Source organism: Aulostomus chinensis, chromosome 1 (genome assembly GCF_037954235.1).
Source record: "Aulostomus chinensis isolate RoL2024-O1b breed Wild chromosome 1, RoL_Achi_v1.0, whole genome shotgun sequence".
In the NCBI taxonomy this organism is placed as follows: domain Eukaryota; kingdom Metazoa; phylum Chordata; class Actinopteri; order Syngnathiformes; family Aulostomidae; genus Aulostomus; species Aulostomus chinensis.
Window position 1 is genome coordinate 29,791,175 of NC_141320.1, and position 72,089 is coordinate 29,863,263.

The following is a 72,089-nucleotide window of genomic DNA, read 5'->3' on the forward strand; positions in this document are numbered from 1 at the left end:
TTTTTTCTCCTGCCTTCTTCATCTTCCCTCCTCCTGGAGCTCTCCTCCTTTCTGGACCTGGAAGAGGATTTTACAAAGGTCCAGTCTGGGAAGCCACAAGTTTTAAGTGCTCTTTTCAGATGCTGCTGTTCTTTTTTCCGGCCTTGGACGCTGGTGGGGATGGTCTCCGCTCGGTGTTGCAGCGTCCTGTCATAGCAACTCTTACTACATCACTGTCACATTATTTTGAGGTTCGTAGCAACTCTTACTACATTATTGTTTCATTATTTTAAGGTTCGTAGCAACTCTTACGACATTACTGTCAGCATCACTTTGAGTTTATTAGCAACTATCACTACATTACTGTTAGCATCATTTTGAGTTTATCAGCAATTGTCACGACATCACTGTAGCATTGAATTGAGTTCATTAGCAACTCTTACTAAATGACTGTCAGCATCACTTTGAGGTTGTTCGAAACTCTTACTACATTACTGTAAGCATCACTGAGTTTCTTAGCAAGTATCACTACATTACTGTTAGCATCATCTTGAGTTCATTAGCAATTCTTCCGACATCACTGTCGCAATATTTTGAGGTTTGTAGCAACTTTTACTACATTACTGTCGCATTATTTTGAGGTTCGTAGCAACTCTTACTACATGACTGTCAGCATCACTTTAAGGTTATTTGAAACACTTACTACATTACTGTTAGCATCATTTTGAGTTCATTCGCAATTCTTACTACATCACTGTCCCATTATTTTGAGGTTCGTAGCAACTCTTACTACATTACTGTCAGCATCACCTTTAGGTTGTTCGAAGCAACACTTACTACATGACTGTAAGCATCACTGAGTTTCTTAGCAACTATCACTACATTACTGTTAGCATCATCTTGAGTTCATTAGCAATTCTTCCGACATCACTGACGCAATATTTTTAGGTTCGTAGCAATGTTTACTACATTACTGTCGCATTATTTTAGGTTCGTAGCAACACTTACTACATGACTGTCAGCATCACTTTGAGGTTATTCGAAAGTTTCACTCCATTACTGTTAGCATCATTTTGAGTTCATTAGCAATTCTTACTACATCACTGTCGCATCATTTTGAGATCATTAGCAATTCTTCCGACATCACTGTCGCAATATTTTGAGGTTCGTAGCAACTCTTACTACATTACTGTCAGCATCACTTTGAGTTTATTCGCAACTATCACTACATTACTTTTTGCATCATTTTGAGTTGTTGAGCAATTCTCACGACATCACTGTAGCATTAAATTGAGTTCATTAGCAATTCTTCCGACATCACTGTCGCAATATTTTGAGGTTCGTAGCAACTTTTACTACATTACTGTCGCATTATTTTGAGGTTCGTAGCAACTCTTACTACACGACTGTCAGCATCACTTTGAGGTTGTTCGAAACACTTACTACATTTCTGTCAGCATCACTTTGAGATCATGAGCAACTATCACTACATTACTGTTAGCATCATTTTGAGTTTATAAGCAATTCTTACTCCATCACTGTCGCAACATTTTGAGATCATTAGCAATTCTTCCAACATCACTGTCGCATTATTTTGAGGTTCGAAGCAACTCTCACTACATGACTGTCAGCATCACTTTGAGGTTATTCGAAACTTTCACTTCATTACTGAAAGCATCACTGATTTTATTAGCAACTATCACTACATTACTGTTAGCATCATTTTGAGGGTAGTAGCAACTCTTACTACATTACTGTCAGCATCACTGAGTTTATTAGCAACTCTCACTACATTACTGTTAGCATCATTTTGAGTTCATTAGCAATTCTTACGACATCACTGTCACAATATTTTGAGGTTCGTAGCAACTTTTACTACATGACTGTCAGCATCACTTTGAGGTTATTCGAAACACTTACGACATTACTGTAAGCCTCACTGAGTTTATTAGCAACTATCACTACATTACTGTTAGCATCATTTTGAGATCATTAGCAATTCTGACTCCATCACTGTCACATCATTTTGTGGTTATTCGAAACTTTCACTACATTTCTGTTAGCATCATTTTGAGTTCATTAGCAATTCTGACTCCATCACTGTCACATCATTTTGAGATCATTAGCAATTCTTCCGACATCACTGTCGCATTTTTTGGAGGTTCGTAGCAACTCTTACTATATGACTGTCAGCATCACTTTGAGGTTGTTCGAAACTTTCACTTCATTACTGAAAGAATCACTGAGTTTATAGCAACTATCACTACATTACTGTTAGCATCGTTTTGAGTTTATTAGCAATTCTTACTCCATCACTGTCACATTATTTTGAGGTTATTCGAAACTTTCACTCCATTACTGTTAGCATCATTTTGAGTTCATTAGCAATTCTTACTAAATCACTGTAGCATCATTTTGAGATCATTAGCAATTCTTCCGACATCACTGTATCATTATTTTGTGGTTAGTAGCAACTCTTACTCCATGACTGTCAGCATCACTTTGAGGTTGTTCGAAACACTTTCTACATTACATTTAGCATCTTTTTTAGTTCATTAGCAATTCTTACTAAATCACTGTCGCATCATTTTGAGATCTTTAGCAATTTTTCTGACATCACTGTCGCATTATTTTGAGGTTGGTAGCAACTCTTAGTACATGACTGTCAGCATCACTTTGAGTTTATTAGCAACTATCAATACATTACTGTTAGCATCATTTTGAGTTCATTAGCCATTCTTATGACATCACTGTCACATCATTTTGAGATCATTAGGAATTCTTCCGACATCACTGTAGTAATATTTTGAGGTTCGTAGCAACTTTTACTACATCACTGTCGCATTATTTTGAGGTTAGTAGCAACTCTTACTCCATGACTTTCAGCATCACTTTGAGTTTATTAGCAACTATCTCTACATTACTGTTAGCATCATTTTGAGTTCATTAGCAATTTTTACAACATCATTGTAGCATTATTTTGAGGTTATTAGCAACTCTTCCTCCATTACTGTCGAATCATTTTGAGATCATGAGCAATTCTTCCGACATCACTGTAGCATTATTTTGAGGTTTTGAGGTACCTTTGTTTGTAACCTCGTCCCCACTGATCCTGGATCTTCTCGACGTTCCTGCCTGTTAAAAGGAAGGTTTTCATCACCACTGTTGCAGGATGTGCTGCTGATGGAGAATTGTTGGGTGGAGGTTCATTGAAGGAGTTTGGTGCTGGACCTGCTCTACTTGTGAAGAGTCATGAGAGAACTTTGTTGTGATTTGGTGCAATACAAATAAAATTAACTTGACCAGTGTCATTTGTGGTCTTTTGTTAATTGCGTGTCACATTAAATTATTGTTGGTCACTTTCCTAGCAACAGTCTCACAGTGGCAAGACAAGAACACTTCTACTTTTGATGATGACAGTTTGTTCAACACTAAACTTCAGCCAGTCCCATGTTGTCAAACACTGGAACCTCCACAGCACCTGAACAGGGACTTGAACCCTGGACCCTCACATTAAAAGTCTGATGCTCTACCGTCTGAGCTCCTCAGGCTCTTTCTACAGCATTGAGACAGGAACAGAAACACCTGTGAAGGTCAAACTGATGCTTTCTTGACTTGTTCAGTCCTCCATGTTGAAGTCCTCCATGCTTTTGATTGGCTCTGATTCTCTGTGGCAAAATCCAACAAGAGGCTCCAAAAATGTCCTGAATGTCGTAAGAATGCACAGGACAAGATGTTAGTTTCCTTCATGTCTGCAGTTCCTCCACTGGAAAGTAAAGTCAATGCTGCTCCTCTGCTGAAACCTGGGATCAGACCAGGGACCTTTAGATCTTCAGTCTAACGCTCTCCCAACTGAGCTGGTTCAGTTCTGAGTGAGGGCCCTGCTTCTGTCATTTATAATCTCTTCCACTCTCACTAGAACTTAGAGAGGATTGGAGCTTCTGAAGTCCTGACACATTGAACAGTTCTCCAGGACCAAACTGAACGAACTGAAGAAGCTTCTTGGAACTCTAATTTCTTAACTCGCTTTCTCCAAGAACGGAACGAAAGGCCTGGACGAAGGCCGTTTCCAGCTGTCCTTCAAGCTGACGAGGGCCAAGTTTGATGACCTGTTTGTGAGGATATCAAGGATGGACACCAACTACAGGCTCCAGGTCCGTTGACATGACTTCCCTGCCACCAGGGGAATGTCAACGCTGACAGGCTCTCTGGACTCATTGTCATGAGAATTTGTCACATCAGTTGAATATCCTCACATACGTGAATTTATTGAAGGAGTGTGGTTCTGGACCTGCTCTACCTGTCAAGTGTCTTGAGAGAACTTTTGTTGTGATTTGGCACAATATAAATAACATTGACTCGACAATAAATCGACTCTTTCCCCAACCATTTAAAGCAAACAGCCGTTCCCACTGATCCTGGATCTGCGCAACGTCCCTGCTTTTTAAAAGGAAAATTGTCATCATTGCTTTTGCAGGATGTGCTGGCTGATGGAGAATTGTTGGCTATGAACTCATTGAACTCAGTCCAAGTCAGTAGTTTTGAGCAAACTCATGACTCCTGATGTTTAACTCAATTGTTTGTTAAACACAGAGATCCAGGTGTAGTTCCTCTATGTTCATCCACTAAACTAGAATAGAGTTCTCCTCTTTCCATGGTGGAACAAAGAAGGGGGAGGGTCAATAAGAATATGATCTTTGGACGTTACAGCATCTAAAGACTCAAATCCATATTTCAGGATACATATTTGAGAGGGAGGAAACAGTGATGGGAGGCTGGAGGCTTGAAGGGCTTGATTTCTAGCGGCCAGTGAAGCCACCTTTTGCTGGCTGGGTCCCAGAGACTCATGGAGGCTCTTCGTGGAGGATTTCCACGAGAGAGTCAAGCATCGGAACTTGTTAGTTTCCTGTCAACTGAGTCCAGGATGTCCCCGAGGTCCTTATTGGGTGATGAGGGTGCGCTGGACGGTCGGCTTCTTTTGGGAAGTGGGGTCGCCACGTTACCGGTCCTCCCCATGACGGGTCGGTGGCAGCACTCGTCTACGTTCTCCTGCAGACTTTCTGCGGTTCCTTCTTCCAGATTTTATTGATGAGGATTGTTGTGGATGAGAGAATTGAAAATTCTTACTGCAGTTTGAGGTTTTGATGATTCAAACTGTGTAGATTGGTGTTAAGAAGTTAGCTTGTTAGGATAAATTCAGGTGTGAGCCACCACACTGAATCAGGCACAGGTAGGACGTTCACCCTGACATGGAACATCAACAGCTTAACGTTGCTGGCAGGACTCCAACCTGAGCAGGGACACCCCAATGGATTTCTAGTCCATCGCCTTCACCACTCGGCCACAACGACCACATTCACACACACATTTGAAGAGGATGGATATTCACAAAATGATCTTAATTTCTGTCACAAGCCCATTTGTGTGAGGTCCTATTTTCTCTTTTTCAGCATTCCTTTGTTTCCAGGTCTCTAATAAGTGCAGAATTACAAAGACAAGCAAGCTGGATCCATCCTGGGCAGGTGATAGGAGCCATTGACCACTGGCCAGAGACCCTGGCACAGACGTTGGGGGTGGTGAGAGAGAGCATTTCTACAATTATATTCTACATTTATAGAAGTCTACAATCCTACAATTTCATTGAGCAGACGCTTTTGTCCACAGCCACGTACGTACATCACATGTATAGAATATATATGTTCCTCTTTCATCGACTGATTAACCACAAAATGCAGTCAAATGCCAGTAAATTCTTAGTATTTATTCATTATTCATGATTATTCATTATTTTTGAATCCATTTTCACTGTCACTCTTCTGTTCATTTTCAGTTTGATTCATAAAAATGAACAAACTTTGACGTGTTTTCTTCTCTTGTGTGTCAACAACTTTGGATTGGGAATCTCCTGACAAACAGACCACATGACCAGGAGGAAGTGTTGTTGGTGAGTTTGGCCCCTGAGCTCAAGACAGTTGGGAACAATAAAGGACAGCTTCAAATGCAGCTGTGAAGCCTCATTGTCAGCTGGGAGGAACGACAGGTGTCTCCCTCTAGTGGCTCCTCACAGCAACACCAGCCTCATTTCAAACACATGCATCCACCACCTCACTACCAAAGGCCAGTTGGGCCTGGACAGACAGGAGAGTTTCAAGTGTTGGACGAAGGTCTTTAAGATGTTCTTATTAATTCTATAACATCTGAGATTAAAATCTATGGAATTACAACCAACAAGCAGTCAAACACCTGATCAGATGCTCCTTCATCAGGCTGAGAAGAATCAATCTAAACTGGGATGAAGAAAATTAACTGAGAGGAGAAACCTCCTGATTGGCTGACATGGACCCACCTGATCCATGTCAGCCTTGTTGGAGCAGAAAGAGGTGGATCAGAGGAATCAGTGGATCAAGACTCAGGTGGCAGATGAAGAATCTCTGTATTCACAATGGAGTCAGAGAAATCTTCCAACGTGAGAGAACGTGACAGACCATTTTATACTGAAGACAGGCTGTGTGTGTGTGTGTGTGTGTGTGTGTGTGTGTGTGTGTGTGTGTGTGTGTGTGTTTATGTGCAGACTTTTCCCTGGAACAACGTCTTTTATTTGAAGCAAGAAAGCAAGAGCCTCCAGATCAAAGTCAGAATTGATGATGATGTCATCAGGGCTTCGATAGTGTATTTATTTGTACCTAGAATTCTGTCTTTGATCTCAGGAGGACGTGAGAGAAACTCAACTTTAAAAAGTATATGAGAGCATTCAGCTTGGTTAGAAAACATTTTGACTGTTTAACAGTAGAGTTTGTTAGAAACAGTTTACAACACTCAGAATTAAATTGAAGATACAAAAACCTTCCACACTTAAATCCTGTCTCTAACTTCAAACTGGGGATGAACATTTTTATAATCAATCTGTCTCTATGTGTTGGCCCTGCCATGGACTGGTGACCTGTCCAGGATAAACCCCGCCCCTCACCTGAAGGCTGCTGGGATAGGCTCCACCCCCATGAACCATTGCAGATCATCAATGACCAAAGCTACTAAGGAGGATGACAGAGTTTGGGAGTCAGTGACTTAATAGAGTCTAACAAAGGGTTGGACCTGAATGAGACAGTCACCCTTCAACATGGGGCCATGGCAGAGTGAACCAAGAACACTACAATGGGGGTGAGAGTGGAGCCATGATGGATTCACAGTTCATCACCTCCACCATCATGTGGACCACCTGATCACCTCTCCCTCAACCTCTAAATAACTCATTCCCTGACCGGGAATCGAACCCGGGCCGCGGCGGTGAGAGCGCCGAATCCTAGCCACTAGACCATCAGGGACCACACTGAGCTCTCCAACAACAGAGACTATAGACAATGACTCAAGAACACAGGACTCTGTGGTCTCAGCTTGTGATGCAGAGGGTCCACCAAGACCACCACACACCTCAGCCCCCTAAAGACAGTCCACCCCCAGGATCCTGCCCCCTCTGCTCCAACTCAGCCCTAAATTCATAACATGACTTTCGCTACATCCAAATTGCCAAGCGGAAACCTACGTCCTCCTGCTACAACCTAAACATGGCGGCACCACTCAGACACCCTAGAAGATTGGTGGTGAAGCACGACCTCTGCTGGCAGAGCACAGACACCGCAATTAGGTAGACAGCACCAACGAAAGCCCCACCTGCTGGCCTGACTGTGGTACTGCACTCCACTCTGAACAAACCCTTCACTCATTCTCTATTATTAAGCACGTTAACGCACCTGTACAGGTGTGTTCACATTATATACATATTATATATTTATGCTTGGCTGTTTTTGATGAACTTGGGCGGTACTCTGGTGCAGGGATGAGGTCATGGAGCTGATCTGGGAGCAGTCCTGATGTTAAATGCTGTGATGAAGGACAGTGTGGAGGAAAAATGAGTCAAATTTAAATTGTCAACAGTTCAACGTTGTTGGCAGGACTCCAACCTGAGCAGAGAGACCCCAATGGATTTCTAGTCCATCGCCTTCACCACTCGGCCACAACGACCACATTCACACACTTTTGTAGGAGACTGAAATTAGACAATGAAAGTTCATGTCAGCACAGTCAAAGATTTTTTGTCCTCTCTCAAAGACAAACTATTTGTGTGTGTGTGTGTGTGTGTGTGTGTGTGTGTGTGTGTGTGTGTGTGTGTGTGTGTGTGTCAGTGTTGTGACTGAGCAGTGAAGAAGACGACCTTCTGACTCCATTTTCTTTGTTGCTCTTCGATCAGTTCCTCAGTTTCACTCATCAAGTGAAGCAGCTTTGACAGGTTTACTTCTCTGTGGGTTCACAACTTTGGTCTTTAAACTCCTGACAAACTCACCACGTCACACATTTGGTGAATTAAAGCAACAAATAATGACATCATGATGATTCAGGTTAGGGGGGCACGGCCTGGAGGAAGAGTGGCCGTCTAGCAGAGTTGCTGGTTCAGTTCTCACTTCAGCTGGTGACCATGTTGAAGTGTCCTTGAGCAAGACACTGAGCCCCTCATTGCTCCTGATGACCAGCATCCAAGACCAACAAGCTTCTGATTGGCTCTGATTCTCTGAGCCAAAGTCCAACACAGGAAACAGAAACTCTTGAGGTTGTCTCACATTTTTTAAAGAAACTCAGCTCAGGACAGTGATAGGAGGCTGGTTTCCTTGATGTGGGCTTCACCTCCACTGCTGTCCACATTAAAATGCTGGCTGATGCTGGTCCCCTGTTGAAACCTGGACCAGACCAGGGACCTTCAGACCTTCAGTCTAACGCTGTTCCAGCATTGGATGAAAGAGACTGGTGCTCTCATCTTCTTCAACATTGACTTGTTCTACCAGGACAAGAGAATCTGAGCTTGGATGTCATTTAGCAGTCAAAGGCTTGTTAAACTGGTCAACATCAGCTGGTGTTCACTCTGATGATGTAGCGATGGTCTGGATTCTTCCTTCTGGAGCACCAAGCTGCTGGGAAGAAGCCTGATGATGTCAGAGTTGTGTTCAGTGGCTCCTGCTGGGTCCATTTCTGACAAATGGGCTCCAAAGAGTTCAGCTGTTTCAAAGGCTCAGAGAAAGCAGCACATCATGGTGGTCAGGAGACGAGGTGGCCGAGTGGTTAAGGCGATGGACTGCTGATCCATTGAGCTCTGCAGGCGTGGGTTCCAATCCCATCCTCGTCGTAGGAGACTTTGGTTTCTGCTCCTAGATTCTGGAACGACTCTGAAGTGTGAGGCTTTTCAAGAGGAGATCCTGCAGCACCAGAGAGCTGCAGTTCCAGGACCCCACAGCACCCCCTACTGAATTGGATGATAAAATGCAGTTCTGGGACTTTGGTTTTTGGTGACAGCGCCACCTATCGAATTAGATGATAGCAAATTACTCCTTTCGAACTACAGTATTAAAGGTTTATTCCACCAAAATACTACTTCCTGTCCTTTAATTTCTGACAACTGCATAGAAGGATTATTCCAATTCCTCCAAAATACTTTCAAACAAGTTATAGTTTTAAAGGTTCATTCCACCAAAATACTTTCTAATTTATAGTTTTAAAGGTTCATTCCACCAAAATACTTTCTAATTTATAGTTTTAAAGGTTCATTCCACCAAAATACTTTTAAATTTATAGTTTTAAAGGTTCGTTACACCAAAATACTTTCTAATTTATAGTTTTAAAGGTTCGTTCCACCAAAATACTTTCTAATTTATAGTTTTAAAGGTTCATTCCACCAAAATACTGCTTTCTGTCCAACTTCTCAGTTTTAAAGGTTCCTTCAGTTGAGGGCTCCTGGTTCTGTGTGAGGGGTTGAGGGTCGATATGGGATGATGAGGAAGATTTCATGTCACGATGGTCCTGCTAAAGTAACTGAGAGTCATGACATCAAACAATGTCATCAAAATATGCTTGAACTCTTAAAATGGCAATAAAATCTACTGGAATCATTTTAGCACAAACACTTTTATTGTGTTTTTGTGAGCATCATTTTTCAAACATTATAACATAAACTTTAAAAAGGGTCCATTCACTAACACTCTTACTTGAAGGTAGTCACTGATATCAGTAAACAGCTGATAAAGATTTGTGTTCATGTTTTAGTTCTCTACTCTGACCTGTGCTGAGACACTGGACCAGAGAGGAAGACCTGCTCAGCCTCCTGCATGGACCAGTTCTGCAGCTCAATGGTGACGATGAGGGATTCAGCATTGAGTTCATTTTAAACTTTTTGGAGGAAACACCTGTAAATTAACCAGCAGTTACTGGTGACGCTTCACAGTTTCCAAGCTCAAACGGCCTCCTGCTTGTTGGACTCACAATTTCCAAAAAATGTAGACATCAAAAGTCAAATCATGTTTTTGTTTGGTTTTGTGTTGTTTTGTTTTTTACTGGAGGAAAACTTCAAATTGTGATGATGTGTCTGACTTAGAAATTGAACCCCCAAAAATCAAAAAGTCTCCTTCTTCTGTGCCGTGATCTCTGAGCTGATCATGATTGATCTCATCAATAATCCTTGGCAGCTGACCAGTCACACACAGCCCCCCCCCCCACACACACACACACACTGAGACATGCAGCAGCTCACAGTAACTGCCTCAGTCACACAGCAGATAGACTCCTTTCTATAACAAGATAAGCAGTAGAAATGGATGGAAGTGATGATGAACTGATGAACAGGTGATTTGTCCAAAAGTCAACATCAGATTCATTTCCAATCTGTGGAAGCAGTTTCATCTTGAGGTTCCAGGTAAGAACAGCCAGCTGTGGGCTGACACACATCTCTTCAGGAGCACTTCTATGCTCCAAACTTGCCAGGTTGAATTGTGTCTGTATTCTGAGGGCAGCAGGAGGACGGAGGAGTGAGGACACACACATTTGGAACTGAGAGCAGCTGTGTGTGGGATTTCCCCAGCAAAGATAAAACCAGCTCCTTCATGCTGGCTATGAAGGCTCACAGTCACACTGACCCTGCTACAAATACTTTGATATGCAACAGACTGGTTTCTCTTCTGCTAGTTTGTTATCAACTGTTGTCACATTTATGGATCAATTTAGCCGACAAAATGAAGGCTCCAAAGGACCAGCTGGAGATGCCGGGGTTTGAACCCGGGGCCTCATACATGCAAAGCATGCGCTCTACCACTGAGCTACATCCCCTCTGTCAGAGTCACCGTTTCACTGATGCAGCAACACAAACACAGACACAACATTTTTCTCCTTCATTTTAGGGATAAAAAGGAAGTCAGCCTGTGATCTCAAAGGCTCTGTGATCTCAGGAGTTTCACTGTGATGTCAGCCCTCACAACCTTAGACCACAGAGGCAAGTCAGGCTCCAGGAAGCTGAGGCTGCTCCGTTCTCAGTCCAGTCCAGAGTGAAGGTTTCCCTCTCTGAAGCTTTCCAATCCAGCCCAGATCCTCTCTGACTAGCAGGAGTCTTTGACCAGGAAATGAGAATTATATTGAACGTCTGCTCATCCTTAGAATGAAGTAAAAGTATTTGTGTTCCTAAAATAATCTCCAGATGCTAAGATCAATTATTAACATTGATTGACAGCTCTAAACTGACCCATCATCACAATACAGTTGCAAACTGAGGACTGGAATATTTAGAAATCCACAGTTGCTCATAACAACTGGTAGTACAAGTACACAGTAGAGACGACTGTAGGAAGTAGCAGTTGTGAGCCTTGAAGAAAATGCAGTAAAGACAGGAAGCCCCCATCACATTGTCAGTGTTTCAGTGACTGGCATTGTGAAGAGACTAAGACAAAGTCAGTTATGAATGGAGGGCTGAGTTGGAGCAGAGGGGGGCAGGATCCTGGGGGTGGACTGTCTTTAGGGGGCTGAGGTGTCTGGTGGTCTTGGTGGACCCTCTGCATCTCAAGCTGAGACAACAGAGTCCTGTGTTCTTGAGTCATTGTCTATAGTCTCTGTTGTTGGAGAGCTCAGTGTGGTCCCTGGTGGTCTAGTGGCTAGGATTCGGCGCTCTCACCGCCGCGGCCCGGGTTCGATTCCCGGTCAGGGAATGAGTTATTTAGAGGTTGAGGGAGAGGTGATCAGGTGGTCCACATGATGGTGGAGGTGATGAACTGTGAGTCCATCATGGCTCCACTCTCACCCCCATTGTAGTGTTCTTGGTTCACTCTGCCATGGCCCCATGTTGAAGGGTGACTGTCTCATTCAGGTTCAACCCTTTGTTAGACTCTATTAAGTCACTGACTCCTGCAAGGACAAACTCTGGTCAGTGTGGTCCCTGATGGTCCAGTGGCTAGAATTGGTGCTCTCACTGCCACAGCCTAGGGTTCAAGTCCTGGTCAGGGAAGCTGTGGATACCCTGAGGTTCTAGCCAACTATGGACTGATAGCTGACCTCCCCTCCTCTCTAAAATCCTGGAGAAAGCAGCTGCTAATCAGCTGAGTGACTTCCTCCATAACAAGAGTTGATTTGAGGGTTTCAGCCTGGTTTTAGAACCCAGCACAGAGACAGCACTGGTAGAAGTCACTGGATATATAAATATATATTATAGATAAATATTGGCCGACTCATCAATGGCTGAGGAATACATTCAGTCAGTGGCATAACAGTCCTCTGAAGCTGTAACGTGAGCCCACTTCTACCGACTAGAGGAGAGGTAAAATTACACCTGAAATCTGAGGTTTGTCCCTCAAAAAGAACCGCGATGTACTAAAAGTTTCCTCCCCAGAATGATTCTATCAACAAACACTTTAAATTGATATTCTGGAGTTTTATTTCAGTCGCCTGGAAAGTGCTGTGGAGTGAGTAAGATGGTATTTAAATGGCAGGCCTATCCACTCGCGCTAGCACTAGCATTGCAGATAGCGTCAGCAGGACCAGACCCAATGGGTCCAAAACTGTCTCCAGTTGCTGGTAGCACCCTGGTGAGCTTGGAAGGCCAAAGGTCCAAAAAACTGAACCTCCCCTTCAAGACTGCAGCTGCTCAAGAATGCAGCTGCACGTGCATGGACAGGAACTAGGAGGAGAGACCACATCACCAATCCAGAACACAGTTTAAAATCCTTCTCCTCACTCTTAAAGCTCTGAAAGGAACATTCCAGCTAAAAAGGAACCTCAGGTGTGTTCTTGTGTTTTTATTATTTCGAACGATTGCAAATGGAACCCAGTTGTGGTGAATAGTAATAAAAAGAAGAAAGAGAAGTAACATAATTTCTTAATTTCTGTATAGATTTGCCAATCCGATTCAAAACCAGATATTATCGCTGCCTGTTTTGCTTCATTTCTCCATCTCACTGCTTCTCTTAGTTCTGTGTCCACCCAGGGTGATTTCATATTCCTGACTGTATATTTTCTTAGAGGAGCATGTCCTTTCCTTGCAGTTACCACTGGGTTCTGATCAGAACACCCCACTGGTCTAGATAATGCTTTGGAACAGAAATAGCTCCAGTTTGGGAGTATGTGGTCTGTGCATGTTTCACTTTCGCCCCATCTTTCCTAGAACACTCTTGTTGATCTTTCCACCATCTGTGTTCAATTACATGTTCTTGCATCGCAGCTTCTCTTGAAGTGGACAAGTTCCAATCTATGTTTGTGTCTCCAGGCAAATAAATGTCTCGATCAAGATGGCGTCCTCTATCTAACATGAAACCTTGCACTTGGTGGTCTGGACACACCCTACAAGCAATGGTTGAACATGAGGTAGACTGATTTGCACCCAGATCACTTCAGTATTGCAGCCATCAAATCCAATCTTACTTTTGCTGGAATGTGATTTTGTACATAAACTGCTCCACCTCCTCCATAGCTGTTCCTGTCTCTTGTAAAAATATTGTACCCCTGGATTCCCAGTGCATCCTCATTGAATGTATCATCAAGGTGAGTTTGTGATCTTGCCACTAGACGGATATCCAAGGACAAGAGTTGGGACACTTCTGTTATTCTATTTCTCAGGCTGCAGATATTTTTGTGAGCCGACTGAAACCCTTTTCTTGGTAAATTAATTACAATCATAATAAACATTAATGGGACTTAATCGTCTTTCCTTTATTTTGTGAACCATAACACACAACCACACAACCACACACACAGACACACACGATTTTCCAATTAACATACTGCAACCTCATCTTCTCGCCCCCCCCCCCCCGACTGATGAACTATCTGGCCATGACTTGTCTTCCAATAACAATACAGCCACATGCAACAGGACAATGTCCATGTGTAGAGTCAAAACATATATATACATACACACATGTACACACATGATGTCATCATAAAAAACCCTTCCTCCAGGGAATTGTGAGTCATGTAATGTGCTATAGGGCCGAGTCGCTGTGCTTCTATTCCTTCTACAGCAGCCACGGAAATATGGGGCGAGGTTTTATCAACCTGAAACAGTGACAAAGCCAAACCTCCAACGTTTGGTAAATAGAAAACACCTTTTGGGGTTCTTGCCAAAGTATCTGAGAACACAGAGAATTGTGATCCCATATTTGGGTCTAACAGTTTGAAGCAGGCAACATCCGTTCCTGTCATATCAACATGTAGAGTTACATGGAGGTCTTGTAAACCTGTTAACCTGGAATGATCTGGCAGGTCTTCTTTTCCTGCTAAGAAATCATCCGTCTGAATCCAGGACACCGTCAGCATCTGATTGAAAAGGAGTACATGAGAGAATAATAGCATCCTGTATTTACAGCCTGTAGCATGTTGAAGAAGCATTCAGAATCATGGTCAGGGACTGTGCTATGAACGCCTTCAGGAGAACAATGAATAGTTGCACGCCACTTGGTGAACAAATCCCGACCCAATAGATTACTTGGTGAGTTATCAGTGATTACAAATGGATGCTCTCATGAAATGAGTCCAAATTGAACTTTGGCTGGTGCTCCAATGGACTTTGCATAGTTGCTCCAGCAATTGCTACTGTTTTTATATTTTCAGAAGTAGGAACTAATCCTACACAGTTAGCATCTGACTTATTAATGGTGGAAACTGATGCACCTGTGTCCACTAAGAGTTCAGCAGATTTTCCATCTCCTGATAATTCAACTTTAGGTTCAGCAGTTAAGAGTTATTTGAGAGCATTCAGTTACAACTTTCTGTTTTTCATTTTCATTGTTGCACACTGGAAGACACTGAAGTGCTGTCCTATTGTTGAGGGGGATGCCACAGGTTCAGAGGCGGTCCTGGTCTGGGGCCCTGTTGAGTCTGAGGTCTGGGGTGCCAGTTTCCTCTTCCTGTTGGTCTTGGCCTTCAAACCCTCTACCTCTTCTAGGATACAATCTTCTTCATTAATCGCTTCTTCTCCTTCATCATTTAACACACATTTTTGTCCTGGTATCCTAGGTTTCCAGGTTCTAGTTCTTCTTCTAAATGCAGGGCTCCATTGAGCAGTGGGAGAGAGTGAGGCAGACAAGTTCTGCTCTCTTTTAGGAAGCTTGGACAGTTCACTAAGTGACGGAACAGGACTTTGGAGATCATCATTGGCAGCAGCAGCTGCTCAAGCAGAGGTGGAGGACTGAGTAGGTTTGCTACTGGGAGTCTGCTGCTGTAACTGGTAAAAGGTGTTCTCCTACCAGTCTACATGATCAGTGGAGTCGTTGCATCGAGTCTGTAACCTCAGGTGTTTAGGATCCCATCCTCGTCGCCATTAATTGTGGTCAAGTGGCCCTGCGTGGGGGGGTCGTCCGGCGGAGCAGTGAACAGAAAGGAGGCGTGGTCTCTTTCTCAAACCTTACACACTTTATTCATGCATGAGAGAGAAGTTACAGCACTCATAGAGCATCAGAAGTTCTCTGGTGTTTCTGAGGAACAGTCAGCTATTGATCACCGTGGGGAGGGGACATACAGATTGGAGGTAGAGTCATGTCACATCCAAGGATTCTCAAAATCTCAAAATAGGCGCCCAGGTTGAGGTCAAATAGTTCAGATTATTAAAATTAACACATGCAAACATCAATCTGCCAACCACAAAGTAAGTTTACAACTTTGAAACCTGGAGCATGAGGGTACACACTTCAGCTCCTGTGGTTTGACCCAAATATATTTTAAAGTCCATGAATAAGCATCCTATTCTGCATGAATAGCACTTTTACAACATGAGCAAACATTCTCTAAGGTTTTAACAGCCTCAGCTGTGAGGCTCTTCCACATTCTGCCTGACGTTTGCAGAGAAACATAGAAACCAACAGGTCATCTTCAGCTCCACAAATCCCGAGTGTCATATATTTTCATGAGCTCTTTTCTTGATAACTCATCTGGAGGGCAGGGAGCTGTTCATTCCTCTGAGTTGGAAGCTCCTGAGTCCAGAGCTCTCTTTACTGACACCCCATTACTGGCCACTGCTTCCTCCTCATCCATCGTCACTTGGATTTTCAGCAGCCAACATCTCTTCCTTTCACCTCTAAAAACTCGTGCACACGCGCGCACACACACACACACACACACACACAGACTCCACTAATGATCACATCTCATTTTTCTCTTAGTTCAATTTCAGTTTATTTTTGCATTTTTTGTTAAATGAATTCTTCAGTTGGACTTCAACGTGCAACTCTCACTCTGGTTACGGCTTCAGAGCGACATCGTGACAAATGGTTTATTTCAAGGGTGTGTTTTCATGTGTGTTTTCAGGTATCTCTTATCTAAAAATCTTTTGCCACATACCGAGCAGGGGAATGGTTTCTCCTCAGTGTGTGTTCTTTTGTGTCTTTTCAGATCCCCCTTTTTGGTAAATCTTGTGCCACAAACTGAGCAGGGGAAAGGTCTCTCCCCTGTGTGCGTTCTTGTGTGTATTTTCAGATCTCCCTTTCTGGAAAATCTTTTGCCACAAACTGAGCAGGGGTATGGTTTCTCCCCTGTGTGCGTTCTCATGTGTCTTGTTAGTTGTCCTTTTTCTGAGAACCTTTTGCCACAGATAGGGCAGGGGACTGGTTTCTCCCCAGTGTGAATGTACATGTGTGTTTTCAGATGTCCTTTAAGTGAGACTGTTTTGCCACAAATAGAACAGGAAAATGGTTTCTCCCCAGTATGTGTTCTCATGTGACTTTTCAGATATGCCTTTTCTGAAAATCTTTTGCCACAAACTGAGCATGAGAACGGTTTCTCCCCAGTGTGTGTTCTCATGTGTTTATCCAAACTATTTTTGTAACTATAACCTTTACTGCATGTTGAGCACCTAAAGGGACGCTCATCCTTCCTGACTTCAGTCTCAGCTTCAGAAGAGTCTGACATCTGGTCTTCAGTCTGGGGTTGTTCAAGTGGATCTGGATCTACCTTGCTGGCTGGTTCTGGTTCTGGTCCTCCACACTCTTCTCCATCAGCTTCTGTTTTCAGAGGATGAACTGGGCTGCTGCTCAGAGACTCTTCTTTCAAGTTCTCCTCAGTTAGACTCTGATGAAGCTGTGGGAACTGGGGTTTCTCTTCGTTCCCTTCACTCTTCACAGGGACCAGAGTGAAGGGGAACGTGGTGATATCAGCCTCCTCCTGTCCTTGAAGCTGCCCTCCCTCCTCACTGGTCCAGAGCTCCTCCCACTCCTCTTTAATGTGGGGGGGCTCTGGGTCCTGCAGCTCAGGGGGAACCTCTTCTTTAATCACCAGCAGCTGCTCCACATCTGCAGGACACAAACAGCAACATCAGAAATCTCTTCATTTGACTCTGAAACAGCGGAGCAACAGACAGAAACAGAAATCAACTAAGATCTGTTATCACGTAACTTCAAACTGAACATACTTGAATGACTGCAGATGTGTATGATGGTGTCTCATTGACTAATAAAAGTAGGGCTGCATTTCAAAATAAGAGCATATTAATAAAACTGTGCATGTTCAAATCAAGTGCTCCATTTCAGAAAAATAACAAAGGAGCCAAAGCTTGAGTTTCTCTTGTCCTGTCTCACATCTTGACTCAGTCTCAATCTCACAGAGAGGAAATCCCTCCACAGGTGAACCCTTGACTTCCTTCCCCTCTTGTGTTCTGCTCCTCCACTTCTTTGCTCACTGAGAGAATTGAGCTGACAGGATTTTAAACCTGGGCCTGAATGGAGTGGAGGGGCTCATTAGTGAGCCTGGAACGATACTTAGTTTGATTAAGAGGAGGAGAAACCTGCCTGCAGTGGTTATGAGGAGCCAAAAAGGACCAAACACAAAGATGTGATTTTTTGAGGCGGTGGTGTTACAGGTCTCAGATTGAGACTCTGTATGCAGATGATGTTTCCTGTAAAACAGGATAATTAAGACAATCGGTGAGACACGTCTGCTCTGTTCAGCTTCTCCGTGAAGACTGGGAAGCAAACCGGCGTTCACCGGGAGAAGCAGCCCGCGACACTGCCCCCTGCTGGCGGAATGACAAACTCTCCCATTTTACATGGGACAGAAATAACATTAAAAAATAATCAAAATAACATGAAATGTGACCGACATTTAATGAGCGTCACAGTGGCATAAACAGACAGACATCGCTGTCGGTCGATGCTGCTGGGAGCGACACAACACCGGTTCTCCTGGTCAGTGTGGGGGGACTCACCTGCTCTGTCCAGCCTGACTCGGGGCTTCAGCACGGCATCGAGCAGCAACCTCTGCCGGAGGTTCTCCCGCTCGTACTCCGCCACGGTTTCCTCCAGCAGAGCCACGATCTGCTCCGCGGCCGCCGCCAGCCGCTCGGTGAGCAGCGCTCTCAGCACCGGGACTCCAGCCGCTGAGTCTCCTTCTCCCAGCTGCAGCAGGAAGTCTTCAGCGGCGGCGAGAATCCGCTCCTGGACCGACACCCGCAGCAGCTGCGCGGCGCACATGTTGAGGTTCTACCGGCGCCACTCAGCCTTCAGGAGACAAAGACCGAGGCCTTCCGCTTCTTTTCTTCTTCGTCTTCTTCAAAACGAGCAGAGTCCAAGCTCTGTTCTCTGTGCCACTCCAGACTCGCTAACCTGGTAGCAGCAGTAGTGATGAGTCCAGTGATCCAGGATTTCGGTTTGAAAAGCGCGTATTGATGACGTATTTAGTGACGTCCAAAGCCTCGCCGACCGGAAGTGGCCACGTGACGGATTCAGGACCTGGTTCTCCGGCTTGGCGTGAGATTCTCCACCACGAAAGCCTGATTTATGCTTCTGCGTCGCGTCGACGCGTGGTGACGTCAACGTCGAGGACTGTGATTTGTCCGCTCAAAACGTCTTTCCGGTTCAGTCGCAGCACAACAACACCGCCATTTTCAAAGTTTCTGTGGTGAAAGCTCCAAGAAAAAATTGACCAAGACAAAGAAAGGATTATTCGCGGCACTACAAAGACTGATGGCCAACAATTGTTGTCTGTGACCGGAAGAAAACCAAGGAATCCGACAAGAGCCCCGTAAACAATACAAAGACAAAGCCACACCCCCTAGCGGCTTGGCGGTGAATTGCAGAGCAACGCGTTCCCTCGACGCAGAATAAACCAGGCTTTCCAGTCGCACCTGTTTTACGCCCCCGTGCCAGATAAGGACCCCCATCGGGCTGTGCCACCCTGGAGGGAGCGGTCTCACAGTCAGTCAGCGGAACCATGCGGATCCGGGCCGGAGCTGTGGGAAGGAGCGCCAATTGTATCGGGTTGTTGTTTTCTGGACTGCAGCAGAACAGGAGCAGCCGGGACTGGAATGTAGAAGTAGGTTATCTTGAAGTTGACTCAGTTATGGTGAACGATATTGTGGTTCAACACTTTAATGAGCTTTAAGGCAAACATTTTTCATGAGGAAACAACGCCGGAATTGGACGGATTTCAGCGGCACACAACAACGTATCCGATACACCTCATTGGAAACCTGGTGGTCTAAGACTAAGAAACACCAGTCACCATGAAGAAAGGAACTTTTAGCTGAGCACTCATGTTCTTTTCTGCAGGTTGAATGTGGCATTTGTTGGACAGAAGCGTCTCATCTCAACAAAAGCACCTCTTCAGTGCTGAGGCATGATGGGGCCAGGCATGAGAATGAAGTCCCAGATCCACCAGGATGAACTCAGGTATACAGCCACTCTCCAACTGACTCACAGTTGCTTCATTGATCATTAATTCCTATTCATTTCTTCTCTCCTTCATCTTTAACCATCCAGCTTCCAGGAAGCAGATGCTGGATGAGGCTCTGCTGAATTTCATCCTGAAGGACTGCCAGCCCCTCAGCACTGTTGAGAGGGAAGGGTTCAGGGAACTGGTTCAGGTCCTTGAGCCTCATTTGTTTGCCAACCAGAAAGGTTTGTGTGGAAATGATCTAAAGCAGTAGTTGATATCTCCAGTTTTTTTCATCTCTAATTTCAATGTATTGATTTCCTCTGGGTGTCATTTTCAGACCATCAAACAAACGGTGGCCAAAAAGTACCAGGAGGAACGGGAAGGAGTGAAAAAGGAAGTCCAGCTGCCATGTGGACATCTGTGGACATGGAGGCTCCCTTGGCTCTGACCTGTCACTGCATTCGTGAGAATGAATGTGTTGGGAGTGCAAGACTTTCCACAAAGTCACCCTGCTGACAGTTTGGCCCCAGTCCAAAGAGGCCTGATGGAGGACTGGGCCATCACCAACAAAGTCAAGTGTCTTGTGAGCGACGCAGCACCAAACATGACAGCATCCACTAGACAGCTCCAAATTCACCACTCAGTCTGCACTGCACATCGTCTGAATCTAGGAGTCAGAAAATCCTGTGATCAGATCCCCCACTTCCATCATCAGACACAAAGCCAGGAACACTGTCACATCCCTCAGATCAGCACTACAGCCAAGGAGAAGCTGGCTCAGGTGCAGCAACAGATGGGGGGGCCAACCCTGAAACTCATCAGTGAGGTGCCAACACGCTGGAACAGCACACACAGCTGTCAGGGCTGCATGATGAGAGGGAACCAGTGTGGGAACCTCTAGCCTCTCTAAGACAGATTTGACTCCACTGACAGCTGAGGAGTTCACCACCATAGGAGAAGCACTTCTAGTAAACAGAGGTCATTCTAGTAGCCTGGTCCCTCTGTGGTTGAGCTATAATTTTAGGAAATATGGTCATTATTCAATGGTGACATCTCTCTGCTGAATCATGTAGAACTGAACGGATCCACTGGACCTTCTTTTTACAAACAGCAGCATGCAGCAGCTGTCCTGAGTGGAAAACTGCACATTTCTGTTGGTGAGAGTTAATCAAGTGATGGACTTTGTCTCTCAACAGAAGCTGTGTGGAAAAACCCTGCAGCTACGAGCGCTTCAGATTCTGAGAGTGATTCTTACGCCATTGGCTGGTTTAACCTGGCGTCTGACCGTGGAGGTGGCCGAGAGGAGCGTGACATGGCTGCACAGGTAAATCAACTATAGCAGAGTTAGTCTTTGGCAGCAGGCCAGGCCGACAAATGCTAATGTCTCTGACTGACTGACTGATGAAGTTGGACCATTGGTCAGCCACAATGATGCATGACCACAAATAGTGGCCTGGGTCTTGATGAAGCTCACAAGACTGTCAGCATCATTTCTCAGGTTAGTAGCAACTCTCACCACATCAATGTCGCATCATTTATTAGCTTAGTAGCAACTCTCATTACATCACTTTCGCATCATTTTGAGGTTAGTCGCAACTCTCAGTACATTACTATGGCATCATTTTGAGGTTTTAAGCAACTCTCACTACATTATTGTCAGCATCATTTTAGCATAGTAGCAGCTCTCACTACATCACTGTAGCATCATTTCTTAGGTGAGTAGCAACTGTCATAACATCATTTTAGCATCATTTTGAGATGAGTAGAAACTCTCATTACATCACTGCAGCCTTATTATGAGGTAAGCAAAAACTCTCAGTACATTACTGTCAGCATCAATTTGAGGTTCGTAGCAACTCTCATTACATCACTGTAGCATCATTTCTCAGGTTAGGAGCAACTCTCACTACATCACTGTCGCATCATTTTGAGGATAGTAGCAACTCTCACTACATCACTGTCAGCATCATTTCTCAGGTTCGTAGCAACTCTCACTACATCACTGTCAGCATCATTTCTCAGGTTCGTAGCAACTCTCACTACATCACTGTAGCATCATTTTGAGGTTAGTAGCAAATCTCATTACAGCACTGTAGCATCATTTCTTAGGTTCGTAGCAACTGTCCTTACATAACTTTAGCATCATTATGAAATTACTAGCAACTCTCATTACATCACTTTAGCATGATTTTGAGCATTGTAGCAACTCTCATCACATCACTGTAGCATAATTTTAAGGTTCGTAGCAACTCTCACTACATCACTGTCAGAATCTTTTTTAGGTTCGTAGCAACTCTCACCCCATCACTGTAGCACCATTTCTTAGGTTCGTAGCAACTCTCATTACATCACTTTAGCATCATTTTGAGATTAGTAGCAACTCTCACCACATCACTGGAGCATCATTTCTTAGGTCAGCAGCAACTCTTACTACATCACTGGACCATCATTTTGAGGTTAGTAGCAACTCTTACTCCATAACTGTAGCATCATTTTAAGGTTCATAGCAACTCTCACTACATCACTGTAGCATCATTTTGAGGATAGTAGCAACTCTCACAACATCACTGTCAGCATCATTTCTCAGGTTCGTAGAAACTCTCACTACATCACTGTCAGCATCATTTCTCAGGTTAGTAGCAACTCTCATTACATCACTGTCACATCAATTTGAGGATAGAAGCAACTCTCACTACATCACTGTAGCATCATTTTGAGATTAGTAGCAACTCTCACCACATCACTGTCGCATCATTTTGAGATCAGTAGCATCTCTCACCATATCACTGTCGCATCATTTATCTGCTTAGTAGCAACTCTCATTCCATCACTTTCGCATCATTTTGAGATTAGTAGCAATTCTCACTACATCACTGGAGCATCATTTTGAGGTTTTTTACCAACTCTTACTGCTTGACATTCAGCATCATTTTGAGATGAGTAGAAACTCTCACTACATTACTGGAGCATCAGTTTGAGGTTTTAAGCAACTCTCACTACATTATTGTAGCATCATTTTTAGGTTCGTAGCAACTCTCACCACATCACTGTAGCATCATTTCTTAGGTTAGTAGTAACTCTCATGACATCACTTTCGCATCATTTGGAGATTTGTAGCAACTCTCACTACATCACTCCAGCATCATTTTGAGGTTCGTTGCAACTCCCTACATTACTGTCAGCATCATTTTGACGTTAGTAGCAAGTCTAACCACATCACTGTAGCATCATTTCTTTTGTTAGTAGCAACTCTCACCTACATTACTGTCAGCATCATTTTGAGGTTTTTAGCAACTCTAACAACATCACTGTAGCATCATTTCTTTTGTTAGTAGCAAATCTCATTACAGCACTGTAGCATCATTTCTTAGGTTCGTAGCAACTGTCCTTACATAACTTTAGCATCATTATGAAATTACTAGCAACTCTCATTACATCACTTTAGCATCATTTTGAGATGGGTAGCAACTCTCACGACATCACTGAATCATCATTTCTTAGGATAGGAGCAACTCTCACTACATCACTTCAGCATCATTTTGAAATTAGTAGCAACTCTCATTACATCACTTTAGCATGATTTTGAGCATTGTAGCAACTCTCATCACATCACTGTAGCATCATTTTAAGGTTCGTAGCAACTCTCACTACATCACTGTCAGAATCTTTTTTAGGTTCGTAGCAACTCTCACCACATCACTGTAGCACCATTTCTTAGGTTCGTAGCAACTCTCATTACATCACTTTAGCATCATTTTGAGATTAGTAGCAACTCTCACCACATCACTGGAGCATCATTTCTTAGGTCAGCAGCAACTCTTACTACATCACTGGACCATCATTTTGAGGTTAGTAGCAACTCTTACTCCATAACTGGAGCATCATTTTAAGGTTCATAGCAACTCTCACTACATCACTGTAGCATCATTTTGAGGTTAGTAGCAACTCTCATTACATCACTGTCGCATCATTTTGAGGATAGTAGCAACTTTCACTACATCACTGTCAGCATCATTTCTCAGGTTCGTAGCAACTCTCATTACATCACTTTAGCATCATTTTGAGGTTAGTCGCAACTCTCAGTACATTACTGTGGCATCATTTTGAGGTTTTAAGCAACTCTCACTACATTATTGTCAGCATCATTTTAGCATAGTAGCAGCTCTCACCACATCACTGTAGCATCATTTCTTAGGTTAGAAGAAACTTTCATCACATCACTTTAGCATCATTTTGAAATTAGTAGAAACTCTCATTATATCACTTTAGCATCATTTTGAGATGAGTAGAAACTCTCACTACATCTCTGCAGCCTTATTATGAGGGAAGCAAAAACTCTCAGTACATTACTGTAAGCATCATTTTGAGGTTAGGAGCAACTCTGGCTACATGACTGTAACATCAATTTGAGGTTCGTAGAAACTCTCATTACATCACTGAAGCATCATTTCTTAGGTTAGAAGAAACTCTCATTACATCACTGTACCATCATTTTTAGGATAGTAGCAACTCACTACATCACTGTAGCATCATTTCTTAGGTTCGTAGCAACTGTCCTTACATAATTTTAGCATCATTATGAAATTAGTAGCAACTCTCATTCCATCACTTTAGCATCATTTTGAGTTGGGTAGCAACTCTCACTACATCACTGTATCATCATTTCTTAGGTTAGGAGCAACTCTCACTACATCACTTTAGCATCATTTTGAAATTAGTAGCCACTCTCATTACATCACTTTAGCATGATTTTGAGCATTGTAGCAACTCTCATAACATCACTGTAGCATCATTTTGAGGTTCGTAGCAACTCTCACTACATCACTGTCAGAATCTTTTTTAGGTTCGTAGCAACTCTCACCACATCACTGTAGCACCATTTCTTAGGTTCCTAGCAACTCTCATTACATCACTTTAGCATCATTTTGAGATTAGTAGCAACTCTCACCACATCACTGGAGGATCATTTCTTAGGTCAGCAGCAACTCTTACTACATCACTGGACCATCATTTTGAGGTTAGTAGCAACTCTTACTCCATAACTGTAGCATCATTTTAAGGTTCAGAGCAACTCTCACTACATCACTGTAGCATCATTTTGAGGTTAGTAGCAGCTCTCATTACATCACTGTCGCATCATTTTCAGGATAGAAGCAACTCTCACTACATCACTGTCAGCATCATTTTGAGGTTCGTAGCAACTCTCATTACATCACTTTAGCATCATTTTGAGGTTAGTCGCAACTCTCAGTACATTACTGTGGCATCATTTTGAGGTTTTAAGCAACTCTCACTACATTATTGTCAGCATCATTTTAGCATAGTAGCATCTCTCACCATATCACTGTAGCATCATTTCTTAGGTTAGAAGAAACTTTCATTACATCACTTTAGCATCATTTTGAGATGAGTAGAAACTCTAACTACATCTCTGCAGCCTTATTATGAGGGAAGCAAAAACTCTCAGTACATTACTGTCAGCATCATTTTGAGGTTAGTAGCAACTCTCGCTACATGACTGTACCATCAATTTGAGGTTTGTAGAAACTCTCATTACATCACTGAAGCATCATTTCTCAGGTTAGGAGCAACTCTCACCACATCAATGTAGCATAATTTCTTAGGTTAGAAGAAACTCTCATTACATCATTGTACCATCATTTTTAGGATAGTAGCAACTCACTACATCACTGTAGCATCATTTCTTAGGTTCGTAGCAACTGTCCTTACATAACTTTAGCATCATTTGGAGATTAGTAGCAAGTCTCACCACATCACTGTAGCACCATTTCTTAGGTTCGTAGCAACTCTCATTACATCACTGTAGCATCATTTTTAAGATAGTAGCAACTCACAACATCACTGTAGCATCATTTCTTAGGTTCGTAGCAACTGTCCTTACATAACTTTAGCATCATTTGGAGATTAGTAGCAACTCTCACCACATCACTGGAGCATCATTTCTTAGGTTAGAAGAAACTCTCATTACATCACTGTACCATCATTTTTAGGATAGTAGCCACTCACTACATCACTGTAGCATCATTTCTTAGGTTCGTAGCAATTGTCCTTACATAACTTTAGCATCATTATGAAATTAGTAGCAACTCTCATTACATCACTTTAGCATCATTTTGAGATGGGTAGCAACTCTCACTACATCACTGTATCATCATTTCTTAGGTTAGGAGATACTCTCACTACATCACTTTCGCATCATTTTGAAATTAGTAGCCAATCTCATTACATCACTTTAGCATCATTTTGAGCATTGTAGCAACTCTCATCACATCACTGTAGCATAATTTTGAGGTTCGTAGCAACTCTCACTACATCACTGTCAGAATCTTTTTTAGGTTCGTAGCAACTCTCACCAAGTCACTGTAGCACCATTTCTTAGGTTCGTAGCAACTCTCATTACATCACTTTAGCATCATTTTGAGATCAGTAGCAACTCTCACCACATCACTGGAGCATCATTTCTTAGGTCAGCAGCAACTCTTACTACATCACTGGACCATCATTTTCAGGTTAGTAGCAACTCTTACTCCATAACAGTAGCATCATTTTAAGGTTCATAGCAACTCTCACTACATCACTGTAGCATCATTTTGAGGTTAGTAGCAACTCTCATTACATCACTGTCGCATCATTTTGAGGATAGTAGCAACTCCCACTACATCACTGTCAGCATCATTTCTCAGGTTCGTAGCAACTCTCATTACATCACTTTAGCATCATTTTGAGGTTAGTCGCAACTCTCAGTACATTACTGTGGCATCATTTTGAGGTTTTAAGCAACTCTCACTACATTATTGTCAGCATCATTTTAGCATAGTAGCAGCTCTCACCACATCACTGTAGCATCATTTCTTAGGTTAGAAGAAACTTTCATCACATCACTTTAGCATCATTTTGAAATTAGTAGAAACTCTCATTATATCACTTTAGCATCATTTTGAGATGAGTAGAAACTCTCACTACATCTCTGCAGCCTTATTATGAGGGAAGCAAAAACTCTCAGTACATTACTGTAAGCATCATTTTGAGGTTAGTAGCAACTCTGGCTACATGACTGTAACATCAATTTGAGGTTCGTAGAAACTCTCATTACATCACTGAAGCATCATTTCTCAGGTTAGGAGCAACTCTCAGCACATCAATGTAGCATCATTTCTTAGGTTAGAAGAAACTCTCATTACATCACTGTACCATCATTTTTAGGATAGTAGCAACTCACTACATCACTGTAGCATCATTTCTTAGGTTCGTAGCAACTGTCCTTACATAATTTTAGCATCATTATGAAATTAGTAGCAACTCTCATTCCATCACTGTAGCATCATTTTGAGTTGGGTAGCAACTCTCACTACATCACTGTATCATCATTTCTTAGGTTAGGAGCAACTCTCACTACATCACTTTAGCATCATTTTGAAATTAGTAGCCACTCTCATTACATCACTTTAGCATGATTTTGAGCATTGTAGCAACTCTCATAACATCACTGTAGCATCATTTTGAGGTTCGTAGCAACTCTCGCTACATGACTGTACCATCAATTTGAGGTTTGTAGAAACTCTCATTACATCACTGAAGCATCATTTCTCAGGTTAGGAGCAACTCTCACCACATCAATGTAGCATAATTTCTTAGGTTAGAAGAAACTCTCATTACATCATTGTACCATCATTTTTAGGATAGTAGCAACTCACTACATCACTGTAGCATCATTTCTTAGGTTCGTAGCAACTGTCCTTACATAACTTTAGCATCATTTGGAGATTAGTAGCAAGTCTCACCACATCACTGTAGCACCATTTCTTAGGTTCGTAGCAACTCTCATTACATCACTGTAGCATCATTTTTAAGATAGTAGCAACTCACAACATCACTGTAGCATCATTTCTTAGGTTCGTAGCAACTGTCCTTACATAACTTTAGCATCATTTGGAGATTAGTAGCAACTCTCACCACATCACTGGAGCATCATTTCTTAGGTTAGAAGAAACTCTCATTACATCACTGTACCATCATTTTTAGGATAGTAGCCACTCACTACATCACTGTAGCATCATTTCTTAGGTTCGTAGCAATTGTCCTTACATAACTTTAGCATCATTATGAAATTAGTAGCAACTCTCATTACATCACTTTAGCATCATTTTGAGATGGGTAGCAACTCTCACTACATCACTGTATCATCATTTCTTAGGTTAGGAGATACTCTCACTACATCACTTTCGCATCATTTTGAAATTAGTAGCCACTCTCATTACATCACTTTAGCATCATTTTGAGCATTGTAGCAACTCTCATCACATCACTGTAGCATAATTTTGAGGTTCGTAGCAACTCTCACTACATCACTGTCAGAATCTTTTTTAGGTTCGTAGCAACTCTCACCAAGTCACTGTAGCACCATTTCTTAGGTTCGTAGCAACTCTCATTACATCACTTTAGCATCATTTTGAGATCAGTAGCAACTCTCACCACATCACTGGAGCATCATTTCTTAGGTCAGCAGCAACTCTTACTACATCACTGGACCATCATTTTCAGGTTAGTAGCAACTCTTACTCCATAACAGTAGCATCATTTTAAGGTTCATAGCAACTCTCACTACATCACTGTAGCATCATTTTGAGGTTAGTAGCAACTCTCATTACATCACTGTCGCATCATTTTGAGGATAGTAGCAACTCCCACTACATCACTGTCAGCATCATTTCTCAGGTTCGTAGCAACTCTCATTACATCACTTTAGCATCATTTTGGGGTTAGTCGCAACTCTCAGTACATCACTGTGGCATCATTTTGAGGTTTTAAGCAACTCTCACTACATTATTGTCAGCATCATTTTAGCATAGTAGCAGCTCTCACCACATCACTGTAGCATCATTTCTTAGGTTAGAAGAAACTTTCATTATATCATTTTAGCATCATTTTGAAATTATTAGCAACTCTCATTATATCACTTTAGCATCATTTTGAGATGAGTAGCAACTCTCACTACATCTCTGCAGCCTTATTATGAGGGAAGCAAAAACTCTCAGTACATTACTGTCAGCATCGTTTTGAGGTTAGTAGCAACTCTCGCTACATGACTGTAACATCAATTTGAGGTTCGTAGAAACTCTCATTACATCACTGAAGCATCATTTCTCAGGTTAGTCGCAACTCTCACCACATCAATGTAGCATCATTTCTTAGGTTAGAAGAAACTCTCATTACATCACTGTACCATCATTTTTAGGATAGTAGCAACTCACTACATCACTGTAGCATCATTTCTTAGGTTCGTAGCAACTGTCCTTACATAACTTTTGCATCATTATGAAATTAGTAGCAACTCTCATTACATCACTTTAGCATCATTTTGAGATGGGTAGCGAACTCTCGCTACATCACTTTATCATCATTTCTTAGGTTAGGAGCAACTCTCACTACATCACTTTAGCATCATTTTGAAATTAGTAGCCACTCTCATTACATCACTTTAGCATGATTTTGAGCATTGAAGCAACTCTCATCACATCACTTTAGCATCATTTTAAGGTTCATAGCAACTCTCATCACATCACTGTAGCATCATTTTGAGGTTCGTAGCAACTCTCACTACATCACTGTCAGAATCTTTTTTAGGTTCGTAGCAACTCTCACCACATCACTGTAGCACCATTTCTTAGGTTCGTAGCAACTCTCACTACATCACTGTCAGCATCATTTCTCAGGTTCGTAGCAACTCTCACTACATCACTGTAGCATCATTTTGAGGTTAGTCGCAACTCTCATGACATCACTGTCACATCATTTTGAGGATAGAAGAAACTCTCACTACATCACTGTAGCATCATTTTAGATTAGTCGCAACTCTCACCACATCACTGTCGCATCATTTTGAGATCAGTAGCAACTCTCACCATATCACTGTCGCATCATTTATCTGCTTAGTAGCAACTCTCATTCCATCACTTTCGCATCATTTTGAGATGAGTAGCAATTCTCACTACATCACTGTAGCATCATTTTGAGGTTTTTTACCAACTCTTACTGCTTGACATTCAGCATCATTTTGAGATGAGTAGAAACTCTCACTACATTACTGGAGCATCAGTTTGAGGTTTTAAGCAACTCTCACTACATTATTGTAGCATCATTTTTAGGTTCGTAGCGACTCTCACTACATTACTGTAGCATCAGTTTGAGGTTTTTACCAACTCTTACTGCATGACATTCAGCATCATTTTGAGATAAGTAGCAACTCTCACCACATCACTGTAGCATCATTTCTTAGGTTAGTAGTAACTCTCATGACATCACTTTCGCATCATTTGGAGATTTGTAGCAACTCTCACTACATCACTCCAGCATCATTTTGAGGTTCGTTGCAACTCCCTATATCACTGTCAGCATCATTTTGACGTTAGTAGCAAGTCTAACCACATCACTGTAGCATCATTTCTTTTGTTAGTAGCAACTCTCACTACATCACTGTAGCATCATTTTGAGGTTTGTCGCAACTCTCATGACATCACTGTCACATCATTTTGAGGATAGAAGAAACTCTCACTACATCACTGTAGCATCATTTTAGATTAGTCGCAACTCTCACCACAACACTGTCGCATCATTTTGAGATCAGTAGCAACTCTCACGTCATCACTGTCAGCATCATTTCTCAGGTTCGTAGCAACTCTCATTACATCACTTTAGCATCATTTTGAGGTTAGTCGCAACTCTCGGTACATTACTGTGGCATCATTTTGAGGTTTTAAGCAACTCTCACTACATTATTGTCAGCATCATTTTAGCATAGTAGCAGCTCTCACCACATCACTGTAGCATCATTTCTTAGGTTAGAAGAAACTTTCATTACATCACTTTAGCATCATTTTGAAATTAGTAGCAACTCTCATTATATCACTTTAGCATCATTTTGAGATGAGTAGAAACTCTCACTACATCTCTGCAGCCTTATTATGAGGGAAGCAAAAACTCTCAGTACATTACTGTCAGCATCATTTTGAGGTTAGTAGCAACTCTCTCCACATGACTGTAACATCAATTTGAGGTTCGTCGAAACTCTCATTACATCACTGAAGCATCATTTCTCAGGTTAGTCGCAACTCTCACCACATCAATGTAGCATCATTTCTTAGGTTAGAAGAAACTCTCATTACATCACTGTACCATCATTTTTAGGATAGTAGCAACTCACTACATCACTGTAGCATCATTTCTTAGGTTCGTAGCAACTGTCCTTACATAACTTTAGCATCATTATGAAATTAGTAGCAACTCTCATTACATCACTGTATCATCATTTCTTAGGTTAGGAGCAACTCTCACTACATCACTTTAGCATCATTTTTAAATTAGTAGCCACTCTCATTACATCACTTGAGCATCATTTCTTAGGTCAGCAGCAACTCTTACTACATCACTGTAGCATCATTTTGAGGTTAGTAGCAACTCTCATTACATCACTGTCACATCATTTTGAGGATAGAAGCAACTCTCACTACATCACTGTCGCATCATTTTGAGGATAGAAGCAACTCTCACTACATCACTGTAGCATCATTTTCAGGTTAGTAGCAACTCTCATTACATCACTGTCGCATCATTTTGAGGATAGAAGCAACTCTCACTACATCACTGTAGCATCATTTTGAGATTAGTAGCAACTCTCACCACATCACTTTAGCATCATTTTGAGGTTAGTAGCAAATCTTACTACATCACTGGACCATCATTTTGAGGATAGTAGCAACTCTTACTCCATAACTGTAGCATCATTTTAAGGTTCATAGCAACTCTCACTACATCACTGTAGCATCATTTTGATGTTAGTAGCAACTCTCATTACATCACTGTCGCATCATTTTGAGGATAGAAGCAACTCTCACTACATCACTGTAGCATCATTTTGAGATTAGTACTAACTCTCACCACATCACTGTCGCATCATTTTGAGATCAGTAGCATCTCTCACCATATCACTGTCGCATCATTTATCTGCTTAGTAGCAACTCTCATTCCATCACTTTCGCATCACTTTGAGATTAGTAGAAACTCTCATTACATTATTGTAGCATCATTTTTAGGTTCGTAGAAACTCTCACTACATCACTGTAGCATCATTTTGAGGTTTTTACCAACTCTTACTGCTTGACATTCAGCATCATTTTGAGATGAGTAGAAACTCTCACTACAGTACTGGAGCATCAGTTTGAGGTTTTAAGCAACTCTCACTACATTATTGTAGCATCATTTTTCGGTTCGTAGCAACTCTCACTACATTACTGTAGCATCAGTTTGAGGTTTTTACCAACTCTTACTGCATGACATTCAGCATCATTTTGAGATAAGTAGCAACTCTCACCACATCACTGCAGCATCATTTTGAGGTTCGTAGCAACTCTCATGACATCACTTTCGCATCATTTGGAGATTTATAGCAACTCTCACTACATCACTCCAGCACCATTTTGAGGTTCGTTGCAACTCTCTACATTACTGTCAGCATCATTTTGAGGTTAGTAGCAACTCTAACCACATCACTGTAGCATCATTTCTTTTGTTAGTAGCAACTCTCACCTACATTACTTTCAGCATCATTTTCAGGTTTTTAGCAACTCTAACCACATCACTGTGGCATCATTTCTTTTGTTAGTAGCAAATCTCATTACATCACTGTAGCATCATTTTTAGATTAGTAGCAACTCACTACATCACTGTAGCATCATTTCTTAGGTTCGTAGCAACTCTCACTACATTACTGTAGCATCATTTTGAGGTTAGTAGCAACTCTCATTACATCACTGTCAGCATCATTTCTCAGGTTCGTAGCAACTCTCACTACATCACTGTAGCATCATTTTTAGGATAGTAGCAACTCACTACATCACTGTAGCATCATTTCTTAGGTTCGTAGCAACTGTCCTTACATAACTTTAGCGTCATTATGAAATTAGTAGCAACTCTCATGACATCACTTTAGGATCATTTTGAGATGGGTAGCAACTCTCACTACATCACTGTATCATCATTTCTTAGGTTAGGAGCAACTCTCACTACATCACTTTAGCATCATTTTGAAATTAGTAGCCACTCTCATTACATCACTTTAGCATGATTTTGAGCATTGTAGCAACTCTCATCACATCACTGTAGCATCATTTTGAGGTTCGTAGCAACTCTCACTACATCACTGTCAGAATCTTTTTTAGGTTCGTAGCAACTCTCACCACATCACTGTAGCACCATTTCTTAGGTTCGTAGCAACTCTCATTACATCACTTTAGCATCATTTTGAGATTAGTAGCAAATCTCACCACATCACTGGAGCATCATTTCTTAGGTCAGCAGCAACTCTTACTACATCACTGGACCATCATTTTGAGGTTAGTAGCAACTCTTACTCCATAACTGTAGCATCATTTTAAGGTTCATAGCAACTCTCACTACATCACTGTAGCATCATTATGAGGTTAGTAGCAACTCTCATTACATCACTGTCGCATCATTTTGAGGATAGAAGCAACTCTCACTACATCACTGTAGCATCATTTTTAGATTAGTAGCAACTCTCACTACATCACTATATCATCATTTCTTAGGTTAGGAGCAACTCTCACTACATCACTATATCATCATTTCTTAGGTTAGGAGCAACTCTCATGAAGTCACTTTCGCATCATTTGGAGATTTGTAGCAACTCTCACTACATCACTTTAGCATCATTTTGAGGTTCGTTTCAACTCTCGACATTATTTTCAGCATCAATTTGAGGTTAGTAGCAAGTCTAATCACATCACTGTAGCATCATTTCTTTTGTTAGTGGCAACTCTCACCTACATTACTGTCAGCATCATTTTGAGGTTTTTAGCAACTCTAACCACATCACTGTAGCATCATTTCTTTTGTTAGTAGCAACTCTCATTACATCACTGTAGCATCATTTTGAGATTAGTAGAAACTCTCACTACATTACTGTAGCATCATTTTGAGGTAAGTAGCAACTCTCATTACAACACTGTAGCATCATTGCTCAGGTTAGTAGCAACTCTCATTACATCACTGTCACATCATTTTGAGGATAGAAGCAACTCTCACTACATCACTGTCGCATCATTTTGAGGATAGAAGCAACTCTCACTACATCACTGTAGCATCATTTTCAGGTTAGTAGCAACTCTCATTACATCACTGTCGCATCATTTTGAGGATAGAAGCAACTCTCACTACATCACTGTAGCATCATTTTGAGATTAGTAGTAACTGTCACCACATCACTTTTGCACCATTTCTTATGTTCGTAGCAACTCTCATTACACCACTTTAGCATCATTTTGAGATTAGTAGCAAATCTTACTACATCACTGGACCATCATTTTGAGGATAGTAGCAACTCTTACTCCATAACTGTAGCATCATTTTAAGGTTCATAGCAACTCTCACTACATCACTGTAGCATCATTTTGAGGTTAGTAGCAACTCTCATTACATCACTGTCGCATCATTTTGAGGATAGAAGCAACTCTCACTACATCACTGTAGCATCATTTTGAGGTTAGTAGCAACTCTCATTACATCACTGTCGCATCATTTTGAGGATAGAAGCAACTCTCACTACATCACTGTAGCATCATTTTGAGATTAGTAGCAACTCTCACCACATCACTGTCGCATCATTTTGAGATCAGTAGCATCTCTCACCATATCACTGTCGCATCATTTATCTGCTTAGTAGCAACTCTCATTCCATCACTTTCGCATCACTTTGAGAATAGTAGAAACTCTCATTACATTATTGTAGCATCATTTTTAGGTTCGTAGAAACTCTCACTACATCACTGTAGCATCATTTTGAGGTTTTTACCAACTCTTACTGCTTGACATTCAGCATCATTTTGAGATGAGTAGAAACTCTCACTACAGTACTGGAGCATCAGTTTGAGGTTTTAAGCAACTCTCACTACATTATTGTAGCATCATTTCTTAGGTTAGGAGCAACTCTCATGAAGTCACTTTCGCATCATTTGGAGATTTGTAGCAACTCTCACTACATCACTTTAGCATCATTTTGAGGTTCGTTTCAACTCTCGACATTATTTTCAGCATCAATTTGAGGTTAGTAGCAAGTCTAATCACATCACTGTAGCATCATTTCTTTTGTTAGTGGCAACTCTCACCTACATTACTGTCAGCATCATTTTGAGGTTTTTAGCAACTCTAACCACATCACTGTAGCATCATTTCTTTTGTTAGTAGCAACTCTCATTACATCACTGTAGCATCATTTTGAGATTAGTAGAAACTCTCACTACATTACTGTAGCATCATTTTGAGGTAAGTAGCAACTCTCATTACAACACTGTAGCATCATTGCTCAGGTTAGGAGCAACTCTCACTACATCACTGTAGCATCATTTTGAGGATGGTAGCAACTCTCACTACATCACTGTCAGCATCATTTTGAGGATAGTAGCAACTCTCACTACATCACTGTCAGCATCATTTCTCAGGTTCGTAGCAACTCTCATTACATCACTTTGGCATCATTTTGAGGTTAGTCGCAACTCTCAGTTCATTACTGTGGCATCATTTTGAGGTTTTAAGCAACTCCCACTACATCACTGTAGCATCATTTCTTAGGTTAGAAGAAACTTTCATTACATCACTTAGCATAATTTTGAAATTAGTAGCAACTCTCATTATATCACTTTAGCATCCTTTTGAGATGAGTAGAAACTCTCACTACATCACTGCAGCCTTATTATGAGGTAAGCAAAAACTCTCACTACATTACTGTCAGCATCATTTTGAGGTTAGTAGCAACTCTCGCTACATGACTGTTACATCAATTTGAGGTTCGTAGCAACTCTCATTACATCACTGCAGCATCATTTCTCAGGTTAGGAGCAACTCTCACTACATCAATGTAGCATCATTTCTTAGGTTAGAAGAAACTCTCATCACATCACTGTACCATCATTTTGAGGATAGTAGCAACTCACTGCATCACTGTAGCATCATTTCTTCGGTTCGTAGCAACTGTCATTACATCACTTTAGCATCATTTTGAGATGGGTAGCAACTCTCACTACATCACTGTATCATCATTTCTTAGGTTAGGAGCAACTCTCATGAAGTCACTTTAGCATCATTTTCAGATGAGGAGAAACTCTCACTACATCACTTTAGCATCATTTTGAAATTAGTAGCAACTCTCATTACATCACTTTAGCATCATTTTGAAATGAGTAGCAACTCTCATTACATCACTTTAGCATGATTTTGAGCATCGTAGCAACTCTCATCACATCACTGTAGCATCATTTCTTAGGTTCGTAGCAACTCTCATTCCATCACTTTAGCATAATTTGGAGATTAGTAGCAACTCTCATGACATCACTGTATCATCATTTCTTAGGTTAGGAGCAACTCTCATGAAGTCACTTTAGCATCATTTTCAGATGAGGAGAAACTCTCACTACATCACTTTAGCATCATTTTGAAATTAGTAGCAACTCTCATTACATCACTTTAGCATCATTTTGAAATGAGTAGCAACTCTCATTACATCACTTTAGCATGATTTTGAGCATCGTAGCAACTCTCACCACATCACTGTAGCATCATTTCTTAGGTTAGAAACAACTCTCAGTACTTTACTGTGGCATCATTTTGAGGTTAGTCGCAACTCTCACAACATCACTGTAGCATCATTTCTTAGGTTAGAAGAAACTTTCATTACATCACTTTAGCATCATTTTGAAATTAGTAGCAACTCTCATGATATCACCTTCGCATCATTTTGAGATGAGTAGAAACTCTCACTACATCACTGCAGCATTATTATGAGGTAAGCAAAAACTCTCAGTACATTACTGTCAGCATCATTTTGAGGTTAGTAGCAACTCTCGCTACATGACTGTTACATCAATTTGAGGTTCGTAGCAACTCTCATTACATCACTGTAGCATCATTTCTCAGGTTAGTAGCAACTCTCGCTACATGACTGTTACATCAATTTGAGGTTTGTAGCAACTCTCATTGCATCACTGCAGCATCATTTCTCAGGTTAGTCGCAACTCTCACCACATCAATGTAGCATCATTTCTTAGGTTAGAAGAAACTCTCATTACATCACTGTACCATCATTTTGAGGATAGTAGCAACTCACTACATCACTGTAGCATCATTTCTTAGGTTCGTAGCAACTGTCCTTACATAACTTTAGCATCATTATGAAATTAGTAGAAACTCTCATTACATCACTTTAGCATCATTTTGAGATGGGTAGCAACTCTCACTACATCACTGTATCATCATTTCTTAGGTTAGGAGCAACTCTCATGAAGTCACTTTAGCACCATTTTGAGATGAGTAGAATCTCTCACTACATCACTTTAGCATCATTTTGAAATTAGTAGCAACTCTCATGACATCACTTTCGCATCATTTTGAGATTAGTAGCAACTGTCATTACATCACTTTAGCATGATTTTGAGCATCGTAGCAACTCTCATCACATCACTGTAGCATCATTTCTTAGGTTCGTAGCAACTCTCATTACATCACTTTAGCATCATTTTGAGATTAGTAGGAACTCTCACCTCATCACTGTAGCACCATTTCTTAGGTTCATAGCAACTCTCATTACATCACTGTAGCATCATTTCTCAGGTTAGGAGCAACTCTCACTGCATTACTGTCAGCATCATTTTGGGGTTAGTAGCAACTCTCACTACATGACTGTAACATCATTTTGAGGTTAGTCGCAACTCTCATTACATCACTGTAGCATGATTTTGAGGATAGTAGCAACTCACTACATCACTGTAGCATCATTTCTTAGGTTCCTAGCAACTGTCCTAACATAACTTTAGCATCATTATGAAATTAGTAGCAACTCTCACTACATCACTGTATCATCATTTCTAAGGTGAGTAGCAACTGTCATAACATCACTTTAGCATCATTTTGAAATGAGTAGCAACTCTCATTACATCACTGTACCATCATTTTGAGGATAGTAGCAACTCACTACATCACTGTAGCATCATTTCTTAGGTTCCTAGCAACTGTCCTTACATAACTTTAGCATCATTATGAAATTAGTAGCAACTCTCACTACATCACTGTATCATCATTTTTAAGGTGAGTAGCAACTGTCATAACATCACTTTAGCATCATTTTGAAATGAGTAGCAACTCTCATTACATCACTTTAGCATCATTTTGAGGTTAGTAGCAACTCTCATTACATCACTGTAGCATCATTTATTAGTTTCTTAGCAACTCTCATTACATCACTGTAGCATCATTTTGAGATTAGTAGAAACTCTCACTACATTACTGTAGCATCATTTTGAGGTAAGTAGCAACTCTCATTACAACACTGTAGCATCATTGCTCAGGTTAGTAGCAACTCTCATTACATCACTGTCACATCATTTTGAGGATAGAAGCAACTCTCACTACATCACTGTCGCATCATTTTGAGGATAGAAGCAACTCTCACTACATCACTGTAGCATCATTTTCAGGTTAGTAGCAACTCTCATTACATCACTGTCGCATCATTTTGAGGATAGAAGCAACTCTCACTACATCACTGTAGCATCATTTTGAGATTAGTAGTAACTGTCACCACATCACTTTTGCACCATTTCTTAGGTTCGTAGCAACTCTCATTACACCACTTTAGCATCATTTTGAGATTAGTAGCAAATCTTACTACATCACTGGACCATCATTTTGAGGATAGTAGCAACTCTTACTCCATAACTGTAGCATCATTTTAAGGTTCATAGCAACTCTCACTACATCACTGTAGCATCATTTTGAGGTTAGTAGCAACTCTCATTACATCACTGTCGCATCATTTTGAGGATAGAAGCAACTCTCACTACATCACTGTAGCATCATTTTGAGGTTAGTAGCAACTCTCATTACATCACTGTCGCATCATTTTGAGGATAGAAGCAACTCTCACTACATCACTGTAGCATCATTTTGAGATTAGTAGCAACTCTCACCACATCACTGTCGCATCATTTTGAGATCAGTAGCATCTCTCACCATATCACTGTCGCATCATTTATCTGCTTAGTAGCAACTCTCATTCCATCACTTTCGCATCACTTTGAGAATAGTAGAAACTCTCATTACATTATTGTAGCATCATTTTTAGGTTCGTAGAAACTCTCACTACATCACTGTAGCATCATTTTGAGGTTTTTACCAACTCTTACTTCTTGACATTCAGCATCATTTTGAGATGAGTAGAAACTCTCACTACAGTACTGGAGCATCAGTTTGAGGTTTTAAGCAACTCTCACTACATTATTGTAGCATCATTTTTCGGTTCGTAGCAACTCTCACTACATTACTGTAGCATCAGTTTGAGGTTTTTACCAACTCTTACTGCATGACATTCAGCATCATTTTGAGATAAGTAGCAACTCTCACCACATCACTGCAGCATCATTTCTTAGGTTAATAGTAACTCTCATGACATCACTTTCGCATCATTTTGAGGTTCGTAGCAACTCTCATGACATCACTTTCGCATCATTTGGAGATTTGTAGCAACTCTCACTACATCACTGTAGCATCATTTTGAGGTTCGTAGCAACTCTCACCACATCACTGTGGCATCATTTCTTAGGTAAATAGCAACCCTCATTACATCACTGTAGCATCATTTTGCGGTTCGTAGCAACTCTCACTACATCACTGTAGCATCATTTTGAGGTTAGTAGCAACTCTAACCACATCACTGTAGCATCATTTCTTAGGTTCGTAGCAACTGTCCTTACATAACTTTAGCGTCATTATGAAATTAGTAGCAACTCTCATGACATCACTTTAGGATCATTTTGAGATGGGTAGCAAATCTCACTACATCACTGTATCATCATTTCTTAGGTTAGGAGCAACTCTCACTAATTCACTTTAGCATCATTTTTAAATTAGTAGCCACTCTCATTACATCACTTTAGCATGATTTTGAGCATTGTAGCAACTCTCACCACATCACTGTAGCACCATTTCTTAGGTTCGTAGCAACTCTCATTACATCACTTTAGCATCATTTTGAGATTAGTAGCAACTCTCACCACATCACTGGAGCATCATTTCTTAGGTCAGCAGCAACTCTTACTACATCACTGGACCATCATTTTGAGGTTAGTAGCAACTCTTACTCCATAACTGTAGCATCATTTTAAGGTTCATAGCAACTCTCACTACATCACTGTAGCATCATTTTGAGGTTAGTAGCAACTCTCATTACATCACTGTCGCATCATTTTGAGGATAGAAGCAACTCTCACTACATCACTGTAGCATCATTTTTAGATTAGTAGCAACTCTCACTACATCACTATATCATCATTTCTTAGGTTAGGAGCAACTCTCATGAAGTCACTTTCGCATCATTTGGAGATTTGTAGCAACTCTCACTACATCACTTTAGCATCATTTTGAGGTTCGTTTCAACTCTCGACATTATTTTCAGCATCAATTTGAGGTTAGTAGCAAGTCTAATCACATCACTGTAGCATCATTTCTTTTGTTAGTGGCAACTCTCACCTACATTACTGTCAGCATCATTTTGAGGTTTTTAGCAACTCTAACCACATCACTGTAGCATCATTTCTTTTGTTAGTAGCAACTCTCATTACATCACTGTAGCATCATTTTGAGATTAGTAGAAACTCTCACTACATTACTGTAGCATCATTTTGAGGTAAGTAGCAACTCTCATTACAACACTGTAGCATCATTGCTCAGGTTAGTAGCAACTCTCATTACATCACTGTCACATCATTTTGAGGATAGAAGCAACTCTCACTACATCACTGTCGCATCATTTTGAGGATAGAAGCAACTCTCACTACATCACTGTAGCATCATTTTCAGGTTAGTAGCAACTCTCATTACATCACTGTCGCATCATTTTGAGGATAGAAGCAACTCTCACTACATCACTGTAGCATCATTTTGAGATTAGTAGTAACTGTCACCACATCACTTTTGCACCATTTCTTAGGTTCGTAGCAACTCTCATTACACCACTTTAGCATCATTTTGAGATTAGTAGCAAATCTTACTACATCACTGGACCATCATTTTGAGGATAGTAGCAACTCTTACTCCATAACTGTAGCATCATTTTAAGGTTCATAGCAACTCTCACTACATCACTGTAGCATCATTTTGAGGTTAGTAGCAACTCTCATTACATCACTGTTGCATCATTTTGAGGATAGAAGCAACTCTCACTACATCACTGTAGCATCATTTTGAGGTTAGTAGCAACTCTCATTACATCACTGTCGCATCATTTTGAGGATAGAAGCAACTCTCACTACATCACTGTAGCATCATTTTGAGATTAGTAGCAACTCTCACCACATCACTGTCGCATCATTTTGAGATCAGTAGCATCTCTCACCATATCACTGTCGCATCATTTATCTGCTTAGTAGCAACTCTCATTCCATCACTTTCGCATCACTTTGAGAATAGTAGAAACTCTCATTACATTATTGTAGCATCATTTTTAGGTTCGTAGAAACTCTCACTACATCACTGTAGCATCATTTTGAGGTTTTTACCAACTCTTACTGCTTGACATTCAGCATCATTTTGAGATGAGTAGAAACTCTCACTACAGTACTGGAGCATCAGTTTGAGGTTTTAAGCAACTCTCACTACATTATTGTAGCATCATTTTTCGGTTCGTAGCAACTCTCACTACATTACTGTAGCATCAGTTTGAGGTTTTTACCAACTCTTACTGCATGACATTCAGCATCATTTTGAGATAAGTAGCAACTCTCACCACATCACTGCAGCATCATTTCTTAGGTTAATAGTAACTCTCATGACATCACTTTCGCATCATTTTGAGGTTCGTAGCAACTCTCATGACATCACTTTCGCATCATTTGGAGTTTTGTAGCAACTCTCACTACATCACTGTAGCATCATTTTGAGGTTCGTAGCAACTCTCACCACATCACTGTGGCATCATTTCTTAGGTAAATAGCAACCCTCATTACATCACTGTAGCATCATTTTGCGGTTCGTAGCAACTCTCACTACATCACTGTAGCATCATTTTGAGGTTAGTAGCAACTCTAACCACATCACTGTAGCATCATTTCTTAGGTTCGTAGCAACTGTCCTTACATAACTTTAGCGTCATTATGAAATTAGTAGCAACTCTCATGACATCACTTTAGGATCATTTTGAGATGGGTAGCAAATCTCACTACATCACTGTATCATCATTTCTTAGGTTAGGAGCAACTCTCACTAATTCACTTTAGCATCATTTTTAAATTAGTAGCCACTCTCATTACATCACTTTAGCATGATTTTGAGCATTGTAGCAACTCTCACCACATCACTGTAGCACCATTTCTTAGGTTCGTAGCAACTCTCATTACATCACTTTAGCATCATTTTGAGATTAGTAGCAACTCTCACCACATAACTGGAGCATCATTTCTTAGGTCAGCAGCAACTCTTACTACATCACTGGACCATCATTTTGAGGTTAGTAGCAACTCTTACTCCATAACTGTAGCATCATTTTAAGGTTCATAGCAACTCTCACTACATCACTGTAGCATCATTTTGAGGTTAGTAGCAACTCTCATTACATCATTGTCGCATCATTTTGAGGATAGAAGCAACTCTCACTACATCACTGTAGCATCATTTTTAGATTAGTAGCAACTCTCACTACATCACTATATCATCATTTCTTAGGTTAGGAGCAACTCTCATGAAGTCACTTTCGCATCATTTGGAGATTTTTAGCAACTCTCACTACATCACTTTAGCATCATTTTGAGGTTCATTTCAACTCTCGACATTATTTTCAGCATCAATTTGAGGTTAGTAGCAAGTCTAATCACATCACTGTAGCATCATTTCTTTTGTTAGTGGCAACTCTCACCTACATTACTGTCAGCATCATTTTGAGGTTTTTAGCAACTCTAACCACATCACTGTAGCATCATTTCTTTTGTTAGTAGCAACTCTCATTACATCACTGTAGCATCATTTTGAGATTAGTAGAAACTCTCACTACATTACTGTAGCATCATTTTGAGGTAAGTAGCAACTCTCATTACAACACTGTAGCATCATTGCTCAGGTTAGGAGCAACTCTCACTACATCACTGTAGCATCATTTTGAGGATAGTAGCAACTCTCACTACATCACTGTCAGCATCATTTTGAGGATAGTAGCAACTCTCACTACATCACTGTCAGCATCATTTCTCAGGTTCGTAGCAACTCTCATTACATCACTTTGGCATCATTTTGAGGTTAGTCGCAACTCTCAGTTCATTACTGTGGCATCATTTTGAGGTTTTAAGCAACTCCCACTACATCACTGTAGCATCATTTCTTAGGTTAGAAGAAACTTTCATTACATCACTTAGCATAATTTTGAAATTAGTAGCAACTCTCATTACATCACTGTCGCATCATTTTGAGGATAGAAGCAACTCTCACTACATCACTGTAGCATCATTTTTAGATTTGTAGCAACTCTCACTACATCACTATATCATCATTTCTTAGGTTAGGAGCAACTCTCATGAAGTCACTTTCGCATCATTTGGAGATTTGTAGCAACTCTCACTACATCACTTTAGCATCATTTTGAGGTTCGTTTCAACTCTCGACATTATTTTCAGCATCAATTTGAGGTTAGTAGCAAGTCTAATCACATCACTGTAGCATCATTTCTTTTGTTAGTGGCAACTCTCACCTACATTACTGTCAGCATCATTTTGAGGTTTATAGCAACTCTAACCACATCACTGTAGCATCATTTCTTTTGTTAGTAGCAACTCTCATTACATCACTGTAGCATCATTTTGAGATTAGTAGAAACTCTCACTACATTACTGTAGCATCATTTTGAGGTAAGTAGCAACTCTCATTACAACACTGTAGCATCATTGCTCAGGTTAGGAGCAACTCTCACTACATCACTGTAGCATCATTTTGAGGATAGTAGCAACTCTCACTACATCACTGTCAGCATCATTTTGAGGATAGTAGCAACTCTCACTACATCACTGTCAGCATCATTTCTCAGGTTCGTAGCAACTCTCATTACATCACTTTGGCATCATTTTGAGGTTAGTCGCAACTCTCAGTTCATTACTGTGGCATCATTTTGAGGTTTTAAGCAACTCCCACTACATCACTGTAGCATCATTTCTTAGGTTAGAAGAAACTTTCATTACATCACTTAGCATAATTTTGAAATTAGTAGCAACTCTCATTATATCACTTTAGCATCCTTTTGAGATGAGTAGAAACTCTCACTACATCACTGCAGCCTTATTATGAGGTAAGCAAAAACTCTCAGTACATTACTGTCAGCATCATTTTGAGGTTAGTAGCAACTCTCGCTACATGACTGTTACATCAATTTGAGGTTCGTAGCAACTCTCATTACATCACTGCAGCATCATTTCTCAGGTTAGGAGCAACTCTCACTACATCAATGTAGCATCATTTCTTAGGTTAGAAGAAACTCTCATCACATCACTGTACCATCATTTTGAGGATAGTAGCAACTCACTGCATCACTGTAGCATAATTTCTTCGGTTCGTAGCAACTGTCATTACATCACTTTAGCATCATTTTGAGATGGGTAGCAACTCTCACTACATCACTGTATCATCATTTCTTAGGTTAGGAGCAACTCTCATGAAGTCACTTTAGCATCATTTTCAGATGAGGAGAAACTCTCACTACATCACTTTAGCATCATTTTGAAATTAGTAGCAACTCTCATTACATCACTTTAGCATCATTTTGAAATGAGTAGCAACTCTCATTACATCACTTTAGCATGATTTTGAGCATCGTAGCAACTCTCATCACATCACTGTAGCATCATTTTTTAGGTTCGTAGCAACTCTCATTCCATCACTTTAGCATAATTTGGAGATTAGTAGCAACTCTCACCACATCACTGTAGCATCATTTCTTAGGTTAGAAACAACTCTCAGTACTTTACTGTGGCATCATTTTGAGGTTTTAAGCAACTCTCACAACATCACTGTAGCATCATTTCTTAGGTTAGAAGAAACTTTCATTACATCACTTTTGCATCATTTTGAAATTAGTAGCAACTCTCATGATATCACCTTCGCATCATTTTGAGATGAGTAGAAACTCTCACTACATCACTGCAGCATTATTATGAGGTAAGCAAAAACTCTCAGTACATTACTGTCAGCATCATTTTGAGGTTAGTAGCAACTCTCGCTACATGACTGTTACATCAATTTGAGGTTCGTAGCAACTCTCATTACATCACTGTAGCATCATTTCTCAGGTTAGTAGCAACTCTCGCTACATGACTGTTACATCAATTTGAGGTTTGTAGCAACTCTCATTGCATCACTGTAGCATCATTTCTCAGGTTAGGAGCAACTCTCACTACATTATTGTCAGCATCATTTTGAGGTTAGTCGCAACTCTCACCACATCAATGTAGCATCATTTCTTAGGTTAGAAGAAACTCTCATTACATCACTGTACCATCATTTTGAGGATAGTAGCAACTCACTACATCACTGTAGCATCATTTCTTAGGTTCGTAGCAACTGTCCTTACATAACTTTAGCATCATTATGAAATTAGTAGAAACTCTCATTACATCACTTTAGCATCATTTTGAGATGGGTAGCAACTCTCACTACATCACTGTATCATCATTTCTTAGGTTAGGAGCAACTCTCATGAAGTCACTTTAGCACCATTTTGAGATGAGTAGAATCTCTCACTACATCACTTTAGCATCATTTTGAAATTAGTAGCAACTCTCATGACATCACTTTCGCATCATTTTGAGATTAGTAGCAACTGTCATTACATCACTTTAGCATGATTTTGAGCATCGTAGCAACTCTCATCACATCACTGTAGCATCATTTCTTAGGTTCGTAGCAACTCTCATTACATCACTTTAGCATCATTTTGAGATTAGTAGGAACTCTCACCTCATCACTGTAGCACCATTTCTTAGGTTCATAGCAACTCTCATTACATCACTGTAGCATCATTTCTCAGGTTAGGAGCAACTCTCACTGCATTACTGTCAGCATCATTTTGGGGTTAGTAGCAACTCTCACTACATGACTGTAACATCATTTTGAGGTTAGTCGCAACTCTCATTACATCACTGTAGCATGATTTTGAGGATAGTAGCAACTCACTACATCACTGTAGCATCATTTCTTAGGTTCCTAGCAACTGTCCTAACATAACTTTAGCATCATTATGAAATTAGTAGCAACTCTCACTACATCACTGTATCATCATTTCTAAGGTGAGTAGCAACTGTCATAACATCACTTTAGCATCATTTTGAAATGAGTAGCAACTCTCATTACATCACTGTACCATCATTTTGAGGATAGTAGCAACTCACTACATCACTGTAGCATCATTTCTTAGGTTCCTAGCAACTGTCCTAACATAACTTTAGCATCATTATGAAATTAGTAGCAACTCTCACTACATCACTGTATCATCATTTTTAAGGTGAGTAGCAACTGTCATAACATCACTTTAGCATCATTTTGAAATGAGTCGCAACTCTCATTACATCACTTTAGCATCATTTTGAGGTTAGTAGCAACTCTCATTACATCACTGTAGCATCATTTATTAGTTTCTTAGCAACTCTCATTACATCACTGTCAGCATCATTTTGAGGTGAGTAGCAACTCTCACTACATGACTTTAACATCATTTTTAGGTTTTTACCAACTCTCACCACATCACTGGAGTATTTCTAACCTAAGAAATAATGCTACAGTGATGTGGTGAGAGTAGCACTTTAGCATCATTCTGAGCATCGTAGCAACTCTCACCACATCACTGGAGCATCATGTCTTAGGTTAGTTGCAATTCTCATTATATCACTTTAGCATCATTTTGAAATTAGTAACAACTCTCATTACATCACTTTAGCTTCATTTTGAGGTTCATAGCAACTCTCACTAACGGAGGAGGAGAACGGTGCAGCCACGGCAGAGGATGCTTGAAAAATGAAGAGGTATATGCAGAACTGATTCAGCTGTTGGATGATAAAAGCCTCTCTCTTGTGATGAGAGACACGGTGGATGATGGCAGAAAGGCCCTACAGATTCTGAGGGAGAATTACGCTGGTAAGGGGAAACCCTGAGTGATCAGTTTATACTCAGAACTGATGTCACTTCAGAAAGCTGTCAATGAGAGCGTCACTGATTATGTAATCTGTGCAGAGACTGCAATTACAGCACTGAGGAATGCGGGAGAATCTTTGAGTGATGGCTTGTTAACTGCAATGATTCTGAAGGGCCTGCCAGACTCATTTTAGCCATTTTCCATCCATAGTACACAAAGTGACCAGAAGTTGAGTTTCACCGCATTTAAAGCTAAGCTGCGGAGTTATGAGAGCACGGAGAAGTTCAACGCTTGCCCAGATGATGACAGCGTGATGAAAGTGAGAGGAGGAGATGGTGGCAACTTGAAGCTGTCCTGTTACAACTGTGGCCAGAGGGGTCACAAAGCTGTGGCGTGCACTTCTGCTGCTGGCGAGCGGGGACAGAGACAGTGGTGTAGCGTCTGCAGGAGTTCCACGCACAAGGACGTGAACTGCAGGCGGAGAAGACGGGACAAGGTGAAGCAGGCTGTGGATGAAGAGGAGGACCACACGTTCGCTTTCAAGGTCCGTCAAGCGGATGGAGCCCTGGTCAGCGGAGGGAAGGAGAGAGGCCTTATGGTGGACACAGGGGCCACTTCGCACATCATCAGGGACATCGCAAAGTTCAAGGACTTTGACGCAAGTTTCCATCCACATAAGCACATACTGGAGCTCGCTGACGGAGAGAGGACCAGCGGCGTTGCGTTGAAGAAAGGTACTGCAGTGGTTCGTCTGAGCGACAGTCAAGGTTCGGGTGATGGACACGATGCTGAATGGGGCGCTGTATGTCCCATCTTTCCCCCAGGACATCTTTTCAGTCAAGGCAGCGATTGCCCAAGGAGCGACAGACATCTTCAAAGAGGGTCAGAACAAGCTTGTCCCTAAAGATGGTGTGACATTTGACATTCAGGTGCATGAGAGACTTTTCTATTTCAGCACTGTTACAGATGATGTTGATGAATGCGATGGGTGTTACGATCTTCAGACACGGCACCAGATTCTCGGTCATTGTAGTTATGAGGATGTGTTACAGTTGGAAAGTGTCACAGAGGGCATGAAAATTAAAGGTAAAACTGAAAAATCGAACATGACATGTGAAGTGTGCACTAAAGGTAAATTTGCTCAGAGCAGGAATAGAGAGCCAGATGAAAAAGCAAGAGTTCCACTTGAACTGGTACACACAGATTTGGCCGGACCTACAGAGCCGGCAGCTAAAGACGGGCTCAGGTATGTCTTGGCATTCACTGATGACTGTTCAGGAGCAGTGTTGACCTATTTTTTGAAAGCTAAGAGTGACACTGTTCAGGGCACTGAGAAGTTCATTGCTGATGTTGCACCTTTATGGTAAAATCAAATGCACCAGATCCAATAATGGCACAGAGTTTACATCTCGCGAATTTCAGTCACTGCTCGGCAAAAATGGCATTGGACACGAAACCTCAGCTCCCTATTCACCCCATCAGAGTGGGACTGCTGAGAGGAACTGGAGAACTTCACTAGAAACGGCTGGATGCCTGATAATTGAGAGTAGCCTCCCAAAAGAGCTGTGGACGTACGCAGTTCAGACTGCAGCAGTCATTCGCAACAGGTGTTTTAACAGACGCGTAGGGCAGACTCCATATTACATGCTGACAGGAAAGAAGCCAGATCTTTCAAGAATGCAAACTTTTGGGTCAGTGTGCTATGCACACAAACAAAAGAAGAAAAAGTTAGACTCTCCAGGGGAAAAATGTATCTTTGTTGGTTATGACAAAAATAGTCCTGCATATCTGGTCTTCTATCCAGAGTCAGGCAAAGTTTCCAAAAACAGGTTGGTGAAGTTTATCACAAAGAGTGTCAATGAATGTCACACTCAGACAGATCAGGACACCAGTGAGTACATTTTGTGTAGGGAGAGTGTTGAAACCCACTTCCCACAAAAGGACATGACAAAACCAATTCCCCAGGAAAAACTAGTAGAGGTGTGTGAGTCGAACACCAACTGAGGTGAAACGGGAAACGGTAGCAGCCGACGTGATCCAGAGAGGGAGAGGGGACGTCCTCAGTATTAAGGGACTATGAGTGTGAGGTCAAATGTGAGGATGACCATGTACTGACCAGTGTGGATTATTGTTCCAGAGCCATTTCTGATTTACCCGAACGCTGAGAGAGGCGATGAGTTCCCCCGAATCAGAACAGTGGACGAAGGCTATGCAGGAAGAGATGCAGTCACTCAGGGAGAATGAGACGTTCACCTTAACTCCACTGCCTGAAGGTAAACGTGCAGTGGGGGGTAGATGGGTTCACACACTCACAGACAACCCTGTTGAGACGACGTACAAAGCCAGGTATGTGGCGAAAGGTTATAGTCACGTTGAGGGTGCTGATTATCAGGAGACCTTTTCACCAACTGCTGATGTGACATCTGTACGTAGCTTAATGCAACTGGCAGCTCAACATGGTTTAGAACTGCACCAGATGGATGTAAAAACTGCCTGTTTGCATGCCCCTGTTGATTGTGAGCTGTACATGGAACAGCCAGAAGGGTTTGAGGTTCAGTCAGAGACAGGTGAAAAACTAGCCCGTAAGCTGAACAAATCACTTCATGGTTTGAAACAGTCGGGACGGAATTGGAATCAAATGCGACATGATTTCCTCGGCCAAAAAGGTTTGATCCAAAACCCAGCCGACCACTGTGTTTACAGTAGACAAACTGAAAGTGAGAAAATAATACTGATAATCTGGGTTGATGATCTTCTTATTGCAGCGAGTGATGGTCAAACACTCAGAAATGCGAAGGAAATGTTGAGTGGAATTCAAAATGAAAGATCTTGGTAAACTCAAACACTTCCTTGGCATTGATTTTGCACAGGAAGACAGGGAACGAAAGATGAGCCAAAAGAGGTGCATTCCAAACCTTTTGGAGAGTTTGACCTGACTCATTGCAAGTCTAGATCAACCCCATGTGAAAGCAAATTGACATTTGACAATGAAGGTGAACCTGTTGATCCAAAAAGGGATCCAGAAATGGTTGGCAGCTTGATCTATGGAATGACATCTACTGGACCAGATCTTAGCTTTATTGTCACTCAGCTGTCACAATACTCATCTGAACCAAAAGAACAACACTGGCTAGCAGCTCAGCGTGAGTTGAGGTATTTAAAGGGGCTGTGAACCAGGATTTGTGTTCCAGGAGAAATGGTGTGAACCTTAACCTTGTTGCATTTGGTGATGCTGACTGGGCGGCAGATCAGAACGACAGGCCAGGCACAACTGGTTCTTGTTTTAGTTGGTCTGAAACGGGTCCTGTTATTTCTTGGAAATCTAAAAACAGCCCCCAGTTGCTTTATCCACAGGTGCAGCAGAGCTCATGGCTTTGGCAGCTGCAACACTAGAAACATGTATCTTGTGCAGCCATGAAAAGGAATGGACGATGAAGAATGAAGAATGTCGTCAAAGGTGTGAGCATGTTGGCATCAAGTTTCATTTTGTTCCATCTGCCCTTAATGATGGAAGAATAATGGAGGAATATTGCCCAACAGCTGACATGGTGGCTGACATTCTCACGAACCCTCCAAGTGAAACCATTTGGTGTTCTATTTTTGGTGTGAAGAGCAGAAACATGAAAGGAAAATGAAATATGTGAAGGTATGTGGCCCACTGTATTGTTGTTGTTTAGTCTGAGAGCAAGTGGGGGGTTGAAGGCTGTGATTGTTTGTGCTCTCAGCTGATCTGGTTGCCTGGAGACGGGGCGTGGTTGTCACTTACCAGGTGTAGCAAATCAATAAATGACCGCTGGCCCTGCTCATTAGGGTGTCTGCATGCCGGTCAAACTGAACCGACGGCTGGGTCGACTTTTCCTCCGTCAGTTTAACATTTTAGTCGGTGCTCCAGCCTTTTTATGATGGCAGCTCCAACAATTATCCTTATTGTTATCATTATCATTATTGCTATTATCATTATTATTATCATTATTATTATTATTATTATCATTATTATCATTATCATTAGTGTTATTGTTATTATCATTATTGCTATTATCATTATTATCATTATTATTACTATTGTAATCATTATTCTTATTATTATTATTTCTATTATTATAATCATTATTCTTATTATCATTATTATTACTATTATAATCATTATTCTTATTATCATTATTATTACTATTATAATCATTCTTATTATCATTATTATTATTAATTGTCGCTCTCATTGGCGTCACTCTTTTCTGGTTCTCATCACAACTCTTGCTATTATTAGTCTGACATTAACAATGTTAACATGATGACATCACCTTTATATGAATATCACAACTGTAGTTCATGGTTTTATTATTAGTGTTATAGACATTAATTACCTGTTTCTGCTCTTCGTCTCCTGTTTGTTTGTTGATTCTTTGCTATAAAACATTATTGTGGAGTTATATTTTATTAATATTTCTGTATGATATAAACCAGAGGTTCTGAAATACAAATCTTATTTCTCTACTCCTTTATTTATTCTATTTCTTTTTCCTATTTTCACCTTCAGATGTCATTCATCAGCCTACCACGATAGATATTGTGTTCTTATTGATAATAAGAATGAGATACAAAGAACTGAACAGAACACACACACACACACACACACACACACACACACACACACACACACACACACACCTGACACAATAACAGCCCCTCATAATAATTCATTTATTACTGTTAAAATCATTTTTAGTTAATTTCCTGTTCTTTTTCCTTTCTCTTCCCAAATAATGGTCTTTATTTTCCCGTATCAATGAATGAATGAACTTGTTCCTTGTGTCAACGGCTCCTGATGTGGTGAGGGGATACAGAGACAGAGCTGAGGGTCGACACGTCGTCCAGACCAGAGTTGCAACTCTCATCCTCTTCTGATCAGATGAGCAGCTTCCTCTCCTCCGCTGCTGCAGATGGATCGGATTGTCAGGACCACATCCCCTGTTCCCTCACATCAAACCACACCTACTTCATAAACAAGCCTGACCACTGAACTCCTTTCATGTCAACTGCATTTAACAACACAGAGGTGTTTTGTTCAATGCCTACTGGAGGTGAATCTCATCCATGATTGTCCAGACATTTTTTAGGTCTGACAGTTTCAGCATCTGAGGAGGAAGACGACAGCCTGTCTGAAACAGAGCTTTTCAAAGTGAAGTCCTCAGATCAATGAGCTCACTGATCCTGGATCAGATTTGTGTTGAAAGGATAAAAGCAACTGGACTTGCTTGAATGTTTTGAAGAGGCTTCATCATCCATGTACTTCTTATCTTGTAGTAACTGCAGTACTTCAAAAAATTAGGGTTATGAATTGACTTCATTGCAGCTTTGAACTGAGCAGGTGTTCATCCACATCTCAGTAACAGGGGACACTTTATCACAGCAGTGGACAAACATCAGCATTCATCACCCAGCAGCTCCTCTGATCAACAGAACAAGTTAAAGTATTCTGAGAATGAGGGCATGGATCCCTCTACCTCTCACATGCTAAGCTAGCACTCTACCATTGGAGCTAAGTCCCTGCTAATGAGCAGCAGATGGTGGAGGTTGACCTTCATTCAGGGTTGGATGACCTTCACCAGTTGGAGCTTCTCTGGTTGACCAACATGTGGAATCTCTTTCAATACTCCAGTGGTGTTTAAGTGATGAAAATATGGGTTAGTGACTGGGAGTGTGTGTGTGTGTGTGTGTGTGTGTGTGTGTGTGTGTGTGTGTGTTTGTGTTTGTGTTTGTATGCAGATTTTTCCCTGGAACAACGGATTTTATTTGAAGCAAGAAAGCAAGAGCCCCCAGATCAAAGTCAGAATTGATGATGATGTCATCAGGGGGCTTTGATAGTGTATTTATTTGTACCTAGAATTCTGTCTTTGATCTCAGGAGGACATGAAAGAAACCCAACTGAGGAAAGTAGAAGAGAACATTCAGTTTCATTAGAAACACTTGAACTGTGTTGAATTTTTAATATATATATATATATATATATATATATAGATAGATAGATAGATATAGATATATAGATATAGATATATATAGTATAAATCCTTCTTTAAATATCTTTTCCGTCTGTAAATCCTTATTTCTGTCCTCCACTCTTTATTATGCTATCTCTTGCTACCCCGGGACCAGAGTTCAATTTTCGTACCACCACCATGGAAATGTGAGTGGTTTGACAATCAAGATCCTTGAATCCTTGAATCCAAACGTCTACAGAAACATAAAAACTGCAGCATCAAAAACGATAAGGAGAGTGATTTTCATTTCAATGTTTTATTCAAACGTCCCACAAAAGAAAGGAGTTTACTGTTCAGTCCACAAACAAACTCCAACTCTGCTTTCAAGAACTCATCCCCCTGTTGAAGCTCTGGTCTCCATGGCAACAAAGCACACGCCTTCATAAAAGCTGTGAACCACTCAGGAGCCAGCCTGCATTTGTGTGTGGAAAGAGATAGAAACCCCAAAAGATGGTGCAAATTAGTCTCTCTCCTCAGCTTCAGTGTTCAGACACAGCAGTGTGTGTGTGTGTGTGTGTGTGTGTGTGTGTGTGTGTGTGTGTGTGTGTGTATGAGCAACAGCTGAACACAGGAGAGGAAACCCTAACACTGATCATTGAATGTACAGCCACACTTCAACTCAATGAATGCTCTGCACAGAAGAATCCAGCTTCATTCCTGGATCAACAAGTCTTCTTCCAGCGAGTCAAACTCAATAAAAAATCAAACAAATCCAAGCAAAGGACAAGGAACTCCAGCATTTTCCCTCCCTGATGACATCCACTCAGTTTTTAAAGGTGAATGTGGTGCAGACGGTGCAGTTTGGCTGCAGGTCTTGGACAAGGCTCTGAGATGCTGGCTGCTCAACAAGAGAGAAGGGCTGGAGACCAGGAACTAGAAAGCTGAGGACTGCACTGTCCACACTCCTCTGAGACCTGCTTCCTTTCTTCAAGCGTCATCAAGACGTCCCAGCCTCAGATTTTCTGATTGGAGACAATGATGACCACAAGTACAACGAAAAAAAGACAAGACAAAACAAACGCTAAATCCATCCAAATCCATTGATTGATTGATTGATTGATTGATTGATTGCTTGATTGATTGATTGATTGATTGCTGCAGTTCTAATGTGGAGTTTCAAACTCAGAGAACCACTGCCGTAAAACACAGAAGAGGAAGAAGAAGGATTTTTACCCGGAACTGAGATAAAAATTGAAAAGTTCAAAATAACATGAAAAATGGCAAATAATGTGTTGTTGTTTGTTGCCTTCAATCATTGCAGGAACAACATGAGATGGAAAAACAAGTCTTTAATCTATTTAAAGTAGAAAGATGTCTGTAGACATCATCCACTCCAAATAGTCAAACACAAGGGTGGTGATCAAGTAGAGCCTCTACATGGAAACAAAAGCACTGACGACTTTAAAAGAGGACAAAGTTTATTAAAAGACAAGTTTATAAGGACAGTTAAAAGGTGTCTAGACGGCTGTTTACACTTTAATTCAGCTGTAGAAGAAGAAGACCTTCACTGTGAAAACTCATCCTGTGTTACAGCCGCCCCTCCAGGATGGTCAGGGACCAACTTCAGTCCTGGTCCTGATACACCGGAAATCCAACCAATCTCTCCCATAGGAACCATGTATTTGTTAAAGCAGCGCTCGCTGTGTCTGTGTAGGAACCGGTACTGAGCGTATACTGCATGTGTACTACTACTAAAGGTACTTCACCAGAGGCTCCAGCTGATGTCACATATGTCTCCATCAGCTGGATGACATCACTGATATCAGAGACTCCGCCCACTCATTTATTTTCACACATCTCAAAGACAATTCAGTGTTTGATCAGGGATCAATACATCAATATAAAGATCAGTACTTGGTGCCAAGTGGATCTTTGATGGTGACCTCAGAGAAATCAGATCAGCCCTCACACCCTCCTGTCCAATGGTGGCTCCATGATTTCAGCTTCATCCTGTCTCTTTCCTGCTGTGTTTTCTCCTCTCTTTGTCTCTGTTCCTGCAGTCACACTGGATAGTTCCTGTGTGAAGGGGACCAACAAAGTGGTGGTGGACGCGTTGTCCAGAGTTCCTTCAGTGTGGAAACTGATAGTGAACTGTTTTCCTGTCTCTGGTTCTCCTCTTGTCTTTTCCTAGCCTCCTACATCATTGCTTTCTGGGTGCACCGGTCAATGCGGTACCTTGGGACAAGAGATGCTGGCCAGCCACTGGTTCACCTCCTGATAGGTTTACCTCATCTGTACAGAACAATGGGTGATGTATATGGTTTGAGGGGGGTTTGGTTCATTATCATTTTGGCTTTTAAAAAAAATGCATTTCAGGTACTTTGGTGCCGTGACTTGCTTCCGGACCCCTTTCTTGAGGGTGTGTGTGTGTGTGTGTGTGTGTGTGTGTGTGTGTGTGTGTGTGTGTGTGTGTGTGTGTGTGTGTGTGTGTGGGGCAGGGGGGGTATAAAGGTCCCGTGGCTGGTGCCTTCCATGCTGTTCCTTGTGTTGCAGCAGGTATCTGGAGGGTGGGGGGCTGTTCGTTCCTCCTAGTTGAAGCTCCTGGGCCCGGTGCTCTCTACATACAGAACCCGCCTTGCTGGCCAGGAGCCTCTCTTCCTCCTCATCCATTGTCACTTTGATTTTCAGCAGACAACATCTCTTCTTTCCACCTCCCTTACACACATGAACCCACACCACCAACTGTACTGACGATCACATCACATTGTTGTCTGAGTTCAATTTTGGTTCATCGTTGTGTTTTTTCATGAAATAAATTCATTTTTTGGCCGTCAACCTGCGTCTCCCACTCTTGTCACGCTTCAAAGCCACGTCTTGCAAAGGTGGTTTCTTCCCAGTATGTGTTCTCATGTGTCTTTTCAGATGTCCCTTTTCTGAGAATCTTTTACCACAAACTGAGCAGGGAAATGGTTTCTCCCCAGTATGAGTTCTCATGTGTGTTTTCAGATCTCCCTGAACTGAGAATCTTTTGCCACAAAGTGAGCAGGGATATGGTTTCTCCCCAGTGTGAGTTCGCATGTGTCTTTTCAGATGCCCCTTTTCTGAAAATCTTGTGCCACAAACAGAGCAGGGAAATGGTTTCTCCCCAGTGTGTGTTCTCATGTGTCTATTCAGATATCCCTTTTCTGAAAACCTTCCACCACAAACTGAGCAGGGAAATGGTTTCTCCCCAGTGTGTGTTCTCATGTGTGTTTTCAGATCTCCCTTAACTGAGAATCTTTTGCCACAAACTGAACAGGGATATGGTTTCTCCCCAGTGTGTGTTCTCATGTGTCTTTTCAGATGCCCCCTTTCTGAAAATCTTGTGCCACAAACTGAGCAGGGATATGGTTTCTCCCCTGTGTGCATTCTCATGTGTGATTCTAGATGTTCCTTAACTGAGAATCTTGTGCCACAAACTGAGCATGGGAATGGTTTCTCCCCAGTGTGCGTTCTCATGTGTCTTTTCAGATGCCCTTTTTCTGAAAATCTTGTGCCACAAACTGAGCAGGGGAATGGTTTCTCCCCTGTGTGTGTTCTCATGTGTCTTTTCAGATATCCCTTTTCTGAAAACCTTCCTCCACAAACTGAGCATGGGAACAGTTTCTCCCCAGTGTGTGTTCTCATGTGTACATCCAAACTCCTTCTGTTTCTAAAACCTTTACTGCATGTTGAGCACCTAAAGGGACGCTCATCCTCACTGACTTCAGGCTCAGCTTCAGAAGAGTCTGACATCTGGTCTTCAGTCTGGGGTTGTACAAGTGGATCTGGATCTACCTTGCTGGCTGGTTCAGGTTCTGGTCCCCCACTCTCTTCTCCATCAGCTTCTGTTTTCAGAGGATGAACTGGGCTGCTGCTCAGAGACTCTTCTTTCAAGTTCTCCTCAGTTAGACTCTGATGAAGCTGTGAGAACTGAGGTTTCTCTTCGTCCCCTTCACTCTTCACAGGGACCAGAGTGAAGGGGAACGTGGTGATATCAGCCTCCTCCTGCCCTTGAAGCTGCCCTCCCCCCTCACTGATCCTGAGCTCCTCCCACTCCTCTTTAATGTGGGGGGGCTCTGGGTCCTGCAGCTCAGGGGGAACCTCTTCTTTAATCACCAGCAGCTGCTCCACATCTGCAGGACACAAACAGCAACATCAGAAATCCCTTCATTTGACTCTGAAACAGCGGAGCAACAGACAGAAACAGAAATCAACTCAATGAAAAGAGACGTCCTGCTACTGAGGACCAGTCAGCAAACTGGGAACAGAAACGCTGGCTTCAGATGCTTGGATCAACGTTGTGTCACCCAGGTCAAAGGTCACTGGTCCCCTCTGCTGAATGGTTTTGTCCATTCATGATCACATCTGCTAGTCAGAATGTTCATTTCTAGAATGAGACCCTGTAGGAGAATGAGAGTTCAGTCCCTAGAACCAGAGGGAACCTGTACCGATGCTAAACATGTCAGCCCACCTACACTCACAGCCAGGGAGGTGCTGGCCACTGGGAGAAGTGGAATGATTCCCTAATGGCCGGTCCAGCCCAGGCCAACCGGGCAGTGGAGAAAAAAAGGTTGTTTTTAATGGGCTGATATAATTTCCAGTGTACAGGATCATCTTTTAACAAGGTAGCACCGTAGCAGCCTACAGAAGAACGACACAAGGACACCAACATGCACAGCATGCTGGGCCAGCCTGTCACACACGACTCAGTTAGCAGGAGTTAGCAACACAGTGTGAATGTCCCCTCAGCTTGGTCTTGTCTTGGTTCAGTCCAATGGTAACATGCTTCTGATGCCTGTCAATGGGAGTGTTCTTAACATTGACCACTGACAATGATTCACACCTCAAGTCTCCTAAAATGCTCTCCCTGGCGCGCGGCTGAGGGCCTCAGTAGTTGAACTTCCTGGACTGAATTAGGGGCCCAGCACGTCCCTGCACACCCACGTACAGTCAGCCAAGATACAAGATAAGAACAATCTGGGAATGACCATCCCTTCCTGGTAGATCATCAAGCCAAACACACACACACACACACACACACACACACACACACACACACACACACACACACACACACACACACACACACACACAGCCTGTCTTCAGTATAAAGCTGTGTTCTGTCTCGTTGGAAGACATCTCTGACTGTGTTGTTAGCAGGGCTGCTGTGAATCAAGAGGTTCTCCATCCATACCTGAGTCTCCATCACTGATTCCTCTCCTCCACCTCTTTCTGACACAACAATCCTGACAGTGACAGTCTGGGTTGGAGCTGAGCAAAGTTGGATCTGGTCTCTGGATCTGGACTGAAACTGCATTGAAATGATCAACAGAGCTTCACTGGTGTCTGCAGGAGTTTTACCTTTGTAGTTTGTCCCCTAAAGCTGCTGTAACTTTAGTGAATTCTGACGTGACTCTTTTGCATATCATGTGACTTGCTGCAGGAGACAGAGAGACTGCTGAGGTGTGTGTGTGTGTGTGTGTGTGTGTGTGTGTGTGTGTGTGTGTGTGTGTGTGTGTGTTGCCTGAGTCCCACCAACATTGTGCTGCCTGCTCTTTGACTTTGTCTCAGGGGTTTTTCCAGCTGGTCTGGACCACTTGGTCTGATGAAGCTCCAGCTAGAATTCCTGGACTTTGTTTCCTGAGCTACTAAAACCTCCCTTTATGTTGGGAACAATGCAGCAGGTCCCTGGGGGACTCACCTGCTCTGTCCAGCCTGACTCGGGGCTTCAGCACGGCATCGAGCAGCAACCTCTGCCGGCGGTTCTCCCGCTCGTACTCCGCCACGGTTTCCTCCAGCAGAGCCACGATCTGCTCCGCGGCCGCCGCCAGCCGCTCGGTGAGCAGCGCTCTCAGCACCGGGACTCCAGCCGCTGAGTCTCCTTCTCCCAGCTGCAGCAGGAAGTCTTCAGCGGCGGCGAGGATCCGCTCCTGGACCGACACCCGCAGCAGCTGCGCGGCGCACATGTTGAGGTTCTACCGGCGCCACTCAGCCTTCAGGAGACAAAGACCGAGGCCGGGGGTTCGCGGACTTCTCCTTCTTTCCTTGTTGTGTTCAAAGCTTCCCGCGTCTTCTTCTCGTTTTGTGAAGCGCGTATTGATGACGTATGTGGTGACGTCCAAAGCCTCGCCAGACGGCAGTGACCACGTGACTGATTCAGGACCTGCTTCTCCGGCTTGGCCTGAGATTCTAAATGTAAAGCAGTGAAACGCCGTGGTTTCCTCCTTCCTCGTCCAAAAGCGTTCGCTATTTGATCAAAGGAAGGAGAAACAAGTGACTCCATGTTGTGGAGGCTGAACTCAGAGTTGAGAGAACTTTCATTCTGATCTGAGAGCAGCAACAAAGCCACTGAGAAAAACTGAACCACTGTCAGAGTCGGCACAGCATCAGCAGTCAGGCTGTGTTCACACTGGGAGAAACCATCGGACAGAAACCTCCCTCAGTCACACTGAAGGAACCTGAACTGACTGCTGCAGCTGGGACACACACACACACACACACACACACACACACACACACACACACTCAGCAGGAAACATGAACAGAGAGATAAAAGCACAGGATGACTCCTCCTCCTCCTTCCAGAGATCAACTGATCTCCAGATTGACTTCAGTTCTTTGATCAGAATTCTTCTTCCTCCTTGATAGATTTATTGATACTTTGTCATAGACGGTCCATTCCTATTGGAGGATGTTAAAGAGCAGAAGAACCACGTTCCCATGTATGGAACTAGAATATTTATAGACTGTATTGCAGTCGTTTCCAACATCCATCCATCCATTGTCTTCCTCTTATTCCTGTTAAGGGTCATGGGGGTGGAGCCTATCCCAGCGTCTACAGGTGAGAGGCGGGGTTCACCCTGGACAGGTCACCAGTCCATCACAGGACCAACACATAGAGACAGACAACCATTCACACTCACAGTCACAACTACAGTCAATTTAGAGTATCAATCAGCCTCGTCCCCTCTTGATGTCTTTGGACTGTGGGAGGAAGCTGGAGTACCAGAGAGAACCCACACAGGAACAGGAGAACATGCAGACTCACACAGAAAGATCCTGTGCTCCAGCCGGGACTGGAACCCTGAACCTTCTTGCTGTGAGGTATTTTTATCTCACAAGTGGAAAAATGTAGAATCTTCATGTCATTACATGTCGTTCTCCATTGGGTCACTAGGGGGCAGCACCTACCTGCATCACCAATATGAGCCTTCAGTCTGTCAGGGGGTAGAATTCAGTCACCACCAATGACATCAGAGTCAGAGTTTAGACATCAAAGACAGACATTAAAGCCTCTCTGATAAAACAAAAATATCCTGCAATATTGTTTTTCAAAAGTGAGACCCTGTTTATTCTCTAGTTTAATCTGCTGCAGTAATAATGAGCATCTTTGTCAGTCTACTGATGAATGTCAGATATCTTTGATGACCAAACCTGGACGTTTGTCTCAGTTTGACTGGAAGTCTCATTCATTCATTTCTCCTCCATGATTTCCTGCAATGATTTCCTGGTTCTGCTCCATTCAGGTTCAGAGAGCTGAGATTAAAATCACTCAGGAATAAAAGAGGAGACACCAACAAGTCAGCATGGAAGAGGAGCAGCTTTTCAAACTGGTCACCCTGGCTGCTGGTCTGGGCCTCCCTTTGCCTCGGTGCTCCTTGAACCAGTGAAGGTCCTGGTCCAGTCTTCTCCACTGAGTCCTCGTCAACAGGGAGCACCTCCCCACCAGAGAGGTGCAGGGCAAAGGAAAGGAAAACTCCAACCAGAATGAACGCTGCACTAAAAACTGCCCTCCATTTCTTGAGGGGAACGTTGGGTCTTCCTCAGGCAAACGGCAGTCAGCAGTGGCTCAACATCTGAACTGAGCCCAGACCAGGTCAGCTGATCATTCACCAGCTCAGCCCCTCCCACTCATGACGAAGACCTTGAAAACCCCAACATCACCTCCTCCACCTCAGTCTGGCGTGTGTGGATGGAGGGCTGTGATGTCAGCAGCGATGACATCACTGACACAAACACACTGATCTCTGACTGGTTTGGTTTGAGTGGGATTCAGTGACATCACACGACCTGCACCAGATGAAGGGGCGGGGCATCCAGGAGCTGTGACATCACTGGTGACTCTTGTTGGGCCGCCTTCTTGGCCAAAGTGGAGGAGAACAGGACCCAAATACAGACGGGGGAGAGGAGCGTTCAACAAAAGGAGGCTTGAATGATGAAAAGACAAAGAACAACAAAGGAACTCAAAGCACCAACAGAGGAGAAAAGACAAAGTAGCAAACAAAAGCCAAACTTCCACTGGAAACTTGGAGGAGCTGGAACAGGAGGGAGAGAACATGAGGCTGAGAACTCTGGAGAATGAGAGGTGGACAAATCCACCAGCGCAGCATCAGGAGAGCAAAGAAACCAGAAGGAGCTTTGAGGAGCTGCTGACATGCAGCCAGGGAGCGTCTGCCTGAGATGGGAGGAGCTGCTCATCCACCCAGATGGAGAAGCAGCCATCTTGCTCTTCTGACGCCGACCGGCAGAAGGAACAGAGGAGGTGAGGGGCCTCACGTTGTCATGGCAACATGGAAACATTCCACTCTGTCAGTGGTGCCTCCATCAGATGCACTTTGTCTTTGTGAAGATCAAAGTGAAAGGAAATAATAAAATAAAACAATGAAGGGTGCATGAACTGAGTGACACACTTGAGGATGACATCAGCGAAATGTGTGATGTCACACTGCTGAGTCGTGAGGTCACCACCAGAGAACAAATGAGTGATGAGATGCTGATTATTGACTCTCTACTTTAAATGATCTCACTCTCTTCCAGCTTGAAGAAGTTTGAGGATGAATGAAGTCAAGAACTGGAAAAATGGAGAACATTCATGTCATTACATGTTGTTCTCCACTGGGTCACTAGGGGGCAGCACCTACCTGCAACTCCTGGGAGCCCTCAGTCTCTCCTCATTTTCAGGCTCCAACTAAAATGAAGCTTCAACTGTTCTGAATCCTCTCCACCTGTCAGGTCTGTTTGAAACTTCCAGGTTTGATCAACATCCCAGTCTGAACACATCTATAGGTCAGCAGTGACCACAGCGCCACCTACTGGCAGCAGGAAATGACAGATTTGACACTGAGATGTCCTCGTCACGGCGTGATGGAGAGTTCTGATGATTCATCAGCACAATCAAACTCTGAGAGCTCCTCCCTGCATGGTTGATGAGGGTCAAAGTTCCCATGTGTCTCACTTCAGGTGGAGGACCAGAGATTTTAGGCTCACGTGAGTGGTTGATTCTAATGTAAGAATAACAGACCACAGACTAGTCAGTGAATAAAACTGCCGACTTCTTTATTGACAGAAAATGTCAGAAAAACAAAAACTAGTGGTCCCAAACCCTTTACATCCACACACATTCAATAAAGGAGTCTCCCTCCAACCAACAGACAGAAACCAGACCTCAGGAGAATCAGGTTATTGACCTCTTTTGAGTCTTATTTGAAGTTAACCCGACTTATTTGAGTTGAGGTTTAATTTGGTGGCTGGATTTCTATGATTGTTTGTTTACTTCACGGTGTCTATTTGAGTTTCCTCAGTCTAGGTTCTCATTTGATCTTGGTTCAGCCTATTTATGAGTTTTAGTTCTACGTTCCCTCTTCCTGTTGGTTTGTTTCACCGGCTCTATCCAAGCTTGAACTCCCTTTCAACAGCCCACTCATGTAACACCGATTTGGCACACAATCAGGAAACGTGAACAAAACAAAGTTATAAAAATAAAACTCAGGGCCAAAATATTTCAATTTACAACTCAATCTCACAAATCAATGATCAGAGTCTCTCCCGTTCATCAGCAGTCTTTTCGTTCAGTCCGTTATCAGTCCAAAAGAAATTCAAGGTGTCTCTGTGAAACCTGTCAGTTCTGTCCTACCACAATCCCACCGTCAGGGTCAGTGTCACCTGGGTGGGTGAGGTTTGCAGCGCCATTTTCCACTCCGACTCTCTCTCTCCTGTGGGTGGCTCGCCATCTTTTCTCCACAGCGTCAGGTGTGTTCGCACACCAGTGATCCCGCCTACAAAACCTGGCCAAATCCTCGTTCACAACGCAATCAACAAAATCCAGAATCATGGACAGCAGTTGAGTCCAGTGTCTTCTCAAAAAATGAAGGGACCAAGGAGAAGACCTCAAAAGAGTCTGCTTTGTTTACTCTTTCCTCTCTCATTCTCGAGTCGTCCGTCTGCTTTAGTTTAGTTTATTTATATTTGTACAGCACTTTTCATCCAGAGACTGCAACACAAAGTGCTTCACAGAACTGAGAGAAAACAGGCAACATTCAATAAAATATAAAACAATACAATAAATACATGTTAAGAACCCGGCCTTCCCAACCCACATGACCACATACATGCACACACCAACCCCCCACACACACACACGCATACACACAACCACACACTGACTGTAAGTAGGAACATGGCAGGGCACTGAAAATCCTAGTGAGGAAAGACCACCTATGGGAGCCATCCTCACCAGGAGGTGCCACAGCCCACAACCACAGGGAGCGCCGCCACCCAGACCCCCCCGACCCGGACAGACCGGGTACACTCCACATATAATGCAGAGCCCCCCAGCTCTCCGGGCCTGGACGATCCCAAGGACGACGCCCCCGCAGGCGGACCAGACACACCTCCCAGTGTGGAGGGCCCCCACCAGGAAACACTGGAGCTAAAAACTAAAAGACTAAAAGAAGGTAGAATAGGAAAGAACAGAAATTACAATCATATTAAAGTATCAGAATGACATAAAATATATATAAAATCTAAAAGTTTTAAGAGCTAATAAAAAAGTAGAATAAAATAATTAAAAGACTAAAGTAACAATAAGATATCGTGATAAAATGAAAGGATAAGAGAGACTAAGTCAGTTAAAAGCTAAGCTAAAAAGGGGAGTCTTGAGCCTCCTTTTAAAAACATCAACAGTCTCTGCTGTCCTGATGTTCTCTGGCTGGCTGTTCCAGAACTATGGGCCATAATGGCTGGATGCAGCCTCCCCGCGGGTTTTAGTTCTGACTCTTGGAATGACTAAAAGGCCGGTGCCAGAGGACCTCAGGGTCCGCGAAGGTTGATATGACAAAAGCAGTTCAGATAAATAAGGTGGGCCAAGACCATTAAGACACTTAAAAACTACTAAAAGAACCTTAAAATTGATCCTGAAACACACGGGGAGCCGATGCAGCGACTTTAAAACTGGTGTAATGAGCTCCCGCCCTCTGGTCCTCGTCAGCACACGTGCTGCAGAATTCTGGAGTCATTGTAGATTGTAGATGGTTGTTTTGGGGAGACCAGAGAGCAGCAGGGTACCACAAGAATCTGAACGACTGGAAATAAAAGCATGCATCAGCACCTCCGTGTTGGCCTGAGAGGAACGGGCGATTCTGGCTCTGTTCTTAAGATGATAAAAACCTCTCTTAGTTATGTTCTTGACCTGTGGAATGAAATTCAGCTCAGAGTCCAAAATGACACCCAGGTTCTTTACAGATTGTGAAGGTGATGTGATCCTTTGATGAGTTTAGGATCACTCAGAGATCAAAGACTGAAGCAGGAGATCAATGAACAAAATTCAGACATCAAAGACAGAATTCAGACATCAAAGACAGAATTCAGACATCAAACACATCCCTGATGGAGGCTACACCCCCCCCCCAGACAGTTTCCATTTAAGTAGTAAGTTTTATTTGTACAGCGCCAAATCACAACAAATGTTATCTCATGACACTTCACAAGTAGAGCAGGTCCAGCGCCTCACTCCTTCAATCAGTTTCTTCTCCGCTTCGAGGACCCTGACACCCCCCCCCCCCAGCACCAGACTCACACCACCACCTGACGACACGCCCCTCAGTGTGACCACAGCAGACGTGAGGAAGACCTTTCAGGGAATCAACCCTCGCAAAGGCCCAGACAACATCCCAGGGTGAGGACTGAAGGACTGTGCACAACAGCTGTCCAAGGTGCTGGCGGACATCTTCAACACCTCACGGGCGCTGCCATCTGTCCCCACCTGCCTAAAGACTGCCACTATTGTCCCTGTCCCCAAGTGCTCCACAGTGACAGGCCAAAATGACTACCGACCCATTGCACTCACCCCAGTAGTCATGAAGTACTTTGAGAGGCTGGTCAAGGCCCACATAGAGGCCTCCATCAATGTCTCTGTGGACCCCCACCAGTACGCCTACAGGCAACACCGCTCCACTGATGACGCCATTTCACCAGTGGTCCACAGAGCCCTCACCCATCTGGAGAGCAGGAACTCCTATGTCCGCCTTCTCTTCCTGGACTTCTCCTCTGCCTTCAACGCCATCATCTCACATGGGGGACCTGTTCAGTGGACCTGAGGACTGGTGACCTGTTCAGGGTGAACCCTGCCTCTCACCAAATGTCACCCCCCCATAACCTTTAACAAATCAGTGGTACAGAAAATGGATGGAGTGACTGATTCACTGCAGAGGCACAGTGATGTTATTAATGGAGGAGTCTTTTCATTAAAGACTGAAGCTCCATACAAGACAGAGTCTGTAGACAAGAACATCACAACCTGGGAAGCTCTCACTTCTTTGGACAGACAGCTTCGATTTCAGGTTCTACCTCTGTAAAATTGAAAGTAAAGTAAATTGAGCACCTGTGAAGGTAAAACTGATGATGTCATGACTTGTTCATTCCTCCAACGTTAAAGTCCAACAAGCTTTTGATTGGCTCTGATTCTCTGTGGCAAAATCCTACAAGAGGAAACAGAAAATCTTGAGGTTGTCTCACTTTTTTTTAAAGAAACTCAGCACAGGACAGTGATAGGAGGCTTGTTTCCTTGATGTGGGCTTCACCTCCACTGTTGTCCACATTTAAATGCTGGCTGATGCTGGTCCCCTGTTGAAACCTGGACCAGACCAGGGACCTTCAGACCTTCAGTCTAACGCTGTTCCAGCATTGGATGAAAGAGACTGGTGCTCTCGTCTTCTTCAACATTGACTTGTTCTACCAGAACAAGAGAATCTGAGCTTGGATGTCATTTAGCAGTCAAAGGCTTGTTAAACTGGTCAACATCAGCTGGTGTTCACTCTGATGATGTAGCGGTGGTCTGGATTCTTCCTTCTGGAGCACCAAGCTGCTGGGAAGAAGCCTGATGATGTCAGAGTTGTGTTCAGTGGCTCCTGCTGGGTCCATGTCTGGCAAATGGGCTCCAAAGAGTTCAGCTGTTTCAGAGGTCACGGTTGCTGTCGGCAGACGAGGTGGCCGAGTGGTTAAGGCGATGGACTACTGATCCATTGTGCTCTGCACGCGTGGGTTCAAATCCCATCCTCGTCGCAAGTGTCTCTAGTTTCTGCTCCTAGATTATGGAAGTACTGTGAGGCTTTTAACTGACACAGATACCAGTTGAGTCAACTACCCTTTCATAACCTGACCAAAACAACTCTGAAATCCAGAGCTCGCATGTGTCAATCACCTCTGGAGAAGGTCCTGCCCCCTTAGAGCAAAAATCCTCCCATGTTGTGTCTGTGTTTGTGTTGCTGCATCAGTTAAACAATGACTCTGACAGAGGGGATGTAGCTCAGTGGTAGAGCGCATGCTTTGCATGTATGAGGCCCCGGGTTCAATCCCCGGCATCTCCAGCTGGTCCTTTGGAGCCTTCATCTTATCAGCTAAATTGATCCATAAATGTGACAACAGTCGATAACAAACTAGCAGAAGAGAAACCAGTCTGTTGCATATCAAAGTATTTGTAGCAGGGTCAGTGTGACTGTGAGCCTTCATAGCCAGCATGAAGGAGCTGGTTTTATCTTTGCTGGGGAAATCCCACACACAGCTGCTCTCAGTTCCACATGTGTGTGTCCTCACTCCTCCGTCCTCCTGCTGCCCTCAGAATACAGACACAATTCAGCCTGGCAAGTTTGGAGCATAGAAGTGCTCCTGAAGAGATGTGTGTCAGCCCACAGCTGGCTGTTCTTACCTGGAACCTCAAGATGAAACTGCTTCCACAGATTGGAAATGAATCTGATGTTGACTTTTGGACAAATCACCTGTTCATCAGTTCATCATCACTTCCATCCATTTCTACTGCTTATCTTGTTATAGAAAGGAGTCTATCTGCTGTGTGACTGAGGCAGTTACTGTGAGCTGCTGCATGTCTCAGTGTGTGTGTGTGTGGGGGGGGGCTGTGTGAGACTGGTCGGCTGCCAAGGATTATTGATGAGATCAATCATGATCAGCTCAGAGATCACGGCACAGAAGAAGGAGACTTTTTGATTTTTGGGGGTTCAGTTTCTAAGTCAGACACATCATCACAATTTGAAGTTTTCCTCCAGTAAAAAACAAAACAACACAAAACCAAACAAAAACATGATTTGACTTTTGATGTCTACATTTTTTGGAAATTGTGAGTCCAACAAGCAGGAGGCCGTTTGAGCTTGGAAACTGTGAAGCATCACCAGTAACTGCTGGTTAATTTACAGGTGTTTCCTCCAAAAAGTTTAAAATGAACTCAATGCTGAATCCCTCGTCGTCATCACTGAGCTGCAGAACTGGTCCATGCAGGAGGCTGAGCAGGTCTTCCTCTCTGGTCCAGTGTCTCAGCACAGGTCAGAGTAGAGAATTAAAACATGAACACAAATCTTTATCAGCTGTTTACTGATATCAGTGACTACCTTCAAGTAAGAGTGTTAGTGAATGGACCCTTTTTAAAGTTTATGTTATAATGTTTGAAAAATGATGCTCACAAAAACACAATAAAAGTGTTTGTGGTAAAATGATTCCAGTAGATTTAATTGCCATTTTAATAGTTCAAGCGTATTTTGATGACATTGTTTGATGTCATGACTCACAGTTACTTTAGCAGGACCATCGGGACATGAAATCTTCCTCATCATCCCATATCGACCCTCAACCCCTCACACAGAACCAGGAGCCCTCAACTGAAGGAACCTTTAAAACTGAGAAGTTGGACAGAAAGCAGTATTTTGGTGGAATGAACCTTTAAAACTATAAATTAGAAAGTATTTTGGTGGAACGAACCTTAAAAACTATAAATTAGAAAGTATTTTGGTGGAACGAACCTTTAAAACTGTAAATTAGAAAGTATTTTGGTGGAATGAACCTTTAAAACTATAAATTTAAAAGTATTTTGGTGGAATGAACCTTTAAAACTATAAATTAGAAAGTATTTTGGTGGAATGAACCTTTAAAACTATAAATTAGAAAGTATTTTGGTGGAATGAACCTTTAAAACTATAACTTGTTTGAAAGTATTTTGGAGGAATTGGAATAATCCTTTTATACAGTTGTCAGAAATTAAAGGACAGGAAGTAGTATTTTGGTGGAATAAACCTTTAATACTGTAGTCCGAAAGGAGTAATTTGCTATCATCTAATTCGATAGGTGGCGCTGTCACCAAAAAACAAAAGTCCCAGAACTGCATTTTATCATCCAATTCAGTAGGTGGTGCTGTGGGGTCCTGGAACTGCAGCTCTCTGGTGCTGCAGGATCTCCTCTTGAAAAGCCTCACACTTCAGAGTCGTTCCAGAATCTAGGAGCAGAAACCAAAGTCTCCTACGACGAGGATGGGATTGGAACCCACGCCTGCAGAGCTCAATGGATCAGCAGTCCATCGCCTTAACCACTCGGCCACCTCGTCTCCTGACCACCATGATGTGCTGCTTTCTCTTAGCCTTTGAAACAGCTGAACTCTTTGGAGCCCATTTGTCAGAAATGGACCCAGCAGGAGCCACTGAACACAACTCTGACATCATCAGGCTTCTTCCCAGCAGCTTGGTGCTCCAGAAGGAAGAATCCAGACCATCGCTACATCATCAGAGTGAACACCAGCTGATGTTGACCAGTTTAACAAGCCTTTGACTGCTAAATGACATCCAAGCTCAGATTCTCTTGTCCTGGTAGAACAAGTCAATGTTGAAGAAGATGAGAGCACCAGTCTCTTTCATCCAATGCTGGAACAGCGTTAGACTGAAGGTCTGAAGGTCCCTGGTCTGGTCCAGGTTTCAACAGGGGACCAGCATCAGCCAGCATTTAAATGTGGACAGCAGTGGAGGTGAAGCCCACATCAAGGAAACAAGCCTCCTATCACTGTCCTGTGCTGAGTTTCTTTAAAACAATGTGAGACAAACTCAAGAGTTTCTGTTTCCTGTGTTGGACTTTGGCTCAGAGAATCAGAGCCAATCAGAAGCTTGTTGGTCTTGGATGCTGGTCATCAGGGGCAATGAGGGGCTCAGTGTCTTGCTCAAGGACACTTCAACATGATCACCAGCTGAAGTGAGAACTGAACCAGCAACTCTGCTAGACGGCCACTCTTCCTCCAGGCCGTGCCCCCCGAACCTGAATCATCATGATGTCATTATTTGTTGCTTTAATTCACCAAATGTGTGACGTGGTGAGTTTGTCAGGAGTTTAAAGACCAAAGTTGTGAACACACAGAGAAGTAAACCTGTCAAAGCTGCTTCACTTGATGAGTGAAACTGAGGAACTGATAGAAGAACAACAAAGAAAATGGAGTCAGAGGGTCGTCTTCTTCACCGCTCAGTCACAACACTGACACACACTGACACACACACACACACACACACACACAAATAGTTTGTCTTTGAGAGAGGACAAAAAATATTTGACTGTGCTGACATGAACTTTCATTGTCTAATTTCAGTCTCCTACAAAAGTGTGTGAATGTGGTCGTTGTGGCCGAGTGGTGAAGGCGATGGACTAGAAATCCATTGGGGTCTCCCTGCTCAGGTTGGAGTCCTGCCAACAACGTTGAACTGTTGACAATTTAAATTTGACCCATTTTGCCACCACTCTGTCCTTCATCACAGCATTTAACATCAGGACTGCTCCCAGATCAGCTCCATGACCTCATCCCTGCACCAGAGTCCCGCCCAAGTTCATCAAAAACGGCCAAGCATAAATATATAATATGTATATAATGTGAAGACACCTGTACAGGTGCGTTAACGTGCTTAATAATAGAGAATGAGTGAAGGGTGTGTTCAGAGTGGAGTGCAGTACCACAGTCAGGCCAGCAGGTGGGGCTTTCGTTGGTGCTGTCTACCTAATTGCGGTATCTGTGCTCTGCCAGCAGAGGTCGTGCTTCACCACCAATCTTCTCGGGTGTCTGAGTGGTGCCGCCATGTTTAGGTTGTAGCAGGAGGACGTAGCTGTAGGTCGTAGCAGGAGGACGTAGCAGGAGGACGTAGGTTTCCGCTTGGCAATTTGGATGTAGCGAAAGTCACGTTATGAATGGAGGGCTGAGTTGGAGCAGAGGGGGGCAGGATCCTGGGGGTGGACTGTCTTTAGGAGGCTGAGGTGTCTGGTGGTCTTGGTGGACCCTCTGCATCTCAAGCTGAGACCACAGAGTCCTGTGTTCTTGAGTCATTGTCTATAGTCTCTGTTGTTGGAGAGCTCAGTGTGGTCCCTGATGGTCTAGTGGCTAGGATTCGGCGCTTTCACCGCCGCGGCCTGGGTTCGATTCCCGGTCAGGGAATGAGTTATTTAGAGGTTGAGGGAGAGGTGATCAGGTGGTCCACATGATGGTGGAGGTGATGAACTGTGAATCCATCATGGCTCCACTCTCACCCCCATTGTAGTGTTCTTGGTTCACTCTGCCATGGCCCCATGTTGAAGGGTGACTGTCTCATTCAGGTTCAACCCTTTGTTAGACTCTATTAAGTCACTGACTCCTGCAAGGACAAACTGTAATCCTCCTTAGTAGCTTTGGTTATTGATGATCTGCAATGGTTCGTGGGGGTGGAGCCTATCCCAGCAGCCCTCAGGTGAGGGGCGGGGTTTAGCCTGGACAGGTCACCAGTCCATGGCAGGGCCATCACAGAGAGACAGATTGATTAGAAAAATGTTCATCCCCAGTTTGAAGTTAGAGACAGGATTTAAGTGTGGAAGGTTTTTGTATCTTCAATTTAATTCTGAGTGTTGGAAACTGTTTCTAACAAACTCTACTGTTAAACAGTCAAAATGTTTTCAAACCAAGCTGAATGCTCTCATATACTTTTTAAAGTTGAGTTTCTCTCACGTCCTCCTGAGATCAAAGACAGAATTCTAGGTACAAATAAATACACTATCAAAGCCCTGATGACATCATCATCAATTCTGACTTTGATCTGGAGGCTCTTGCTTTCTTGCTTCAAATAAAAAACGTTGTTCCAGGGAAAAGTCTGCACATAAACACACACACACACACACACACACACACACACACACACACACACACACACACACAGCCTGTCTTCAGTATAAAATGGTCTGTCACGTTCTCTCACGTTGGAAGATTTCTCTGACTCCATTGTGAATACAGAGACTCTTCATCTGCCACCTGAGTCTTGATCCACTGATTCCTCTGATCCACCTCTTTCTGCTCCAACAAGGCTGACATGGATCAGGTGGGTCCATGTCATCCAATCAGGAGGTTTCTCCTCTCAGTTAATTTTCTTCATCCCAGTTTAGATTGATTCTTCTCAGCCTGATGAAGGAGCATCTGATCAGGTGTTTGGCTGCTTGTTGGTTGTAATTCCATAGATTTTAATCTCAGATGTTATAGAATTAATAAGAACATCTTAAAGACCTTTGTCCAACACTTGAAACTCTCCTGTCTGTCCAGGCCCAACTGGCCTTTGGTAGTGAGGTGGTGGATGCATGTGAATGAAATGAGGCTGGTGTTGCTGTGAGGAGCCACTAGAGGGAGACACCTGTCGTTCCTCCCAGCTGACAACGAGGCTTCACAGCTGCATTTGAAGCTGTCCTTTATTGGTCCCAACTGTCTTGAGCTCAGGGGCCAAACTCACCAACAACACTTCCTCCTGGTCATGTGGTCTGTTTGTCAGGAGATTCCCAATCCAAAGTTGTTGACACACAAGAGAAGAAAACACGTCAAAGTTTGTTCATTTTTATGA

General features: G+C 42.5%; 1 protein-coding gene and 6 non-coding genes across 7 annotated transcripts; 4 read left to right on the plus strand and 3 right to left on the minus strand.

Annotated features, from left to right (window-relative positions):
* Positions 1-7,229: 7,229 nt before the first annotated feature.
* On the minus strand, positions 7,230-7,301 carry trnae-cuc (transfer RNA glutamic acid (anticodon CUC)). The gene has a single exon. It is a non-coding gene; the product is annotated as a tRNA-Glu (tRNA).
* A 3,748-nt stretch (positions 7,302-11,049) lies between these two features.
* On the minus strand, positions 11,050-11,121 carry trnaa-ugc (transfer RNA alanine (anticodon UGC)). The gene has a single exon. It is a non-coding gene; the product is annotated as a tRNA-Ala (tRNA).
* Positions 11,122-11,918: 797 nt separating this feature from the next.
* trnae-cuc (transfer RNA glutamic acid (anticodon CUC)) lies at positions 11,919-11,990 on the plus strand. Its single transcript has one exon. It is a non-coding gene; the product is annotated as a tRNA-Glu (tRNA).
* A 4,555-nt stretch (positions 11,991-16,545) lies between these two features.
* LOC147271109 (uncharacterized) lies at positions 16,546-18,302 on the minus strand. The gene is made up of 4 exons (XM_086205756.1): positions 18,247-18,302; positions 18,120-18,157; positions 17,375-17,555; positions 16,546-17,269 (listed from the first exon to the last, which is right to left on the minus strand). The coding sequence occupies exons 1-4, from the start codon at positions 18,300-18,302 to the stop codon at positions 16,546-16,548; spliced, it is 999 nt and encodes a 332-aa protein (XP_086061882.1).
* A 48,105-nt stretch (positions 18,303-66,407) lies between these two features.
* On the plus strand, positions 66,408-66,489 carry trnas-acu (transfer RNA serine (anticodon ACU)). Its single transcript has one exon. It is a non-coding gene; the product is annotated as a tRNA-Ser (tRNA).
* Positions 66,490-66,722: 233 nt separating this feature from the next.
* On the plus strand, positions 66,723-66,794 carry trnaa-ugc (transfer RNA alanine (anticodon UGC)). Its single transcript has one exon. It is a non-coding gene; the product is annotated as a tRNA-Ala (tRNA).
* A 3,803-nt stretch (positions 66,795-70,597) lies between these two features.
* On the plus strand, positions 70,598-70,669 carry trnae-uuc (transfer RNA glutamic acid (anticodon UUC)). The gene has a single exon. It is a non-coding gene; the product is annotated as a tRNA-Glu (tRNA).
* The last annotated feature ends 1,420 nt before the right edge of the window (positions 70,670-72,089 follow it).

Excerpts from the sequence above, each read along its gene's own strand:
- LOC147271109 (XM_086205756.1), bottom strand. The coding sequence starts at position 18,302 with ATGGGAGAGTTTGTCATTCCGCCAGCAGGGGGCAGTGTCGCGGGCTGC. Across the intron at positions 18,158-18,246 it reads GTCGCGGGCTGCTTCTCCCG|GAAACATCATCTGCATACAG; the intron begins GTGAACGCCGGT and ends CCTGTTTTACAG. Across the intron at positions 17,270-17,374 it reads CTGGTCCCTGTGAAGAGTGA|AGAAGCTGATGGAGAAGAGT; the intron begins AGGGAACGAAGA and ends TCCTCTGAAAAC.